This window comes from Pinus tabuliformis, chromosome Q, assembly GCF_031772625.1.
Source record: "Pinus tabuliformis cultivar Carrire ecotype Pingquan chromosome Q, CPIR1, whole genome shotgun sequence".
In the NCBI taxonomy this organism is placed as follows: Eukaryota; Viridiplantae; Streptophyta; class Pinopsida; order Pinales; family Pinaceae; genus Pinus; species Pinus tabuliformis.
Genome location: NC_142296.1, coordinates 190,601,120 through 190,673,208, shown reverse-complemented (window position 1 = coordinate 190,673,208; position 72,089 = coordinate 190,601,120).

Sequence of the window (72,089 nt, the reverse complement as noted above, 5' to 3'; positions counted from 1 at the left end):
TTGTAAAGGCACCGAGGATTCATCCGTTCATTCTCCATGAGAAATAGATCAAGCATTTTTGTTGTTGCATAATCATACCGTTGTAAGGGTGCATGGGATTCATGAATTCATTGTCTATGAGAAACCAATTGAGCATGTTCGCATGGATGCAAAATCATACTCTTGTAAGTGCACAAGCGATTCATCCATTCACGTTTTCTAGGAAATCAATCAAACATTTATATAGCTATAGAAACAATAATGGTGATATCATATTCATGACCTACAAGGATTTCCCGATTCATAATGGAAATTGCAAAGGGATTTTCATGTTCAGAGGAGAAAGGGAGAGATATATGGGTTCTAGGTAGGGGTCCTTGCATGAAGACTAGGGAGCTCTAGATTGGTGGGAGTTGGAGGATTTAGATGAGATCCACATTATTGCAACTAGGAGGATTTAGAAGAAAAATATAGAGGATTTAAATTACAACACAAAGATATATATGGTTTGATCCTCCAAGGCTTCCTAGAATGAGTGTGATATCCACTCTGAAACATCCATATGACCGACTATAGTAGCTTATTCTTCCATCGATATTTAAGACATTTTGACAAAATGCATAAAATAGGTTGATCCATTCCTCCAACAAGCTATTCATAATCCATGGTAGTGGTTGTCTAGTGAGTGTTCGAATCAACATATCTAGGTTTTGGTATTTATTTTGTTGTTTGGCATTGGCGTATTCTCGCTTGGCTTACCTCTAATTTTCCTTGTCTTTTTTTTCTCTATTTAATGTTTTGAAATGTTTATGAGTTTCCCATAAGATGTGGGTTTTTCTGAATTATTGATTTCCATGGATACATAGTGTAGAGTCTTCTTCTTCTATGCGTGAGAGAAACTAATGCACTTTGGGTAATTCATGATGAGCATATGTAGGTCTCACCTAGTGTTTTGCAAACATACTTCCTATTGACTTTTTATAGAGAGTCTACAACAAGTGGTTTTTTTCTATGATTAGAATTGGTATTATTAATTAGAGTATGAGTTCTAGGTTTTTCTTACATAAATGGTCCATCCATGAATTTTCCTTGTTAGGTGGAAATTTCCAACCAAATATGTTGATAGTTCAATTCTGATGAAAGATTGAGTACAAATATGGTATGAATGGATGATAAATACAAAATTAAGAATACAGAATGAGGGGAAATGGTTTTCCGTAGTTACTAGTAGCTTTTCGTCTCACCTGCCATGATTGAACTCTTTTATCTCCTTTGTTTGAAGACTGACCTATGCTTAGATTCTGAATAATATGACTTTTAAAATTCAAGTGGCCCGTATACAGTGATGTGTGATGAGATGACTGGGTTCGTTGGGTGAAACCCACGAGGTCAGGGTTCAAATCACATTGAATACATTGTCTTGCTATGGTGTGCGGCTCAAGGAGTAGACTCCCCCTAAGAATGAGTCTTGGCTCTTGCCAAAATCATGAGAAATTAGTACATCTGGCTTGCAAGTTGTTGGATGTACTCTTTGTGTTATAGTGGCAGCTACGAGAATTGGTCCTGGGTCTTGCTTAGATTAGGTCTGGCAGTTACCAATTCACCATGTTGTTAAAAAGATAAAAAATTCAAGTGGCCAGTGCAGACCTCGTAAACTTGGTTCCCCATTCTTTTTTAAGATTGATTGTTTCTTAGATGTTGAAATATGAGCTATTGAAAATTCGAGATGCTATAAAGTTCTTAAGTTGTCAGTGTAGAGCTCTTGTGGCCATAGATTTTACAGTGTTATTTTGTTTCTTTCTTTTAGTTGACAAAGAGTTAGCCATATCCTATATATGATATATCACGATTTTTTGTTGTTCATGTGCTTTTCTAGATTTTATAGAAGTGCTAGACATATTATGCGCAATTTTGTCTACTATTCAATTTTTTGTGGAAGGGAAACCTACATTAGTAGTTTGTGCTATGTAGTTTCTAACATTTTCACTAGGGGATTATATAGGGTTGGTCCTCAAACACGTGGATTCATGTATTACTATTAATCACCTAGATTTATGCCTCTAATCATTAGTATGAGGAGAATTTATTGTTCCCAACATTTTGCTCTTATTAACATTTTCCGCAAGTGTCAAATTGACATTTATGCATTATGACTTTATATATTATTCCTCCAATACCACTGGATATTGTAGATTATCGAAGCTACCATGAATATTGGTACATAAGGTACTATATCAGTTTTGACACTTCAAGCAAGGCTTCTTAGCCTTGATTAAAATGATTTTATGGATTAGACTGAGTTTGATGAGCCACTGAAGGCAATAAAAAGGCTTTATCGAGGTAGGTTATAATGAAGGTTTATAGAGGTGAGAAGTGAAAATGAGGTCGTGTTTTGAAGAATATATTATTTTCTTTGGAAATTAAAAATAATTTCAGCTAAATGAGAAAATATGCTTGACAATTTTTTCAAAATATAAATGTCACTTTCTATTTGTATTACTTTTGACATAATTTCTTAAAGGTATGTAATTCTAAGAGTTTTATTCTTATTTCAAACATGCTTTTATCTCTCTCCAAAATACGTGAATGGAAGGAATAAATGTGGTCATGGCAAGTAAACGTTGTCTCATTTATGGGTATGATCCCTGAAAAATACTTGATCATTCATTTAGTTTGAAGAGAAAATTACAATTTAATTTCTTAAAACTATTATGGTTGTGAAGTAGTGGCATGTGAGATATGCTTTTAGCCATATGTAAGAAGTCAATGGAGGAAAAAATGGCATGTAAAATGTTTGAGGGTACATTTGTAGATTTCTATTAAGATGTCATTTGTCCCCATCACATGAGAATTTTTACCTAGACACATTAAACCCTATCATTTGATGTCTTTGTTGTTTAAGACATGTATTTTTAAATTTCATGCTATCCAAAAGATGATACTATATGATCTATTAAACATCAAATACATGTGGATGTTAGGTATTTCTACACTCATTTTCATTGTGATGTCAATATGTGAAAATATGTAGTTCATCTAAAAGGGGCCCTTGATTAATTGTGTGAATCATGAATGCTTCATACCATGTTAGCAAGTTGTTGGGTCCCATATTTTGAGTATGAATGTTGGAATTGTTGTAACGGTATAAAATATAAGAATAAACATTGGGAACACCCACTGAATATTACAGTGTTTGGTTCTTATAAAAACCCAAATTAGGCATTTGTTGTTAAGCTTCTAGAATTTAGAAAGGTTATTGAGAAAGCTATGAATGAGACAACTTTGTGTTTAGCACTACATTAAGATTATCTATTGTGTTGTGATATTTGTACTATGTAGCTGACCTCTATCTTCCAAGATATGTTTTCAATATATTATTTTGTGTGGCCCATGTTTGTAGGTTTCAACCCTCTACAAAAACTGCTTGCAAATGAATTATTCAAATAGAAAAATAAATAACGACGAGAACAAAAAATATATATACATAGAGATTTTCCCCTCGATCCAAAAACCGGGACTACCAGATTGAATTTCATCATGTTCATTTAAATTTTACAATACATATATATACATGTTTAAGCATTCATAAACCCCAATCAATTAAACATGGATTATAACATAGTTGTAGTTTGCTTCACCGAATCTACAAAATACCATGGGAAGAAAACCATCATGCCCAAATGCAAAACCCACGTACAAAACCATGGGTATGTCATGTCATCATCTTTTGGTTCGGTCCCCATCCTTTCATCCCCCCAACTATTATTGGGTTGACATAAGAAAGAAATCTTGGGCCATTGCACCCGTCGCAACGTAAAACACATGAGTCTAGTCATGGAAAGAAGATAACACACACCTAAAATTCTTCTATTTGTTCTTTTCTTTCCACAAAAGGGCCCACAAGAGAGCTTAGTCATTGGTCCAACCCTACAATGCCCACTATTTCTTTACACAAAGAAAACTTCTCAGTGCACACAGACTTCGTCAATGCATCCGCAACATTCTCTAAAGTGTCCACCTTTACCAACAATAAATTTTGTCCTCAACCACATCCCTCACAAATTGATACTCAATATCAATATGTTTTTTCTTTGAATGATAAGTAGGGTTCTTTGCCAAGAAAATTGCACTTTGTCTATCACATATATCCTTATAGTTCGATGTGCTAACCCCATATTTCAACACAATCTCTACAACCAAACTGCTTCCTTGCATGCATGAGTGGATGTTATGTATTCTACCTTTGTAGTTGAAAGTGCCACTACATACTTTCTCTTGATCATCTACCTGACTGCTCCTCCAAATAGGTTAAACACATACCCACTTCTAGATCTTCTCTGCTCCAGATCTCCAGCCCAATCTACATAAAAAAAGACATGAATGTGTAAAAAAATATCGAATCTTGGTCTTCCTTGGAAACACAATCCATAATCATTAGTGCCATGCAAATACCTGAAAACTCACTTCACTATTTTCCAATGCTCCTTCCCTGGTTTTGACATAAACCTGATCAATACTCCACTACTTGTGCAATTTTTTCTCTAATACAGACTAATGCATACACCAGGCACCCAACTACACTCACATATGGAAGACGATACATGTCCTCTTCCTCTTCCTGTGTCTTGGGACATTGTTCAAATGATAACTTTAGACCTACAGTATTAGTAACATTCACTGGTTTTCTATCTTGCATATTAAACCTCTATAATATTGTCTCAACATACTTCCTTTGGTTTAACCAGAGCTTCCTCTTTGCCAAATCTCATTTAATTTCCAGGCCCAAAATATAGTTCGCAGCACCAATATCCTTCATATAGAATTTCGAGGACAATTGGGTCTTCAAGTCCTGGATAATTTCTTTGTCATTTCCAATCAACAAAATATCATCCACATACATGACCAAAGAAATAACATACTCATCACTTAATTTAAAATACACACTGTGATCTTCTTTGCTCCTTGTGAAGCCAAGTCCCTATATATATGTATCAAATTTTTGATACAACATCCTTGGTGATCATTTTAACCCATATAAAGACTTTTTTAATGTTCATATAAGTTCTTTCTTACCCTTCACCACAAATCCTTATGGTTGTTTCATATAGATCTCTTCTTCTATATCCATGTGAATAATTTTTTTCTTCACATGCATCTATTCTACCTCAAAATCAAATGAAACAATAATAAATAAAAGTAATCTAATAAAAGCTAACTCAAAAACACGAGAAAATATATCACCAAAATCAATTCCTGGCACCTGGGAATAACCTTTTTGTACCAACCAAGATTTGTATTTCTCCACCTTGCCTTCTGGATTCATCTTCTTCTTAAACACCCATTTTCTTCCAATGGGTTTCCTTTCAGCTGATAACTCCATTAGATCCCAAGCCTCATTTTGGTCCAAAGATTCCATTTCATCAACCATGACCTCTTTCCATAGTTTTCCATCCTCTAAATCTACTTCCTCCTTAGCAGTTCAAGGATCATGATCAGTAATATATAAATGAAAAATTGAACATAAATCACATGTACTATACCTTTCTAGATACCTTCTCTCTCGAACAGATCTTCTAAAAAATGGAGTTTGTGGCTCTTCCTCTTCTGATTCTTGTTCTGTTGTAGAGTTTGATTCTTCCTCCTTTATTTGAAACACTATCTTCTCGATTTCCTTTGGTATGAATTCATGTTTAATAACATATTTATCCTCTCTAAACACCATATCTCTGTTGTACACAACCTTCCTTATTTCCGGGTTCCAAAGCATATATCCTTTTAAAGTGTCTTTATAGCCAATAAAGATGCACATTTCAGATTTATTATCCAACTTGTCTCTTTTCTCTATTGGAAGATGTACATATGTGACATAGCCAAATACCCTCAGATGTGAATTAGAGAATTTCTTACGAGTCCATACCTCATGTGGAGTCTTATCCACCAAAAGTGATGAAGGTTGTCTATTAACCAAGTAACATGCAATCCCCACTACCTCTACCCGGAATTCCTATCCTAACCTGACACCACTAAGCATGCTTCTTATCTTTTCCGTCAATGTCCTGCTTATTATTTCTGTAACTCCATTTTTCTGAAGTGTGTATGGAGTATCCTTTTTTCATTCTATACTACACTTCTTATAGAACTCTTCAGCTTTATTCTTACAAAACTCTCCACCATTATCTTTCCTCAACACCTTGATCTTCTTCTTGTTGAGCATTGGGAAAGGTATGTATTTACCATTTATTTCTTTATTTTTTCCTTTGAATCATAACTTCTTTACATTCTGAGATGGTAATATGTTAAAGAATTTTGATAGAATTAAGAAGATTTGTGATTGATACAAAATAACTAATTATTGTCTTTTTCTATACAGAAAGTGAAGGAAATAGAAAATCACTATTCAGGAGGAAAAGACAAAGCAGAAGCAACTGTTGTCCCTTTGACAGGAAGTCATATCTAGACGAGGAGATCAATATCGGAGTGCCTGGTCCAGGAAAAGGAAGGGAAAATGTAGCATCAGTGCAAGAAGACCAAACTATAATAGAAGATCAAAGGTATAGTGAATCCCTCACGATCTTTTGATCCTGAGGGATCGCTACTTCAAGACTTATCGATACTCTTGAAACTTCTGCCTGGCCATTATAAAAAGGGATAGTGCTGGTAGCCTAGGGAGATTACTGTAAATTTGTAGAACTTACTGTTGTAATCTTAGCTTTGATCATCGACTCTCTTTGAAGAGTGATAGCTATAACTCTGCCATTTATGATTAATATATAACGAATTTACTGTTCCATTATCTGATTCTAGAGTAAACGCAATAGTACTTCCCTGGTGGCTAAGGGCCCGACACTAGTGGATTCGCTTGCCTCTTGTATCATTATTTTAAAATTACAGTCATGTGTTGTTTTATTTCCTTTGCATTTCGTTAATTCACTTTATTCAGTAATCTTCTGTTTCTGAACATTCCACTGAATTGATCTGTTATATCGAAATCGTAATTGGATAGAAAGATTATTATTCACAACTTAAAATGTCATGTTGTTCATTCTAAAACAATATTGCACTGTCTAATTCAGATTATGCTATTCATTTACAGTTGTGATTACTGTTCATTTACAGTTGCGATTGTTGTTCATTTACAATTGCAATTGCTGTTCATTTAACTACGGTTCACTTACAATTGTGATTGATGTTCATTTAACTGCCGTTCAATTACAATTGCAATTTCCATTCCTTTATACCTGTAGGTTAATGTCCATTATGCTAGAATAAGATTACTGACTCAATTACTCTATATTTGTTGTGTGGTTACACTTAATTCGGTTTGTTGTTCCTTTCTTAGATTGTTGTTCAATTCCTTTATTAGTTAATATTGTTGTTCAATTCATTTCGATTAGGATTGCTGCTCAATTCAGTTCTGTAGATTAAGCTTTGTTGTTTAACTTTTTCAATAGATTTAGTTGTTGTTCCTTTTATGGTAATCGAATTGATATTTCCAGTATTTGTTTTGGTGTGGATAGAAAGATCTACAACTGTAATGAACATTGACCACTGTTGTCTAAGTTCTCAGATTGGAGATCCTGTCTGTGATTGATTGTCATTTACAATAGTTTATAGAGGAAAGAGTTATCATTACTTCATCCTTGACTGATAATTGTTGTAGTTTCTTGAGTGAATGATTTAGTTACTGAGCATTTAAGTTTCTTGCCATTACAATTAGATTTTGTTTCTAGTATTCATTTACTTTTGTAAGCACTGTACTACAAACATTACTCTTGAACGAGTGACCACCTCAGACTGAGTTCACTCTTGAGATAAAAAAACATGCCTGGATTGATAATTAATGTAGGGTAAATAGGGGTTGAAAGACACCTTTTTATCACTCAACACTTCTCTTTCTGATTTTCCACCAGAACGTTAAATTCTTTAAACATGTCAAATAATTCAGATTTCTCCCTTCAAAAATATATCCATGTATTCCTTGAGAAATCATCTATAAATGAGACATAGTACACAAACTTTGCTAGTGATGGAACCCACATAGGTACAAAAACATCATTGTGCACAAGCTCTAATATCCCTTTCTCCCTCTTAGCACCACATGAACTCACCCAATTCTGCTACCCATATACACAATGTTATCATAAATTGAAATCTAAAGAGAAATTAGGCATACCTTCTTCTATACCATTACCAATGCAGTACTCGAAGGCACTTCTCTCCAATATGTCCAAGCCTTTGATGGCATAGCATGGTCTTTTCTCTAGAGACCACAAGTTTTTCTGCTCCATTTTCATGAACCATAGAACCATTCCACTCATCAATAATAGTGTTGCCCATAAGCTTATATATAGTTCCAATATGAACCCCCCACATTAATACCAGTTCTCCCCAAACTAAATTGTAGGTATCTTCCTTGAACACTATTTTTATAGCTTCATCAAGCATATTGCTTAAAAAACTTAGATTTCTGGCCAATGTAGGAATATGTATAACTCTAAGAAGTTTTGTAATCCTTCGACCTTGCAACTTCGTCTTAATTTTTCCACGTTCGATGATTTTGGCCTTCTTATCATCCCCTAAGAGGACATCACCACCATCATATTTATCATACCCATAAAACCACTCCATATGGGGAGTGAAGTGAAAGGATGCACTTTAGTTAATTAAGCATGTCTCATGATATACATGTGTAATTGAAGAAGAAGCCAAGTACACATCCCCAACTTCATTTGAGGCGGTTTTCTCCTTTGCAGAAGGAGCATCATCAAATCATTTTCCTTTCTTAGCAACTTTAGATCTACAACCATTTTTTTAATGCCCTTCCTTTCCACATTTCTAGTACACCTTTATAGGTTTTCTTGGAGATTTATATCTCCCTCCAAATTTCATCCCCCACTGAAGGAATTATTTTTGTTTCTTTTTTTGTAGCGTTCTCATACGGACAAGGTATATCCATTCTGTCTCTCCATATCTTTCGATCTCATCTCCTTCAATAACAGGGATGAGAATATTTTATCAAACTTCAATGTAGCTGTATTGCTATTATAGAAACAACTGGACTATCTCACGAATCCGGTAGGGAACACAACAAACTGATGCATGTATCTTCATCTAGAATTTTTAAATCAACGTATAACAACTGACTTACCACATTATTAAAGTAATTTAGATGATCTACTACCGAGTCTCCATCCTTCATCCTTAGGTTATATAGGTTTTTCTGCGGAACATTTTCTTCACCAAAGACTTAGATTGGTACAAACTACCTAACTTGTCCCACAAAGCCTTTGTCATAGCTTCCTTTGATACATTCAACAATACTAAACTTGGAATACATAATCATATTATTCTCTTTTCCTTCCGATCAAACTTTGCCTAGCCTTCAGCTGAAATTGTCGTTGGTTTAGTACCTGGATGAAACGTGATCCATTGATCTTTATCCACCAATATATCCTCCATGTTGAGCTTCCATAACTCAAAAATTTGACAATTAAATTTCTTGATATCTAAATTTCCACTGTTTTCTATCTTCTTTCACCGTAAGAATCGATCCCGCAAATCTCCCACTGAACACAAGCTAGAGCAAACCCACTCAGTAGCAAAGGCGTCCCCTTGAACTTGAAGAAACATTGATAACAAATGTAGGTTTTAACCTTGTACATAAATTACGTGAAAATGAATTCTTCAAATGGAAAAATAAACAATGGAGAGAACTAAAAGAAAATATACATAGATATTTTCCCTTGGATTCCAAAACTGAGAGTACTACATTGAATTTTATTATTTTCATTTCAGCTTTAAATAAATATATATACATTTTTCAGCATTCATAATCACCAATCCATTAACCATGGATTATAACATAATTGTAGTTCCCTTGACTAGATCTACGAAATACAATGGGCAAAAAACTGTCATGCCCAAAACCATGTGCAAAACCCATGCACAAAAACCATGGGTAGGTTCGCCCTCCATCTTTAGCTCTTCCCCCCATCATTGGGTCGACTTAGCGATTATTGGGCCGACATAAAAAAAATAATCCCGAGGCCTATGCAGGTAGTCGTGGAAAGAATATAACACACAGCCAATATTGTTGTATGCAACAATGAGTATGAGCTCATGTTTTGCAATTTTTTTCGGCAAGGAAGAGTTTGGTGCAACAAAATTACTTTTGTTACATTTGCTTTCATGAGAAAATTTATGAGGCATATTCATCTTCAATTTTCACTTCCTTATATATCTTTGAAGTTTCAATCCCTGGCATGTTGGATATTTTTTCTTCTTGGAATTATGTGTCCTTGAATGTAGCTACCTAACATGTTAAAGATTTAATACACTACTACACACATCATTACCTTTTAACAATCTTCCTAAAGGCAAGACGGAATGTTTTGTTATGTGTTTCGTAAGTTTCCTTTTGGCCCCTTTGGGTACAAGGGTGCATTTAAGAGACTAATAGTTTAGTGGTGCATATATTCACTAGTAACATATGATGGATCTTATCTTGGGACCTACAAATTGAATCATTTAGTGTGGATCGATAGATTAAAAGAAAGAAAGTGACAGTTTAGTAATGCAAAAATTCACTAGTAATAGATGATGGATCTTATGTTGTGAACTCCATATTGAACAATTTAATGTAGAGATTGCATTACTATTTTTAGTAAAATAGGAACATAGGTGTGCATATCTACATTTCAGATTTAATAATTGAGTAAAAAACTTTTTTATATTTTATTGCAAGTAATAATTACATATCCAACTAATGTAACAACCTTTGAATGAGATATCATACAATTCAACATATGTATTAACACATGGATTAAAATTAAAAATAGTTATTACTATAATCTATGGGATATCCTCATCTAGTTACCCAACATAATTCTTCTTTGGTTCCATTTACAAGAACCAATACAAGATTCAATTGCTTGTATAGCTAGTACACTTTTTCTAGTTTAGTTTTCAATAGAACCTATCTCCTTCTCATTTGTAGTTTTTGTTGTAGCACATTAACCCTACTTCCTAGTTTTATTATCGGTGCATGCCTATATGTAATCCTTATTGTTAACTTCTTTGAAATGTGACATTATTTCTACGAGCTTGTACAATTTTATCTATTGATTCTCTACGACACATGATGAGGATTTTTTCACTTGAGAAGAAAAATCCTTCGTCGTGGGATTCAACATACCATGTTGGGGAGTTTCTAGATCTAGTTTATGTAGTATAATCCAAGGAAAATTTTGATAAAAGAAGCAAAGAAGATTGCAAGAATGTTTATAAATGGGTAGTTTGTGGCCCAAGGGTCTAGTTTATTGTCCAACAAAGATGAACTACATATGAACGATTTAACATTGAGTAAAAAGCATATGCTTTCATTTAGTGTATGCATTAATGATTATGATCATGTTTGTGTGTATTGATCATGAGTTTGCTTATATGTGATGATGGTGCTTTCATGCTTACATATATGCTTGGTTATAGTCCTTATTTTGTTCTTATGCATGACACATATTTCCTTGGGGTGTTTTAAATGCATATAGGTTGCAATTATTGGGTAGAATGCTGATTGTTTTAATTGATTATACATTTAGGCATTCTTGCCTAGCCTCTAGATTCCCTTTTCGCTATTCATTGATCTTGTATTTTAGTTCTTGTAACCCCTATCCATATCTATCCAACCGAATAGTGGAATTAGGGACACTAGAAGCATCGTTCTTTTGGAATTTAACTCACAAATTCTAGATCCATCTTATCTTTGGATCTACTAAGTGTCGAGAGAGATCAAATCTATTTTCACTATAAAATAGATTTTCACCTCGAGAGAAATATTTGATCCCTCTAGATGCTTTGTAAATCCTGAGTGAAGATAAATCTAGGAAATCTCTATCAGTGTTTTTACGACCTATATTATTATTAATAATAATCTCACAAGATTTTTATGATACTGAGATATAAGTTCAACATATTTTTTGCAATCATTTCCATGATTTCTCGCAACATCAAAGGTCAAGTGAGAATTATATCCATGTATGTAATTGGTATATTATGAATTTCATAACAAGTATCTTGTATTTGATTTCTCAATATGGGGTGGATGATGATTTTGAGATTATAATGGTTGCAATTGAGTAATTTATATAACTTCCCTATATGATTGAATAAAAGGATGATCATGAAAAATATTGCATGATTACAAAAATTTAATGAAGACATTGAAATTTTTTTATCACTGTATGGATAAGATAGAAGCCAACTCTACTAAACGACACTATACTATGATTAAGTTATTCCAATATATGAATGAATAAAACTACATTTTCAGGTGAACTTGGGCTTTATAATAGTTAAAAAATGATAAATCCTCACATTAACGTCGAAAGAATTGTTGTCTAAAAACACTATAAAATGTATGAATGAGAAAATTCTATAGGGAAACTCACTATAATTGAGGCAATGTTGAATTGTGTGCACAAACACAATCATGGAGGGTAATAGAATCCCCAGAATTCTTGTACCTCATTTACAGACATACCATAATTTCGAATATAGAATCAACTTACAAGATATCAATCTGTCGTAGTATTATTGGTTAAATTTTCATGGAGAAGTTACGTGATTTGAAATCATGTGAAACATAATATAGATCTGCTTTAGAACCCCTCCTCCAAACCTTTCGAAGTTTAACGATTGTACATATAAAACTTCTCTAAAACCTCTCCAAATCTTTTCAAGTTTAGTGTTTTCATTTTTAGTCTGACATATATTTTTAGGTTTAGCTAGTTTAATCCTAGTGAAGTAGTCCGTCAAACATTTTAATGTTTGTATTTTTGACACCACATATTTTCAAGTTTAATATTTGTATTGTTGGCCCCATTTTTAAGAAATGGGAGGCCTCAATGTTTTATGCTACTATGAGTAGCCAACATGGTCTTTTTTAGTAAAAGGTGAGAGAATAGTTTGCTTTGTGTTGAACACATAACTCTGTAACCCTTGTACTTTCCTTCTTGTTTACTAATACTTATTTTCTTTTTCTACTTCAAATGCTCCACCAATGTGGGACAATACAATATCCAAGTATCAGATGATCTATGTGAATATATTAAAAGAAGTGACCATTATTGTTGCCCCTCAAATATGCCCATTTTTTCATCATTCAATACCACCATCCATAACCTATATTCATGTATTATTACACTCATTCCACACCATAATTCCATGACTTGTCGTCAATTCACATCTTACACCTCATAGTTAATTATCATTAGTTTTCTTATATTTTCTATGATTAAATATTATTTTTACATAATTTACTAATGACGGTTTTTCTAAGTTCATTTGTCACATGGTTCCATCACCAAAATTCTTCACAAGTCAATTGAACTAGTTGGTACAAGTAGAGTACGGAAATATCCAATTTGGGGTTTCAACATTTCGGCATGCTTTTGGGGAAAACCAAGGGAGGTTATTGTAAAAAGTAATTTTTTAATACCTTTCATGTGTTGGATTTCAACTAGGTCACACATGTGGGTCCCTAGGAGTGAATTAACAAATATGCTCAAAATGGGCACAGATTCCAAACTGCTAAGTTTGACCTTGATTTCCATGCAGCTGGAGGTGAATTTGGAAAATATGAGAAAATGGGTTTTTTAACCATATAACAAATTATCTATATCCAAAAAAAAAATTTCCATATTCAAAATTTTCTAAAATTTATAAGCGGGTCTTTGAGGAAGCTTTATAAAAAATGACTTTTTCCAGAGTTCTAGAATCTTGCAAAAAGAGCCAAACATCCAAATTTGGGCACAATTTCCTAGGCAATGGAGTTGAATGACAAAAATCCAAGATATTTTTTAATTGAAAATATAACAAGTTAGGTTACCTCCAAAAAGTGTTCCAAAATTCCCCATGGTTAGGAAGATATGCCAATATCTTTGGGGTGAGTTTGTTAAATTTGTTTAATTTTCCGTAATTGAGCAAAATCACTAATATGCATTTTAAATCTTATAAATGGCTTAGACATGGCTTGTATTTTAAGTTTTGTGAGTTTGTAAAAGGAAGATAAGAAGGGGAGGAATAAAGGATGGATTGAAGCTCTTTTGTAATAATAATTGAATCTTAATTGAATTTGCTTCATCTCTAAATTCTTTCCAAGTATTATGATTGTGTTTTGAATTTCACTTTTATTGAGTTAGTTTAGGCTTGCTCCAGGAGTTCCATTGGCCCACCAGAACTGGAAAAAATTTCTTTAGCTTATCTAGATCATAGGATTTACATTAAAAGTTTGAATTTCATCGAGAAAATTGTTGTGTGAAATCTAGCATCATTATGTACTTAAAACATTGTCTTGTAGATTTGAAATTAAAAATTCTATAATTCATTAAATTAGAAGATTTCTTGTTTATCATAGCATAATCATTTATTTGTAAGAGAAAGTTCGAGTTTGAATTCTATTGTGAAAGTAGAGATATCAGTTTAATGTAGATTTATTTGGCTTTCAATTACTTCTGAATTTCGATTACGAGTTTCTTGATTAGGAAGAGTGAGCTTTCTTTCGAATGATTTATTTCATTTACATTAGGATTATTGAATTGGAGGGTTTTCATAAATTAAGTTGCAATGAGTTTCTTTCAAAACGATCTTTCAAGTTAGAATTTATATTATAGGTGTTCTTCTCGACCAAGTGTATGGTGTGTTATTTTAAGAATTTCTTTTATAGCAGTAATTGGTGTTATTTTATAGCAGCAAAATAATAAATTGATTTCATACTTTAATTTAGGTTAGATGCTCTAATCCTATGTTACCTATGCTTATGCCTCGAAGCTTACGAGCCCTGGATTTATAATTTAATGTTGGAATTATAACACATATAATTTCCCAAACATTTTTGGCACCCTTGCTGGGGAGGTGCTAAAGGGATTAGAGCTTATTTTCTTTCACGAGTTTTTTTTGTGTGATCTTAGTTGTACGGTTAGACATGAGTGAAGAGCCATGCATCCACTATTCATCCATTTCTCCAAAGTTTGGTTGTCCAAATAAGTGAGTTTGGTGAGTTTTATTGCAAGTAGCAGTTTTTAACTCATTCAAGTTAACATTTCAAAGATCTTTAAAGATAAAACATTTTTGTGGTGTTGTAGGAACCCCTTTATACTAATCCATATTGCAAGAGAGGGGATCATCAACCAAAAAGCATAATTATAAAGAAATCAAGAATTTGAAAGATGTCCCTTGAAGAACTTTCTCAAATCCTATAAATAGCTAGGATTTATGCCTCTCAGGGAGAGTTTATCCTTACCACATTCAAGAAATTTTGTTCCTCTCCACAATAACAAGAAGATTTGGAAGTCTCCTCTAATGTCCCTTGCCAATCATCTAAGGAAACCGAGCAATTATGCACCACATATGATGGGGAGTATCTGATGGAACCTGAAATCACGGAGTTCTTAACATGCCTATTAGAAGATCCTATATGTACTCCCGAGACCAATCATCTGACCAAAGACAATATTCAAGGCATGACAGAAGAGGACCTATGAGGTGGTCTAAATAAAGAAACAGACCAGGAATACTATTGCTACATTGAAAATTGGTTCGAACAAATTATCAAGCCTCACCACTCCTTTATCCTTCATTATTTCTTGATACCATATCAGTTACAGTTGTTGGTTTTTCATGCTCATATACACTTTCAAGTTTCTATGTTAAATTTGAGCATGAATGTATCTTTGTGCCTAATTCACACATGGCTTCACTGGAAGATCTCTTTCGCTTGAAGCGGGATATTTTCTTCAGTATAGTAAGAAAGTTAGTATTGTAGTAAATAAATGAAAAACTAAAGAGAAAAATAAGTCCTTTTGTGAAAACCAACTTGTCTGGCACAACTAGACAGGGACTTTGCTTGAAAACCTAGTAACTAGCGGGAAAAGTTCTTAATAAAATTTGTAAATTTGTATGAGTTCTTCAGATCATGTATCTTCCAAATTATTAGGTTTGTACTCGAGTTGGTTGATATAGGATTCCTTATGGCCCACCTGTTGACAAGCCCTATCCCATCGACATCAACACATTATCTGGGATTAGGATTAGGGTTAGATAAGGTACCTGGGAGCCTGCATGACTTAATGGTAGGTATCCTTCTCATCTAATAATGAAATGCATCAATGTTTCCTAGTGGATGAATTTTGCAATCCATTCGACTTCAACAAATCTATTGATGTCTAGTTGAATGTAGCTAGTGCCTTAATTCCCATTGACATCAAATGTGGGATATCTAACATTGGTTAACAACTTCATAAATGGTCGGTAATCCAATGATTCTAGCTTATATTCGACATCGAAACTATTTATTCACATATGTAATATTGCACACGAGTGTGTAGTGGTTGAAGACTATATGGATTTGTAATCTCAACACAGATTTGCAATAGTTTGGTTCTTTTTATCAACATTTCTATTGTCATTTGCAGTAGCAGTTACCTTTCCTAAGTGGTTGAGGATATACAACTCCTCAAGCATGGGGTAGAAGGGGAACTTTAGTTCATCTTTCCACTCTTTAGTTCAGCCTTCTACCTTCTTTAGTAGCCTAGGTCAACAATCACAACAGCTCCAGCCATTCCATCCTCTACTTTAGCTTGCAACTATCATCACGGTAAAGGTAAAACTTGAGGTAAAGTTGGCTTAAGATTATTTAATTCATTAGAGATTTAAGAAATTTTTTATGATTGACCACCACATATTCCACATATTTTGTTTTCCATATATCCTCCATTTGCAAACTACTTATTCAAAATAGAATGCATGCTACTCTAATAAGATCATAATCATGAAAAGAAAAGTATATTGGTTTATGTTAACAAAGAAGTAACTATAGTACCTTCCCCTCCTACATTCACATCTATTGTCAGTTGGATGTATCCAGTAGAGGAAGAAGTCATTTCTACCTTTCATAAAGGAACCATCCATAAGCATTGGCCTCACAAAAACCGAGTATGCAAGCACCTATTTTAGCATCTCCGTCACCACCTCATCTCATCCACCATTTGCATTTCCACCTATCATTTCGTTTATCATTTCATCCTACCACAACTATTTTTTATCCTCAATTTGTAATCCTCTCAAAATAAAATATATGGTAGTCAAATAAGAATTGCGTTGCTCCACAAGAACCAACACCCTCAAATCTTCATGCAATGTTGCTCCACAAAAACCAACCCTGCCCAAAGCCACGATGGCATAAAATCTATATATGAGAACAATACTTGTTTGCATGAGGAAATGAAAATCCTAAGGAATGGGGGGATGTTGGGCCTTAACTATTCACATGTTTTTATCATTCAATACCACCATTCATAACCTATATTCATGTACTATTACCTCATTTCACACTATAATTCCATCACCTGTCGCCAATTCACATCTTATGCCTCATGGTTGATTATCATTAGTTTTATTATATTTTGTATGATTAAAGATGATTTTTCCATGATTTACTAATTACAGTTTTTCTAAGTTCATTTTTCACAAGGTTCTATCGCTAAAATTCTTCACAAGTCAGTTGAACTAGTTGGTACAAGTAGAATACAGAAATATCCAATTTGGTGTTTCGACATTTTGGCACACTTATGGGGAAACCTGAGGGAGGTTATTGTCCAAAATAATTTTTTAATAGCTTTCCATGTGTTGGATTGCAACCAGGTCGCATATGTGGGCCCTTAGGAGCTAATTAACAAATCTGCTCAAAATGTGCACAATTTCCAAACTGCCAAGTTTGACCTAGATTTCCGTTCAGATGGAGGTGAATCTGGAACATCTTAGAAAATGGGTTTCTTAACCATATAAACAGTTGTCTATATCCAAAATATTGTTTCTAGATTTGAATTTTTATAAAAGTTATAAGTTGGTCATTGAGGTAGTTTTATAAACAATGACTATTTTTCCAGAGTTCTAGAATCTTGCAAAAAGAGTGAGACATCCAACTTTGGGGATGATTTCCGAGGTGATAGATTTGAATGTGAAAAATAAAAGATAGGTTTTGGTTGAAAATATAACAAGTTAGGTTCTGTCCGAACAGTTTTCCAAACTTCGCCATGGTTAGGAAGATATGCCAATATCTTTGGGGTCATTTTGTTAAAATCGTTCAATTTTCCATAATTGAGGAAAATGATTAATTCACCTTGTAAATATTATAAATGTCTTAGCCATGGTTTGTATTGTAAGCCTTGTAATTTTTTAAAAGGAAGAGAAGAAGGGAAGGAATAATGGATGGATTGAAGCTCTTTTCTAATAATAATTGGATCTTAATTGAATTTTGCTTCATCTCTAAATTCTTTCTAAGTATTATGACTGGGTTTTGAACTTCACTTTTATTCATTTAGTTTAGGGTTTCTTCAGAAGTGGCAAGGGCCAACCATAATTGGAAACAAGTTCGTTAGCTTATCTAGATCATAGGATTTACATTCAAAGTGTGAATTTCATCATGAAAATTGGTGTGTGAAATATAGCATCATTCTGTACTTAAAACTCTGTCTTATAGATTTGAAATAAAAAATTCTATAATTCATTCAATTTGAAGCTTCATTGTTTTTCATAGCATAATCATTTCTTTGTAAGAGAAAGTCTGAGTGTGAATTCGATTGCGCAAGTAGAGATATCAGTTTAATGCAAATTGGTTTGGATTTCATTTACTTTTGAATTTTGGTTATGAGTTTCTTGATTATGGAGAGTGGGATTTATTTCGAATGATTTGTTTCATTTAGATTAGGAGTCTTGAGCTGAATTTTTTGCATATATTAAGTTGCAATGAGTTTCTTTCAATACGATCTTTCAAGTTAGAATTGCTATCATAGGAGTTATTTTCGAGCAAGTGTATGGTGTGTTCTTTTAAGGATTTATTTTATAGTAGTACTTGGTGTTCTTTTATAGAAGTAAAATAATAAATTGATTTCATACTTTAACTTAGGTTACATGCTTTCATCCTGTGTTACCTGGGCTTGTGCCTCAAAGCTTACGAGCCCCAGATTGATAATCTAATGTTGGAATTATAACACATATAATTTCCCTAACAATTATTGAAAGTAATCTTAACTTAGAATCCATATAAACCTTGGATTTATTAAGCACTGAGAGGGATAAAATATCTCGAGGTGCAAACTTATTTATTGAGTGCAAAACTTTGGGAAAGGTTTGCACCTAAAGAGATTTGATCCCTCTCAGAACTTAATAGATCTTAAGTTAAGATAAATCTAGATTGTTTTTTGAATATATGATGATTTAGTAAAATAGACATTTTCAACTCTCATGGTTGTCATAAACCAACATCTTACCCTAATATTAATTAATTAAGCCTAAGATTCATCAAGATGTCACATAAAAGAGAAATGCATTTCACATATGCTCTTAACTCTAGACCTCCATGTCTTACACAAAGAATCAAATGACTATTGTTTTTCTTTTTTTCTTCACTACCAATGGTTTATGTAAGGTAAATCTAAGTTATTCCCCTTATCTAGTGGTTTTTCTTTGAAGCTTGGTTCCTGTTTGTGATGAAATTATGCTTCATTGGGCTAGTTTTCATCCTATTGGTGGTTTAGAGTAATGGTGTTGAACTTATGCTTCATTGGGATGATTTATTTATACAAATCTAACTCGGGAATCATTATTCCTCTTAGTGTACCAAATACTAAAGCAAAAGTAACTCTCATTGACCTTATTATCCACCAAAATCATTATTATACCTACTAATCTTTATGCATGTAACTGACATGTTGAGGGCATTGAAGCTAAGTTCACATATGGCACTGCTACTCTTAATTCTCCAAATACTCGAGAAAAATTTGAAGTAGAATCACACAGCCATATAACCATATGCACAGTAAATTAACTCACAAACAATAAACTGGCAGAAAAGGAAGAAAGCCATCATGTGGTCTATCATGCTCATGTAATTGTCTCTCTTATTCAAATAATTTAACAATACATTTAAATACATGAGCAAGTGGTCTTAAGATAGTGTGTCTATCTTAGACTCACTTGGTTGAGACATTTTCTCAACTTACACACTAATTTAGGGGAACTAGTTGGAGAGAATCTCTCCTCCTAACTACACTCCTTAGTTTGAGAAACTAACCCTCATGATTTAATTTAATTAATAATTTAATTTGGATTTATAATTTTTTTTACAAGAGTAAGGCTAGCATTACCCCGCTTAATGATAAATCCAAAAATAACAAGGAACGATCTTCCATGTTCTCAAGTTTCTCATTAGAAATCATTGCCAGAAAAGAAACCACTAAATCTAGATGTTGAAAAAAACCTCAAATCTGAAGAGAACATGAATTAGTTGCATGTCTAGTTCATCTCTAAATGTTTCTTGACAACTCCATCACGTGTCAAGCTACAAAAGGATCCAGCTGTCCTTTTCTTGAAAACAACATCCGGTGTCCAGTAACACAATTTGATGAACACCCACTGGCGTATTTGTTGATGATGATCGCCCAATGGCTGAAGATGTTGAAAAACAACTCAATGTTGCTTTTTCTATGATGAAAGCTCCTAACTACTGCTTTGACGTTGGTCATCCACTGGCCAATTTGTTGATGTTCACTGCTAATGAAGAATGTCCATTGGCTGATGAAGATACCCACTGGCTAATGAAGATGCCCACTGGCTACTTCACTGAAGTTTTCGAGACTTTCAGTCTGACAACCACTTGTCAATTTCATTGACATTTTCCCCCCTTTGTCAGCTGAAAGGAGAGAAAATCATCTGCATTTGATATCTAAACTCCCCCCCTTCAGGTGTAGGAAAGTTTCACTGTTGTACTCCCCTGTTCAACTGCACGCGAGTACCATCGTCATTTGATTGTTGGTTGCAATATGTGTGACTGAATCTGATTGTAAAACCTGTACAATCTTCTTTCTATGGATTACCATTCCCAGGGATCAATCCATGAATAATTTATCTTCAATCTCGCTGACTGCCATTGGTTGTAGCATTTCTCTGATCTATGATTGGACTTCCCACAATGGCTACAAGGATGGAGATCAAAACACTGGTCTTCTCTATGACCAGTTATTTGACAATGAGAACATATCGGTTTGTCTGCAAGTTGAGTTTTTGTGCATTTTTTATTATTTGCAACTTTAGTTTATGTGCATTGACGTTGATCTGAAAGTTGCAGAGAACTTGCTAAGGTGATATGTTCAAGTAATCTGACACTCACAAACTGAATGGGTTTTGAATAACCAGGGATATGTCAGTTGTCGTCATCTTCGACATATCCTAAGTCGTGTCGATTTCGATTACTTTGAATTTCTTCCCATGGCTTTATGATTGGTTTGAAAGAAAGTTGAACTGGAACAACTTCAACACTTGAAGCTGGTTGGATGAATGAAGTCGAATGATCTGCTGTCTCCGGATTTGTCAAAGATTTGGAAGCAACATGCTTCTCTTGCAACTCAATTCTATGCAGTTGCAATTCTAGTGGAAGGAACTCAATCATTTCATGTGCATGTTGAAGATGCACTTCAATATCAGCAAGAGTGGTTTTGCTGATCTGCACCATGTTACTGGCTGATGATCCATTAAATTGTTAATAATTTGGGACAACTGAATGTGTGTTACCGTGTTGTCTTGCTACTTGGAAGTCAGCCTTTCTTGGTGGAGAGTTCGTGCTTGAAAATTGTGCAATTGAGTTGATCATTGAAATGATAGGCTCACATGTACTATTGTTGATTTTTGATGCTTTAAACACTTCCTAGAGTTTTATGACTTGGTTGTTTGAACTCTTGATGTCATGCTCGCTTGATGACGATCGGTTTGCTTGAATGCTTCACAAACACTTTTGAATGTTGTAATAAACTTTGCACTTGATTTGGAAACTCTCGCTTCGTTGGTTGTTTGAATGACACAATCACTTGATGTGTTTGTTTTACTAGAAATACTTGTTTGCTTGATTGTTTTTAATGACACGCTCGCTTGTTGATGATTGTTGTACTTTCTCTAATTGCTTGTTGTCTTGAACTCTTGTTTAATTACTACGCTTAGTGATGCACAAAATGTGCTAAAAAATGATGGGTGTCAAACACTGTCTAAAATGCACCCATGTGACAAATGATAAGTTTAATGTTTAAGTGACAACTTAATGTATGCACTTTAACAAATCAAATGAGGTTGTCGATTACAACCGAAAATGCACCCGGATAATTCAGTTAAAACATGTTTATTTGCCAAGTGAAACAAAAAGTGTTGAAATGATTGATTTGTAGCATCCTTAACTTGATGGCGTGAATTAGCTGTTTGTGAAATGTTGTTATAGTAGCTTTTATCAAGTCGATGATGTGATGCTTTGTGCTTATGAACTTAATTGATTATGGGAGCTTTGATTTCAGGAGCTTGATCGAGCATTCTTATACTTAATTGTTTCTTATGCCCATTTAGTTTGTGTAAACATATGACAAAGAAAGCATTTAATGAACGCGACACAAACCATGCAAATACATTCACGACACAGTGTGTACCTATGATCCCCTTATTCAATTTCAGGTAAATCTAGGACACAATCACCACAAAAAATATTTATTAAATATTTGAGGTACATCATCTTTCACCTTCACAACATGGTCATTAAATATTCTCAAAGTTCGAGGACTTCTTGAAAGAAAAAAAATTTCAAAACTGACTCAACCTCTTAGAAGCAAAAATATTACTTCAAAATACAATAATTAACTCCTCTTCCTTTTTCTTAAATTCACATATCACTCCAAATTTACAAAAAAAAAATTCACCTTATTATTCCACAAAATCACACCTTATCTCTCCAAAATAAATATTTTAATGCACTTCTCTTAAAAATTACATTATTCTCCAGTCAAAAATCACAATTGATAACCTTATTACTCCATTATATAAAGAATGCTCAAAATTTCAAAATAACTTCTTCAATAACTTTTCAAACAAAAGAAACTCTTTATGAAATCACGTGAAAAGTAATATAAAGTTACTTTTCTAAAAGAGGTAAAGAAATTTTGGATTCTATTTTAAAACACATGCACCATTCCCTTTATAAAAAATATACGTACCATAACCATACGTATTTTTTCAAAAGCTTGCTCATCGTAAACTTCCATTTGCGCCTTCTGAGTTCCATATTCTGCATATTATATTCATATTCATCCTATCGTAGAACAGATGCTTCCCCTTGTTCAAATCACATGCAATGTGAAGAGCCACACAGGATGCTCCAACTCCTTGCGATTTATTATTCACGCTTCATTGGCCATTAAATTGTGACAAAATGGTGGACTTTGTCCAAGAAAAAGGTCTTCGCTCTTCTTGGGATATCCGAACAAGGTTTGGCGACATCCTTTGGCAGGGGGGCTATACCATGGATAAGGAACAATCTGTGAGATTATGTTTGCCACGCGCCTCATGGCATTGCCAATGTATTAGTTGAGATAATCAATAACTATTGTTCTGCACAATTACTAATCCATCGTGTTGCCAATGATCAATGGCCTTACAAGGAACCGTTTTAGTCATAAGCACTCCGCCTCTCGGATCTTACAGAGCTTCCATTACGAGTAATAAAGGCAATTGTCTACTGACCGAGTTGCAATCTGGCCAGCGATTAAGATTACCTGCAGACAGATATGCCCTTAAGTCTACATTTTCCAATGGTGGTGCGTCTATGTGGCAACAGGTCTTCCCAGAATTACCATGTGAATCACTTTGAAGCAAGCCTACATTTGCAGATATTGCGGGTATATTTACAAAGATCGGACACCATTTGAGAAGCTGCCTCATAATTTTTTTTCTCCATTTTGTGGCGCTCCTAAGAGGAGATTCAAAGCTTATGAACATCATGTTGTTGTTGTGATAAGAGTTGTAGGGCTTGCTACCACATACTACTACTTGAATAGACAATTTTGATTATACATTCCTTCTCAGAGGTTACAACAATTTTTCAGATGTATACAAAAACACGGCGTGGATTAAAATCCTCCTCTTCTGCAATAGTCCGGTCACTTGAGATTACACCTCTCCATAGATTACAATGAAAAAATGAATCATTCTTTACTCACTTACTCTGTCACTTCCAAAGAGAAAACCATAGGCTCTGATATCACATGAAGAAGAATCACACAGTCATATAACCATATGCACAGTAAATTAACTCACAAACAATAGAGTGGCGGAAAAGGTAGAGAACCATATGCTCATGTAATTCTCTCTCTTATTCAAATAATTTAATAATACATTTAAGTACATGAGCAAGTGGTCATAAGATAGTGCATCTATCGTAGACTCACTTGGTTGAAACATTTTCTCAACTTACACACTAATTTAGGAGAACTAGTTGGAGAGAATCTCTCCTCCTAACTAAACTCCTTAGTTTGAGAAACTAACTCTCATTATTTAATTTAATTAATAATTTAATTTGGATTTATAATTGTTTTTAAGAGATTAAGGCTCACAAAAGTAACTATCATTAAACTTATTAAGCACCAAAATCTTTATTGTACCTACTGATCTTTATGCATGTAGATGAGATGTTGAGGGCATTGAAACTTAGTTCATATACGACATGCTAGGGGTTTTTATTTATCCATTATTTCAATGTAGGACATGCTAAAATTGGGTTTTAGGGAGTGCAATTTCTATGGACTCTTATTAACGTAAAGAAGACGCTTAACTGAGTTAATAAATCTCTGCAGTTATCCACATACAAAAATTAGAATCTTGTTCATTTGAATTTTCTTCCATAGACACTTGCAATCGGCAAAAAAATCACTTAGATTTCACATGTAATAGCTTGTGATCAACTGCATTAAATATTTTCATAATGGAACTAATCAAGACAAGATCTTGTTTTGTTAGATGTTTAATAATACATTATTAGGATTGTTGAGATTCTCTATAAAATCCTAGTTATGATTCAATTACATGTAAGGAGAATAGGGAACAAAGTTGCAGACCTTCTAGCTAATCTAGATTGCTCAAATTCCATCCTAGACCTCAAAGAAACCTATAACTCAATGAGTAGCTCAACTCTCCTATCTAATTGTCATACAAATGCAAAGACCATGATCATATCACATTGGATCCAACTTGTGATAGGGCTTCCTCCACCCATCAAGGTGTGGCCACTATAAAATGTTAGCAAAAGAATGAGTCTATGGCCCTTGGACAACCTTGATCACATGAGGTAGAGTAGGAGTCCAAGCCATGCCATATTGATCGCCATTATGACATTTATTTCTACCCTAAATATGGCACTTTCCCATTCTAGGGTGAGGAGGATGGTCATTTGTCCAAATACATTTCCAAACCATTTTGCTTTCCTATTTTCACCTTGGTTTTTTTGCATGTCGAATCGAACCATTAGATGGCCCATTACCTATCCAATATTGAGAATCTCCTAAGAAAAGATCAAGGTCAACTCACTCTAGGACATGTCGTACCTTTGGTTGATGTCTCAACTTCTGGTTAAACAAATATAGTCACATCTCTTTTTTGAGGCACATACTAACTTCTTTATTTAGTTATAGATGTCTATAATTCAACCACATTTTTCTCTTGGATGTGCTTTCCAAGGTATCTTATCTAGACATAATTCTACAGTGTGTGTTTTATGTTATGTGGTCTATTTTCACTCGATTTTTTTTCTTATGTCGCTAGTTTGGTTTCCCCAGTAGAAAACAATAGTAGTTTGATGATATAATTTGACCTACAATTTATCAATAGAATGTTTATCTAAAAAAGGAAAAGAAAAGAAATATTACCATTGGAAAAATCATGGGTTGTCAAAAGTTGAAGCCCAAAACCATCCAATGCTAATTTGACTCTTTTAGCTCAATTTTATTTTTATTTTCAAATTTGATTTTATTTTTATATTTAAGTAAGTTAACTAAGTGAAAGTGTTTATTTAATATAACATAAAATAACCTTACAACATCTCTTCCATATTGGGTTGGAGAGCCCCTTTGAAATAATCAAAATGTTTATAACATGATCAAATTATAATAGCCATTTTTTGAAATGGTAAATTCATGTTTTTTTTTTAATTAATAATCAAAATATTTACTCATATAGATCCATATTAACTCTAAATATACCCATGGTTGAGGGGAGCAAATCTCCAAATATGAAAAGTTTTTATTGAGTGAAAAATTTGAGAAAAGGTTTGGACCTTTAGAGATTTGATTCCAAAGAGAGTGAAGATGGATCCATATTGGTTTTGAGTAAAACACTAAAGAAGTGTTTAAAGTATAAGATTTTTTAGTTTTCATACCTTTTATATTATATAAAGTTGACATCTAAAATTTTTATTTATAATTCACAATTTTAATATTTAGTTTATGACCAACATTTAACTTTTATACCAGCTCCATATTAAGAATGTAAAACATTATACATCTCCCTCATAATTTAAAGTAAAAACATAGCAACATTTTTAATTTAAATTAGTTTAATTTTCCTTACATAAAATTATGCTATTTAATATGGAACATTGAAATATTTTATTTATAGATGATACTAATTTCTGTTTCTAATATATTTTTTATTTTAAATATTAAATGTCAAGTAAACATAAGATGAATCACACATCATATAATAGTAATAATATTATTAAAGGTTAAATTAATTTTTTACTTTTTAATATGGAACATTGAACTATTTTATTTATAGATGACAGTAATTTTCGTTTTTAATATTTTTTTGTTTTAAATATTAAAGGTCATATAAATATAAAATGAATCACAAGTCATATAATAGTAATATTAATAAATTGTTTTCTTTATTTCTTTTTAGAATGTTGATGTGAAATTAAAGTGAAAATTGAAATATTTTATTTGTGACACTCATTGATTTTTTTTGTTATTACTATTTATTTAATTTATGAATATAAATATTGTTTAATTATCTTCAAAGTAATTTCCGCTGACAAATAATTTCTCATACTTAATTATAAAGTTCATCTCAACCTAAATAAACTTGTAGTGATAATAATAATAATAATAATAATAGAATTTTTAATATATGAAACAAATTTATAAATTATAAATTCATTTATTACATTTATTTTAAATAATAAAATTGTAATTTTATCAAAAAATTACGTTCTCACTCAAAATAAAAAAATATATTAAATTTCAAAACATTTTATTATTTGCAATGAAAAATTCTATTCCCATTGGGTATCAAAATTATATAACTGAATCCCTCAAATTATATCCCTAGGTTCATGCAATCTCAATCCATGGACCGTAATTGTGATCAACATCTACCTGATATATAAGTGCCCATAAGAATACCTTTCCAAATTTTTCTACTAGCTCGTTGTCATCTCAGGTGATTTTTCTGCATGCCAAATTCAACTTGGTTATGTTAGACTTTACTCTGTTGTGAAGGTAGCATCCTTTGCAGAAAATTTCTACATATCTAGCTCTAATGCCATATAAAGATTCCTACAAATATACATTTTATACCATGTAGAAATTCCTTGTAGATTCAAACTGTAGATTGTAATATGCTAAAACAATTGACTTGAATCTACTCTACTCATCAACATAAACAATAATGATTGATGAAATGAGGAAGCATAAAAGAGAAAGAATTCAATCACATATAACACAATAATTTTCTCGGGAAAGCCATAGCTAAAAGCCCATGTTATATGTATATTGCATTCATCATAAAATATGAGAAGATTACGATGATTTGCTCAAGCCCGAGAAACCTATGCACTATCTCTATTGATATCACTACCAACTTGTGCACAAACTTCTCTTCAAACACCTTTCTATCACAAGACCCACACACAAAGTTGTGCTTTGTATTTCTTGGTCTCACCAACTTGTGCTCACCAAAACAAATGATTAAACTTGTATCTTCATTCATCCTTTAAAGGAAATTCGAATCACTAAAATTAGTGAGTTTGCTAATTAAGGGATGAATCATTTTATTCCTTCTTATGATTGCATGCATGATATATTTAACTTATATTATTTTATAATTGATAGTACACTGTCCCTGAACTCCAATCTCCACTAGGCCTTTTTCTAATCTGACATGCATGAGTTAATTGTGAGTAAATCTTCAGTTTACTGGTTGTGCACTACTTGTTACACCACACTACTATATGTTACACCCCACTACAGTAAGCCACACCCCACTACACTAAGGTACACCCCACTATAGTAAGTCACACCCTACTACAGGACCTCCCACTAATTTCTCCATCGGTTAGAACTAGTTTAACTTACCTTAACTCAGTTAGACTAAATTAAATAGTTATAACTCAAATAAACTCAAACATGGCTCCTATAAACTAGGAGCCACTCTACATGACTCTAGTTAGAATACCCAGTCGAACTAACTGAGCAAACTATGTCAAATTATGTTATGCAACCAACTCACAAAATAGAAGAAAAGATAAATCAACGCCTTCAAAGTCAGCTTCTTTGAGGGGGAAACCTCCTTTATGTTACACAAATGAACAATTCTTGGATGATACAAATAAAAAAAACCTCCTTTCTATATATAGGATTCTAATGGGTTAAAATATAATTGAAGCCAACATAACAATAATAATATAAGGGCACAACAATAACAATAGTGGGCTTCTTTGGGGGACAATAATAACAATATGGGGACAATAGGGGCACAACAATAACACTAAGGGCTACAATGACAATAGTAATGGAGGAATCACTAGTATGATAGGGGCCTAACATTCCCCTCTCTTTCACAAAAGTGTTGTTGTCAACGCTTGAGTAGTTCTGGATGCTTCTGTATAAAATTATCCCCCTCCCATGAGGAATATTCAGTGGGTAAGTTCTTCCACTTGACGAGATACTTCGAAATTGATTGATTCCATAGCTATCGAGTTCTTGTTTTCGTCACTGCTTCAGGTTCCCATATGATTTTTAATTCCTCATCAAGCTCTAGCAGTATTGTTTGGACTTGTAGTTTGTCACCTATAACCTTCTTCAAGCATGAAACATGGAAAACTAGGTGCACTCGGGAAGCTGCAGGAAGTTCCAATTTGTATGCCTTAGTACCAATCTTTTGAAACACCTCATACGAACCATAATAATTGGTGATACTTTAGTATCCTTCTTAGCTTGCATGAGGGACATTCGTTTATATGGTTGTAGCCGTAGGAATACCAAGTCACCTACATCAAAGCTTATTTCGTTGCAATGTTGATTTTCCTGTTGTTTCATTCTATTTTGTGCCAAAGTGAGGTTATCATTTAAGAGTTGGAGAAGTTGTTGTTGATGCTCAATGTGGTCCTCGACTGCTTGAACCTTAGAATTATATCTTAAATATGATGTCATGGATGGTGGATGATATCCATAAAGTGCCATAAATTGGGTCATTTTTGTTGCAGTATGGAAGGAAGTGTTATACCACCATTCAGCAAAAGGAAACCATTTGACCCATTGTGTTTGTTTATCAGATCCAGAGCAGCAAAGATTTCATTCCAAACATTTGTTTACTATCTCATTTTGCCCAGCAGATTGAGGATGATAAGATGAGCTATAAGCTAATTGAGTACCAAGAAAAGAAAATAACTCCATCCAAAAATTTCCCATAAAAATGGGATCTCTGTCACTTACAATAATCTTTTCCATGTAGATCTTTAGTTGTTTCCATAAATGCAGTAGAAACTATACTAGCTTAAAATGGATGCGATAGTGCACAAAAGTGTTCATACTTGGTAATTTTGTGCACTACCACGATGGTGACACTCTTTCCTTCAGGCTTGGGTAAGCCTATCATAAAATCCATTGAAACCTCCTAATGTTGGCTTGGAATGGATAAAGGTTGTAATAGACATGGGGTCTTAATTGTTTCAACTTTATTTTGTTGGAAAACCAAACATTTTGCCACAAACTTTTGAATAACCGATTTAAGGCCATCCCAAAAATATTGCTTCCTAACCATGTAGTAAGTTTTTAAAAATCCTAAGTGCCCAACTAAGGGAGATGTGTGCAATTCCATAAGAATCTTTTATTTGAGTTGGGAATTCTTACATAGGTATAAGCGATCTTTACACCATAATGAATCATTTTTCCAGTTAAATGTATCAGATGTACTAGGATATTGTTGTAACTCTTGAATGAGTGCTCACACTTCTTCTTAATTCTTTCATTCATCCCTTGCTTCATTTATCCAATCTAGTTGGATAATAGAAATGGCACAAAGGAATGCTTCCACATCCTCAACTTTTCTTGAGAGTGCATCTACCGCAAAATTTTGCTTCCCATTTTTGTAGATGATTTCAAAGTCATAACTCAACATCTTTCTGACCCACTTTTGCTCATCTTCTAAATATAATCTTTGTTATAAAAGATATTTAAGACTATCATGATCCATTTTTACCTCAAAGTGTCTTCCCATTAGGTAGGGTCAGCATTTCTTAAGTGAATGTAGTATTGCCAACATTTCCTTATGATGAATAGCTTTATGTAAATACATTCCTTTGATTGAACAAATTTTGAAAGAAATGGGTATTTCCTCTTGCATTAAAACAACACCAATAACATTTCTCGAGGCATCAAATTCCACAGTAAATGTTTTAGTTAAGTTTGGCGTAGCTAAGACTGGTGCTTGGCGCATTGCCTCTTTAAGATGTTCAAAGGACTTTGATGTTTTTGGAGTCCATGAAAATGCATCTTTCCTCAAATAATGTTAGTAGAGGTGTAGCTATTTGCCCATAATTCTTAACAAACTTGCAATAATACCCTGTCAACCCAAGAAATCCTCGTAGTTTATGGATGTGAGTATTTTCCATTCCTTAATGGCTTTAATTTTGCTAGAGTCTACCTTCACACCTTCATGAGATACAATATGACTGAGATATTCCACCTCTTGTACTCCAAATAAACATTTGGAGATTTTTGCATATAATTGTTTCTCCTCCAATAGTTTGAGAAACCTGTCAACATGTTGAACATGATCCTTCCAAGACTTGCCATAGATTAGTATACCATAAAAAAATACTAACAGAAATTTTCTAACGAATAGTTTGAAAATGGAATTCATAAAATCTTCAAATGTAGAAGGTGCATTAGTAAGGCCAAAAGGCATGACCAAAAACTCATAATGACCCTCATGAGTTGTAAATGTTGTTTCTGGAATGTCATCCGTCTTCATTCTGATTTGATCATATCCTGAAAGAAGATGCAACTTGGTGAAGTAAATTGATCGATGCAATTCATCCAATAATTCATCAATGACAGGAATGGGAAATTTATCTTTAATAGTGATTGTTGTGGGGAAAAGTATCCAATGCGGATGACCCTATCCCTACTCTAAAGGTGACAGTCTTTAGCAACAACTGAAAGTAAAGCTTTGATGATTTCCTTTATGAAAGTACAGAGAGAATGAAAAGAAGGCCAACCAACCTGGTGTCTTTCGCTTAGTCGATCCTTGTCCTCTCTCCTTGTCTCTTGTTCCCAGCTCCTTGCTCTCTTTGCCGGTCCAGCTACACACAGATCCTGCACAAAACAAGAGAGGAAACTACAAGATACATGTACTCATAACTGAAGCATGGATTAGGGTGAATCAAATATACATGTAAATACAATACATCAATGCAATACAAGTGTATAGGAGAACATGCAAAACTTTATTGATAGAAGTAACAGGGTTCTGAGAAGGTTACAACCAATGATGGCTCCAATCCAGCAGCACCTCCCCAGCAGCAAGAACTCTCCTCTTCACCTCTAGTAAAACAATCACCCAATAGCTCTAACTGTAAACCAACAGCACCTCCTTGCTTTACACCAAATTCCAGCCCCCTTAGACCTCATAGAAGAGCTCTATATATAGGAGAGAAGAAGAGAGGATGAGTCAGCTTGAGACTGACATGAAGCTGCCTTGTGTCCTCTCCCTCTTCAGTTAATCTTCAGTTCTTGAGTCCACTTGGAGATCCTTGCTTACACATGGTGATCAAGTACCTCTTACTCATCACAGGGCGAATCTCATGAACCAAGTGTCAGTTTGGAAGCTTCCTGGGCAGTTGACACCTTGCAGAATGACTGTGCCACTTGGCCAATCTCGCCCAGCGCAGGTAGCCTTCATTAGATTTGACTTCCAACGCAGGTACAAGGAGGAGCAGTTGCATTCCAGCGCAGATGCTCAGTGGAGCAGTTGACATGATCCAAAATTAGCCTGTTTTGAAGTGTTTTCAGGTGGAGAACTGATTGGAAGTGCTGTTGTTTGATGACCTTGTTCTTTTAGGGGTAAGAACAACATGTTTAGGGACTGAGGATCCCTGTAATTATTGACATTTCATGCTCCATGTCGCGAGGCACAAAAATGTCTATAACAGTTGCCCCCTAAAGTATGAGGCCGTTTATCGGGTGAAATGCTTTATCTAGAGGGTCCGAAGTTCATTCCAGTGCTGAGGAGGCGCCCTGTAATACAATACAATACAATACATTATTTTTCATTCTGTTTTCATGATGTAGCTGAGGCGGGCATTCCCATGCTCAGCTTTATAAATACATTTTGGTACATAGAACAGACGATCGTCTGATGGTAGACTGATAATTTTCTGCTGAAATTATCATCCTTTGAATAGGATGATCATCTGCTGCAATGATGTACATGACAAATGCTTTTATATTTCCTGAATATATATCGCAGCCCGGATGGATGAAACTAGATCCGGGGTCTTCAAACTCGTTCGATCTTCACTCTAAGTACAAGTCGATCCATGTGAGAATTTCGCTGAAGTCGAACATGGAAATACATCGCTTGATTACCGGTCAATAATGAAAACCGTTAACAAGCGCGAGAGGAATCACCAATAATGACGATGACCCTCAAGGTACTGCAGTACAATTCACGTGGCGTGAATAAAGGACTTGGCGTCGAACGCCACGCAAAATCTTCTGGTCGAAGGTCATTGATGTATACCTGTCGCCGGAAGTGAGAAACTTGCCATTGAGGCATGCAAGCTTCAAAGTACTGATGGGGGTTGTCCCTAGATCAACTTCTTGGATAATGAGCTGAAGTCGACAAGAAGCGATCCGTCAAAGGAGGGCCTTAATGAATCCCACATCAATGACACGGAACGGAGCTAATGATTTTAGTGGAGGTGAAAACAAACTGTGATATATGACTCAGGGTGGCGATCATGAATGGATGAAGGATAATGTATGGCAGTGGATGGGACACGGTTGACATTTTCAGAATGACCCCTCTTGAACATATAACGACACTGATGCGATGGATCGGTAGCATTACCCCAAATGTGGATGGTTTGGCGAGGACCATGGTGATGAGACCGGTGAATGAAACAACCCAACCCGATGTGGTACGGAGGAAAAGTGTCATGTTCAAGAGTGACTTGCTACCATCAAACTTTGATGTTCTCCCAATTTTTCCCCAGTCATTTCTGACCAGTACCTCTTTATTTTTGTCAAGCTTGAGGAGGATAACATATGCTTGTTCTATAACCTGCCCTTCGGGCAAGCCCATCGCTATGATTTAACGAGCTTAGCGATAGGGAAACTCGTTCTCGTCTAAAGACAAGTTTGTCGCTATTTAATCATTTTAACGAGTCTAACGACAAAGAAAACTCGGTCCTTTTCATCTTTAGAGAGTCTGAAAAGGTACATAAAGTTAACTCCATAATTCCTTTTTCGTCAGCTAATCCCTTAAGTCCGAAAAAGTATAAAACAATACAGAAGGGATGGCTGTTCGGTACTTTTAACGAGCCGAACAAGACAAGCGCTCGATCCTTTTGTGCAATAATCCCTCAGGTCCAAAAAGATTAAAATTTAGAGGAGGGATAGCGTTCCGGTCATTTAACGAGCTGGAAGGCCAAAACTCGGCAAACTTTTCATATTTTACGAGTCAGTGAAAAGAGCTCAAAGAAGACTCGTCTTTTGAGAAACGAGTGATAAACAGGGATAGCAGCAGATTCCAGGTACAGGTTGGAATAATCACGACAGTGTCACGAGGATGGCTAGGTGAAATCACTCTTCGCAGCTGTTTCTCAAAAGAGGTAAACACACAAATGGAAGTGAATGATCGGCCAAATGAACAGTGGAGGTGATGGATGAAAACACGATCAAGGTTCTTATGGCTGATGAATTTACAATCTCAAAAGGTTATTTACCAGGATAGGTTCATTTTTTCCATGATCTTGAACTCTGGGGGAAACTTTTGCTCACACTTTTCTATTTTTTAACGAGCATAAATTCAGTCATAAAACTGCTCGAATTTTGCGTTTATTTTTTAACGAGCATGAACTATATGCTAAAACTGCTCGATATACCAGTCATAAAAAGAACGCCTCCCGTAAGGACCAATTTTTATAGAGCTTATGCCTTACCACAGCTATGCTCACTTTTGGCAAATTTTACTTTTGCCCCACAGGCTTCTTTCATGCAAGTTTGGAAATGGCTAATCTTACGAGTTTAAAGGGTTAGACCTACAGGTTTAAAGGGAGGACCTAAAAATTTAAAAAATAAATAGTCGTCCCTTGCTTTCATTCCAAAAGTTTGCATGCCCCCAGGTATAGGGTAGAATTTCGAGACTGCCCCTTTATCAACGAGGTTTGCCTCTTTCTTATTATCCGAAGAGGGTTCTATTTGCTGCCGCAAATCAATCCCTTTCTTCGGCGGTGTCTATCATTGGATTGTCCAAAGATGGTTACCCTCTGTCACAACAATATAGTCCCCTACTTTGTAGGCTGCCCCTGCTTATCCTTCAAAACATATGTTTTAATGGGCGAGGCTTGAATTCAAAGATGGTTACTATTCGTCGCGATAAGGGAATTCCTACTTGGGCATTGCCCACTTTTTTAGACAAAGGTGAATGACTCTTTTGCCAAACACATAACTTTAACAAAAGAACACTATTCCAGAACAACCCCACTTCCTTCCACGGACGGGGTACGGACTAGTCATATTCTTCTGCGGAAATTCTTCCTTATACCCGCGGTTTCTTCTGTCCGAAGCAGACCAGGGTGCATGCCCCCTGGGTCCTAGTCTTTCTTTCCGAATCACTCGCACTCATCGGGAAGGAGGACTGGGGGTGGAGGCGAATCTTGAGTGAACAGACCATTTAGGAATGGTATTTGACTATTTGCGATGCGAGATCCCGGAAACGAAAGTTGGTCTACGAGCTTGACCACCCTTCCTTCGTGTGGAAAACACATTACTCTAAAGAGTGAGGAGACTATCGCTCCCATGCAATAAATATAGTCACGTCCAAGGAGTAGGTTATAATCCAAAGGTCCTTGGACGACCATCACGTTCATCTCGACGGTCTTCCCTTTCAATGTAACAGGTACATTGGGGAGGATCCCTAATGGTCGACTGGTTCCTTTATCAAAACCTGAGAGATTTCTCAACTCAGGTAAAAGCGCTGGGGAACCCAGTGCTTTCCAAGCAACAGAGGAAAGGATACTCACAGACGCCCCTTCATCAATGATAGTACCAGCCATGATCATTCTATAGATCTGGACAATGATTCTGAATGGTGTACTGGCTGGTAACCGGGGTCTGCCTAGTTGATTCCAATCAAAGGATACAACCAGGTTGCTTGGTGGTGGGACCGAATATACGGCCGGATATGACCCTGATGATGTTCCTTCCTGCGATAAAGGAATGGGCGCATTGCCCTGACGCTCATCAGAGTCGGTGCTGATGAAAAGAACCTAGATGGTGTCATCCTTATTCTCTTCAGTGAGGGTGTCGCATGAAGACGACTCTTCGGCGACGGTGTCATTTGAAGACGGGTCTTCAATGACGGAGTCATTGGACGATAGAACCTCTGAAGGAAGAACCGGGTCAACTGCCGTTTCGACCTTTAGACTTTCGTCTGGTCTGGATTCAGTAGGTTCATTCTCAATGACTGACACTTCAGCTGACCACTTGAGCGGGCCAGCTGTATTTTCAACTATCGAGGGATTAGGCACGAGTTTTTGGTATCCAGGAGGAAGTCGCAACGGTGAAACCGGGCGATCTTCCAAAACTCTCTTTGCCTCATCTAAGAATGGACATTTGTGGATGGCATGATTGCCTTCACACAATAGACAGGGTGATCTTGGTCCCCTTCTTCGTCCTTCACTCTCATTAGTCGACGGATTGCAATCAACATGACAACCAGAGGTTGATGCTACCGGATTGTGCAACCTTGGGGACCAGTCCCTTAGTATCCAGGGAATACAAGGACAATCGCGATGGAAGTGGATCCCTTTGCAAATGACACATGGCGATTTAGGCCCGGTCGGTGCAGTGTGTGGGTTTTTGTCAGCTTTCTTCTGCTTGCCCCCAGTCGCCTTCGCCATAGGCTCCTTCTGCTTCTTTTCTCTCTTCTTCTTTTCCTTCTTCTCCTTGGGAGGCTGGCTTTTGCCAGCTCTACCTTGCGAAGATGAAGGATCAGAGGAAGTATCATAAGAAGTGGAAGGCTAGTGGGTAGTTCTAGATTGTTCTGACTGTTGATTCGACTGCTCAGGATTAGTGGCGATCTGGACTACATTAGTTGAAAAGAGCCATACAGGTAGGCCAATTGTCAATCCTGGAAGTGACAATGTTGCCATATGAGGCGCACCAACATCTCCCCAAGAGGAGAAGGGATTTGGACTTCCGCCAAGGTTACCTCCTTGGTTGGCGGGCTCCATACTTTTCAACTGAAAGATCAACGTGGGAATAACAGGTGATTATGTTCCGCTTAAAATAAATTTTATTAACGACGCTTTTAGACACAAACTTGCTTTTTCATGTTTTAAGAGTCGAGAAAAAGCTAAAGATGACTCTAGTCGCCTTCGATGTTTTAACGAGCCCGAAGTGACAAATGCTCGGTTGGACTTTTTCAGTTATAGAGTTTGAAAAAGGCCAAAAGAAACTGCTCTGGAGATCTAGGCAGAGGATGTGCCAAACCTTTCACGAAACCACAGAATACATTTTACGGTACGGGTGGTCGATCTTTGTGAATGCTGTGTTCACTGCATCGCGATCAGTAGGGCGGCCGACACGGTTTCCTAAGGATAAAGGATAAAAGCCTATAGGGGTCTCCCAATATACGCGATGGTACGCGGGAGCACAAGTCCGTGTTAGTGCCACCGACTCTCAGGAGGAATCACCCACCTTCGTAGAGATCGACAGTCACTATGTTTAACGACGCCGGAACACGTCTCTACCTAGACCTCTAGATGTTTGCGTTATGTTACAAAGCGTTGTTATGTAAATTGGGTTTATTTTAATGTTGATCTTGCTTAACAGTTTGCCTTTCAGGGTCGCCACGAGATGTATATATACAACTTCCTATATGCAATCTAAGATGAGAAGCAAATCTTTTCAATCTTTCAACTTTGAAAACCTTAATCTACTGAGGGAAAAGAAAGACACAACTTTTTCCACAGATCATAGAACACACACTAAAATGCACATTTTCCTAAATCGTCAAGCACACAGTCAAATGCAAAATGCACAATGCATGTATTTCTTTTCGTTATCCTTAATGTTGATGTAAGACAGAAAGGAAACTGTTTTATAATTTTGAATCTAATTTCAAGTAGAAATAAACAAGCTTGTCCAATAATCAAAAAGACACCTTATGATCGTCTTGTTTAAACACAGGAAATGTATAGATCCAAACCATAAAATGAAAAACAAACAAACTCAAACAGCCATGAACAGTAATAAAACTAGCTCTTAAGATCACAAAGACACTTTTACAGTTCAGGATCTAAGAGGCCACAGCTATACTGGTTCGCTTTTCACAATGGGAAACTGTAACTGAAACAAGAAATACTGAAAGAACATTCACAGCTTCATCACACAACTGAGGCGGAATAATATCAAGGAGAAAAGTGGTTTACAGCAAGTACAATGACCAGCAAGCAATCAGCAAAAAATCAGTGAAAACAGGGCTCAGACACAATGGGAAAACTGAGCAAGACAATGGCTAACTGGACCAGCGCAGGCTCTGGTCTGTCAGTTTGACTCTCAGCGCAGTTCCCGAAGGGAGCACCTGCGCTGTAATGCAGACTGCCTGTGGACAGCCTGCTCTGGGACACGAGAGTTACGTCTACAAAGTTTTCCGGGTCATAAAAAGCTCAAAAATGCACTGTTTTTGCTGAAATAAAAAGCTATAGGTCAAGTACAGGCTAAGGGATGATCAAGAGGATGAAGATCTATCACAAAGAGTAAAGAGTCTTTTGTAGATAAGCTCTTTAAATCTTGAATTTGCTCAGCAAATGAGCAAGAGTAGCAGCCCCTCTACTTCGCTTTTGATATAGTCAAAAGCTTTTCGATTTGGTACTCTTTTCTTCAAGAAATGAATAGCAAAATACTACAAACACCAACAAGATACTAGGCTCCCCAGCAGAGTCGCCAGTTTGTTGTGGGGAAAAGTATCCGATGCGGATGACCCTATCCCTACTCTAAAGGTGACAGTCTTTAGCAACAACTGAAAGTAAAGCTTTGATGATTTCCTTTATGAAAGTACAGAGAGAATGAAAAGAAGGCCAACCAACCTGGTGTCTTTCGCTTAGTCGATCCTTGTCCTCTCTCCTTGTCTCTTGTTCCCAGCTCCTTGCTCTCTTTGCCGGTCCAGCTACACACAGATCCTGCACAAAACAAGAGAGGAAACTACAAGATACATGTACTCATAACTGAAGCATGGATTAGGGTGAATCAAATATACATGTAAATACAATACATCAATGCAATACAAGTGTATAGGAGAACATGCAAAACTTTATTGATAGAAGTAACAGGGTTCTGAGAAGGTTACAACCAATGATGGCTCCAATCCAGCAGCACCTCCCCAGCAGCAAGAACTCTCCTCTTCACCTCTAGTAAAACAATCACCCAATAGCTCTAACTGTAAACCAACAGCACCTCCTTGCTTTACACCAAATTCCAGCCCCCTTAGACCTCATAGAAGAGCTCTATATATAGGAGAGAAGAAGAGAGGATGAGTCAGCTTGAGACTGACATGAAGCTGCCTTGTGTCCTCTCCCTCTTCAGTTAATCTTCAGTTCTTGAGTCCACTTGGAGATCCTTGCTTACACATGGTGATCAAGTACCTCTTACTCATCATAGGGCGAATCTCATGAACCAAGTGTCAGTTTGGAAGCTTCCTGGGCAGTTGACACCTTGCAGAATGACTGTGCCACTTGGCCAATCTCGCCCAGCGCAGGTAGCCTTCATTAGATTTGACTTCCAGCGCAGGTACAAGGAGGAGCAGTTGCATTCCAGCGCAGATGCTCAGTGGAGCAGCTGACATGATCCAAAATTAGCCTGTTTTGAAGTGCTTTCAGGTGGAGAACTGATTGGAAGTGCTGTTGTTTGATGACCTTGTTCTTTTAGGGGTAAGAACAACATGTTTAGGGACTGAGGATCCCTGTAATTATTGACATTTCATGCTCCATGTCGTGAGGCACAAAAATGTCTATAACAGTGATCTTGTTGAGCTCCCTATAATTCAGACACATGTGCCACGACCCATCCTTCTTGTGCAACAATACTACTAGAGTAGAGAAAGAACTTTGACTAGGTTGAATTATACCAACCTCTAACATACATTCAATTTCACTCTTTTGGGCATAGGGATATTTGTAAGGCCTGATGTTTGGAGGAACTCATCTTGGAATCAAATGAATCGCATGATCATGATCAAGAATAGGTGGGAGGCCTTTGGGAGTCTCAAATACATTGGAATGATTGTCCAAGACATTTTGGAGATCTGGCGAAATAGATGATTTCTATGTGGGAACCTCTAGTGAACATAATTGTGCAATTATGCCTTGTTGTACCTTCTTTAGAGGCTTTTCCATTCTATTAGAGTTGATTATCTTTACTAGTTTCCCTGTGATACCCCTTATTTCAGCTTCCTTTCCTTCTGAACAAAATTTCATGAAAAGTTATTGAAAAGTAAAATCTATTATACCCAATGATTGTATCCATTGGAATCCTAGTACAAGATCAGCACCACCCATTGGAATGGAAAGCATTGGGATATTCAATACATATTCTCCCATGGATAGCTTGATCTTACGACACTTTCCAGAGCAATTTATGGTTCCTGCACTTGAAACCATCACTTGACACTCTAGTGCTAGATATAGAAAGCAATTCAATTACTTGGCTATCTTAAAATGAATAAAATTATGGGTAATTCCCAAATCTATCAACACTATTAACTTTTTCCTCTTGATATGTCCTTCTATCTTGATAGTTTGAGGAGTGGTAATTCTGGCCAATGCATTACAAGATATGGTTGGATTCATTTCTTCTTTCTCTAGCGTTTGTTCTTAGTGTATATCCTCTTCTTTTGATGTATCTTGTTCCTTTTCTTCCTCCTCTTCACAATCTATGTAAAATAATTTCTTCTCAGCACACTTATGACCTTTATTATATTTTCTATCACAATTGTAACAAAGCCCTTTTTCTCTTTTTTCTTCCAATTGTTGTGGTGTCAACCTTGTAGGTTTTGGAAGGCTAGGGGTAACAATACTTCCCTCATTATAGTTGTGAGTGGTATGCTTCCTCGTGGAGATAATTTTCCTTTCCATTTTTCTTTCCAACATGACTTCCTTCTCTGATGAATTAGGTTGCCAAAGGCAAATCTCATGCTGGACGTTATCCTTTAAAGTCCTTATGAACACATCAATCCTATGCTCCTCTAGGATACCTTTTACCCTTATATTCAAATTTTGGATGTCCTCAATGCGCTCCATCATTGAACCCTTTTGTTTGAGATTTATCAATTGGCTAAAAAAATTTTTGTTTTTTGTATCGTCATAATGTGCTATCATTTCTTCTGTAAAAATTTCCCAAGTGACAATTTGTTTACGAGAGAAAAAATATTGATACAATACAAACTAATTTGATTCCAAATATAAAGATGAAATTCATTCCTTTTGTGTGTTTTTCATATCATGGAGATCGAAATATTGCTCCATATGTAGTATCCATGTTACGGGATCCTTGCCATCAAACTTCCTCATATTGATCTTTGAAAGATGGTTGGTATTCAATCCACCGTTAGAGTCTATGAAATCATGATTAAAATTTCCTTTTTTCTCCTCATGAGTTTCATTTACTACCCTTTCACCATTAGTAAGAATTTCTTGTAGAAAATTTTTCAAATTTGTCTTCTAATCTTCCATGTTGCCTTTAAGTTTTGCTTCTGTACCATCCACCTTAGCTTCCATGCCTTTCTTTAAACTATCCATCTTAGCTTCCACACCATCCATCTTAGCTTCCATGTTTTTCTTTAACCTATCCATCTTAGCTTCTATTACTTTTTGTGAGAGTGAATTTTGTTGCACTTAGTCTCATAATTTTTATATATCAAGATGCATTTCTCCTCTTCTTCATGACTTATGCTAGAGATTTTAGGTTTCTTACTAGGTGTTTCCATTTTCTTTCTTCGGGGCATCAATTAATGATAATAATGATTCACTATTGCCTTTGAATTCCTTCAAACTAATTTTTCAAACCAAACTTATGCAAAATTTAAAAAAAAACTACACACCTTTTTTCACTTTGTAGGAGCTCAATATAGGATCTATTGTATCTCTATAATTTAGGATCTCCAAGTTCTAAAATTACGTCCTATGATATCCCTATGAGTCCTCTTTCCAACCCCACAAGTATGATCAATACTGGATTCTCCAAAGAAGAGTTATGCCAAATCTTGCACGATGACCGTATTATAGACTAGTTTAGTAGAGCAAACTTGTACAAAGTACCATGTGTCACTGTTTCAATCTTAGGACCTGAAATTGATACATATAAAGATACAGGTCATCTTGTTTCTTTAACGTCTTACGAAATTTCAATCTGATGCTGAGAACAAAAGTTATGACTATTTTTCCCAGGTCACCTATTTGAGATATAATTTGGGATCCTGTAAAAAAACTAACATCTTTAGATCATATCTTTGAAAGTATAGTGAGGGAAGATCTGAAATTCGGACCCAAGGTTCAAAGAGATTTCGAATCAAATGGGTATTTCTTTTGATTCTAAAATGTTGCAAACAAAAAGTTATAGCTAAAAATCCACGATGACCTGTTTGGAGCAATGGAACGCTAGAATCCAAAGCTCTGATACCAAATGTTATGCAACCAGCTCCCAAAATAGAAGAAAAGATAGATAAACACCTTCAAAATTAGCCTCTTTGAGGGGGAAACCTACTTTACATTACACAAATAAAAAATTCTTGGATGATACAAATGACAAAACCTTCTTTCTATATATATGAGTCTAAGGGGTCACAACATAATCAAAGTCGACATAACAATAATAATATAAGGGCACAAAAATAACAACAGTGGGTTGCTATGGGGCACAATAATAACAATATGGGGACAATAGGGACACAACAATAATAATAAGGGCTATAATGAAAATAGTATTCGATGAATCACTAGTATTATAGGGACCTAAAAAATTAACTTAGTTAACTATTGCAAGTTTCCATGAGACTTATAAGTATAATTTAATTCCTAATTTAGCTAAAGAACAAATTAAATTCAAATTTTCTTCTTGGTGTTATTTTTAACATTTCTTATTTCTATTTTCAACACTCCCTCTCAATAAGAAAGGAATTAAAATCTATCCCGATTTGATAACTTTGGAATGTTCTACATGAAACTCTTGTAACTATTGTTGTTTCTACTGCAACATCTGCAACCAAAAAGCATCCAAACAAAATAAATTGAATCAACAGTGTGTACTACTATCTATTGGGAAAATTGCGATGTTGTTGATTGTGCTACTGATCATCCTACTCTGATGTCAACTCTGCTCTCCATGCCTCAGTATCTGACTGACATTGATCCTCCTTCTACTAAATACGATGGGCACCTGTAACAAGGTAATGATCCATGAGAAAAAAAATCAATGGATCATGCTTGATTTGTGAAACTCTTGGACTAAGGTTTCATATCGTTGCACCTCTCACTTAGAGGTATAGCTGCATGATCTCCCTCGACTAACTTGGGTCAAAATTCCTCCCCTATTGGAGGTCTCTTCTTGAGAGGATGTCTCCACTAAGTCTCCTCTCTGCTTCTCCAATTGTGGCTGCTCCAAAACATACCGAGGCTACTTCTGAGGTTACATGTTTAGAGGTAATTCATGCTCCCTCTCAACCACAAAATCTCTAGTATTTTCCTTGCTCCTCGAGGCTTTGCATGCATGAGATAAATTTGATCTACTCATACTTTTGTTGCTACTGCTCTATGGTTGCTTCCGCGTGGCTGCTACAACTATTGCAATAATGAGTTTGATCTCACATAATCCTAAAGTAATAGCTTCTCTTAAACTAGACTCCCTCTCAGTCTCGATCTCCCTATTGCAAATTTCTGTGCTCCTCAATATTCCAATATCAATGATAATAACTCCAATTTGTGTCACTAAACATTAGCTCACTAATCTTCCCACTACCAACCTTCTAGTGAATCCATTAAGAATTCTGCACATAGGGTCTTTTGTATCTTCCCTGAAATAGAGTTCCATCAATCTACAAGAACAACTTCAAATTCTTCTCTTCTATTATGATTTCAGCTTCAATACCATGTAGGAAATTTCTACAAATATAGCTCTCATACCATGTAGAAATTCCTTGTAGATTCAAATTGCATATTGTAATATGCTAAAACAATTAGATATAATCTGCTCTACTCATCAACAGAAACAATAATGATTGATGAAATGACGCAGCATAAAAGGAAAAGAATTCAATCAAACATGACACAATAATTTTCTAGGGAAATCCATAGCTGCAAATCGTTGTTATCTGTATATTTCATTCATTATAAAATATGAGAATATTACCATGCTTTGCTCAAGCCTGAGCAACCTCTGCGCTATCTCTATCTAGCTCACCACCAACCTATGCACAAGCTTCTCTTTTCACACCTTTATCTCGTAAGCTCCACGCAAAAACTTGTTCTTCCTATTGCTGGGTCTCACCAACTCGTGCTCACCAAAACAAATGATTAAACCTCTGCCTTCATTCGTCCTTCTGATGAAAATTCGAATGACTAAAATTAGTGAGTTTTCCAATTAAGGAATGATTTATTTTAGGCCTTATTCTGATTGCATGAACCATCTTTTTAATTTCTATGATTTTACAACTGATAGTATATTATCCCAGAAATCCAATCTCAATTGTGTCTTTCTCTGATCTAACATGCATGAGTTAATTATGAGCGAATCTTTAGCTTACTCATTAAGCAGTGCTGGTTACACCCCACTACTATATGTTACATCCCACTACTGCAAGTTACACCCCACTATAGTAAGTCACACCCCACTACAGTAAGTTACACACCACTGCAATAAATCACATCCCACTATAGGACCTCCCACTAATTCCTTCATCAGTTAGAACCAGTTAACTGACTTTAACTCAATTAGACTAAATAAAATAATTACAACTCAAAATAAACTCAACTAGGGCTCCTATAAAGTAGGAGGCACTACACATGACTCTAGTTAGACTCCCAACTCAAACTAACTGAGCCAACTAAGTCAAATTAACTTAGTTAACTATTACAAGTTGTTATGAGAATTAGAAATACAAATAAAATCCTAGTTTAACTCAAGGACAAATTAAATTAGGATTTTATTCTTCATAGTAATTTTAAAATTCACCTCTCACTTGTGGCTTGTATCCTTCCTCTAAAATTCATGCAGCGAACCATGGCCACTTATCCATGATTGAGAATCTCCTTCAGAAAAATCAACGCGAAGACCCTCCACAGGACCCATGATTGAGAATCTCCTTCGGAAAAATGAAGCTGAAGTCTCTCCACAAGACATCTCACCTTTGATAGATGTCTAAGATTCAACTACGTTTTGCTTTTGGATGAGCTTACCAAGCCAGTTTAGTTAGATATAATTCTTTTCTTGTATTTTCTATTACGTGGTTTATTTTGGCGTAAAACAACTTTTCTTTTATTGCTAGTCTAGTTTCCCCATTGACGAACAATAATAAGAGGATAATGTACGTTGACCTTTACTTCATGAATAAAATATATACTTAATAAGGAGAAATCAAAAATCAAAAGAGAATAACATTTGAAAAATCATGGGTTATCAAAACCTCGAGACCAAAATCCTCCAATTATAATTTGACTTTTTTACCTCAATTTTATTTTATTTTAAAAATTATTTTATCTTTCTTTTAATTTTTATATAATTTGATCAAGTCAAAATGTTTAGTTAACATAACATAATATAACCTTTCAACATCTCTTCCATATTGGGCTAGAGAACTCCTATGTGATAATCAAAATATTTATAACATGATAAAATTATTGTAGCTATTTTTTAAAATGGTAAATTCATGTTTCCCTTTCTTAATTGATAATCAAAATATTTATTGATATAACTCCATCTTATCTTTGAATATAACAGGGGTTGAGAGGGATCAAATATCTAATTATGCGAATCGTTAGAATGCAAAATTTGAAATAAGGTTTAGATCTTTAGAGATTTGATTGAAGGGGAGTTCAGATGGATATATATTGGTTGAGTAAAACACTAAATTGTTTTAACTACAAAAAAAATTCATTTCATTCATTTTATATTATATAAAGTTGACATCCAAATATTTTATTTATTATTTATAATGTTAATATTTGATTTATGACCCACATTGATATTTTATACCAACTCCATATTAAGAATGAAAAAGGTTACACCATCCCTCATAATGTAAAGTAAAGATATATAAAAAATAATAATTTAAATTATTTTTCATTTTATAAAATTATATTATTTAATATGGAGCATTGAAATATTTTATTTAGAGATGACACTAAATTTTTGTTTTTAATATAGTTTTTTCTTAATATCAAATGTCAACTAAACATTAAAAGATTACATATCATATAATATTATTAAAATATACCATCGGAGGCAGATGAAAATTATCCTTTTCAGAGAAACTGGGAGCGGATGCGATCTAGGGTTAGGCAAGAAACCCTCAACGGAGCCGTCGGCACTGCGCAGCAGACGCACCAAGCCGGCAAGAATAGCGCTGCAGCGTGACAGAGCTGCAGAATCCTAGCAGAGGCAATGGATCAGCCTCAGGGGGGGGCGTCAGAGCCCTCCCCCACACAATACCCACCTGAAACTACAGTCATTTTTGGTTCAGTAAATCAGGAAATATTGGACAAAGGGAAACAGCAGTACAAGGAGGACAGCGAGAAGAATCACCAGACAAACAAGGACGGTCACGAGCCAGAAGGACATGAAAGCCCAGATCAAAGGCAAAAAGTCTTCTCTTCTACATGCCGACCTGTCGCCAAAGAAAGGCCGAGAATCGAGCTGCCTGGAGACATCATAGACGAAAGAATAGAGTACATGACTGAACACGCCCTCATTGGGAAGTTCATAGGCTTCTGGCCGACTGAACGAGCTTTATACGGTTGGATAGCGGCGAAATGGAGACCCAAAGGAGATGTTACCCTTCAGCTGGGGCCAAAGGGCTTCTTCACCGCAATCTTTGTCTGTCTAGAGGACAAATACAGAGTCCTGGAAGGAGGGCCTTACTTTTTCAATGCAGCAGGACTCTATCTGAGGGAATGGATTCCAAGATTCAACCCAGACAAAGAAGACCTCACTTGGGCCCCGGTCTGGATCAGACTTTACTCCCTTCCAGATGAATATTGGGACGAAAGAATACTTAAGGGTATTGGAAATGGAGTGGGAGAATACATCAGGACAGCCGAAGAAACTAAAACGCGTAAGTATATATCCTACGCACGAATCTGTGTTTTTATCCGCCTGAATGAAGCTCTGCCAGAGTCGATCACTCTTTCCCACAGAGATGAAGAATGGACCCAGCCTCTTGATTATGAGCACGTTCCCTTTAGATGCAGAAGATGCCATGCTCTGGGACATCTCTTCAGGGACTGCCCTCTCAATGTCAAAGATAATACCCCTGCACCCTCTGAGAACCAAACCCAGGATGGTTTCACCAAGGTCACAAATAGAAAACGCTCGCATAAGAAGCCTCAAAATGGACCCAAACCCCAGCCAAACAAACCCTCCAATGTTGCATCCAAGAACAGCTTTGATATACTTGCCCAAACCTCTGAAGACCAACCCCTCACCTCTGATCCCATCCCCTCGCGCCCCTCTTCTCCATCCCACCCGTCCTCCACCGATCCATCCTCCAAATCTTCTGCCCCCACCGCTCCCCCTTCTATCCTCAGCAAAGATCCCGAGCAGTCTAACAAGAACATGGAAGTTGATGGAAAGGAGGATGTTCACCAAGACTCAGAAATCAACAAGGAAGAAAGCGAACAAGTGCAGCAAATGGACGAAGAACCGGAGAGCATAGATCTCAACGGTTTAGACATTCTGGAGCTAGAAGCAGCATGCAAAAAAAGGGCATATGAATCCATCTCAGAGCTTCAACTTGATAAGCTCGAAATGGTTATCTCAAGGGCCTATCATCAACACCAACTTGGGATACAACCAGGCAGTCATTGGGATAGCCACCTGCGCCCAAAAGACTCCAAAAAGAGAGGACGGAAGACAGATCTCCAGCGAACTATCGAGGTAGGAAAAATCCTGGTTGATTCAGGCAGATATGCAAAGTTAACGAAGTACTACAGGCCCTCCAACAGTAGTTGATCCATGAAGCTCGTATCCTGGAATCTAAGAGGGCTTAACAGCCCCGGAAAACTAAGAATGTTAAAGAACATGATAAAAATGGAAAAGCCACAGATGTGCTTTCTCCAGGAAACAAAATGTAACAGTTCTACCCTAGGAGATATACTTTCCAAGGCTTGGCCAGGCTGTCGTTCGGTTGCTGTAGATGCCATGGGAGCCTCAGGAGGGCTAGCTATAGCATGGAACTCCCAAGCGGTCACTCTCACGGATTTTCATGCCTCTCACCACCTCATTCAAGCAGTCTTCCACATCCTGGGAACTAACATTCATGGCAACCTATCTAATGTCTATTTTCCGCAAGACACAGGCAGCAAAATCAGGCTCCTTGACACTATTGAAGTCCTTAGCAATAACAGAAGTCACCCACTATGGATAATGGCAGGGGACTTTAATATGATCACCAATAGCGAGGAAAAGATTGGCGGAAGATACAGATTGGAGCCGGACGCTGCACGCTTCAAAGACTTCATCCAAGCAACTTCCCTCATCGACATGCCATTTTGCAATGGCACCTTCACCTGGAGCAATCGCAGAGCTGGAAACTCCCGAATCGCCTCCAAATTAGATCGATTTCTAATCTCTGACAACTCAGTGCACCTTGGCGGAGACCTCTCAGCTGAAATTCTCGCTCATTCGGGGTCGGATCACTGGCCAATAGCTCTTCAATGGAGGAGACCCGGGGATCAGACAAAAAGACCCTTCCGATTCGAGAGTTTCTGGCTGTCTCACCCTGCATTCAAGGATTTCGTCAAAACGACCTGGGCCTCTTTCCTCCCTCCGGAAGGCGCGCGGATGTATCAATTCCAACAGAAGCTAAGGCACCTAAAAAATCAGCTAAAAAAATGGAACAGGGAGACCTTTGGAAACATATTTAAGGCGCAACAAGATCTGCATCAAGAGTTGGTGAATCTCCAACAAAAAGTAATTACAGAGGGACACACGGAGACCACCCTGAACCAAGAGCGACTTATTAACAGTCAGATTGAAGAAAGAAGGAAGCAGGAGGAAATCTACTGGAGGCAAAAATCAAGGGTCAGGTGGCTGAAGGAGGGGGAGCGCAACACCAAATTTTTCCACAGAACTACGGTGCAGAGAAGGATGCACAACTCCATCCCCTTCATCCAAAAACAGACTGGGGAAAAAGTCGAATCGCATGCAGAAATTGAAGAAGCACTCCTGGACCATTTCCAACTTGTCCATCAGGAACCAGCAAATGATAGGCAACCGGCTATTGAAAAAATAATCAGAAATGTGCCAAAAATCATATCGGAGGATCATAACAAGCTTCTAATGAGTCCCATTCTTCCTCAGGAGGTAGATGACGCAATGGCCCAGCTCAAAGAAGGTAAGGCCCCAGGCCCAGATGGATTCACTACCACATTCTTCCATGCCTTTTGGGACATGATAAAATTGGAGGTGTGGCAGATTGTTGAGGAATCCAGGACCATGCGCTGGCTCCTCCCCTCCCTCAACTCCACTTTTATCACTCTCATCCCCAAAGAGGAGAACTCCATCACGCCTGACAAGTTCAGGCCCATTGCCCTCTGCAATGTCATCTACAAAGTCATAACAAAAGTCATAGCCAACAGATTGAAGCCCCTCTTACCTCTGCTTATATCTCCGGAACAGTCAGGGTATGTGGAAGGACGACAAATAATGGATGGCATCCTCCTCACGCATGAGATAATCCATTCTCTCAAGCACTCTAAGCAGGCAGGTATGATTCTCAAACTGGATCTCTCTAAAGCCTTCGATAAGCTCAGTTGGTCTTACATTCAGCATATGTTAAAAGCTTTTGGATTTGGATCCATGTGGATTCGCTGGATTATGAACCTAATCACCTCCACTCACTTCTCCATCCTGATAAATGGCATCCCCTCCCGCCCTTTCAAGCCCTCTCGTGGTATTAGGCAAGGTGACCCCTTATCCCCCTTCCTCTTTGTTCTGATGGCGGAGGGTCTTGGTAGACACATTAAACATGCCCTCCACTCTCATCAGCTTAAGGGCATCTCGGTTCACCACACCCCTGCCACCTCTCATCAACAATTTGTTGATGATACTATGCTTTATGGTTATCCCTCTGCCCAGGAAGCATCTCAATTCAAATCCCTCCTCAACGACTTCGCTGAGGCTTCTGGAACTCATGTCAACACCTCCAAGTCGCAGATATTTTTCTTTCATACGCCACCTCAGGTCAAATCTGCTGTCACTCGCATTCTGGGCATCCCTGCAGCCACTCTGCCCTCCAAATATCTGGGCGCTCCCCTTACTGCTTCTGCCTTAAAACTACCCGCTTGGAGCACCCTCCTCGAAAAGCTTGAGTCCCGCCTCAACCTCTGGACTTACAGATCTCTTAACCTTGCCAGTCGGGTAGTGCTTATCAAATCAGTCCTTCAGTCCATGCCTCTCTATCTTTTCTCAATTCTTGCAGCACCTAAGTGGGTTATAAAGAGAATCAGAAGCCTACAACGCGATTTTCTCTGGGGCAGCTCAGCTACAAATCGCAAATGGGCTCTGGTTAAGTGGTCTACGGTATGCATGCCAAAAGACAAGGGTGGCATTGGACTTAGGGATCCAGAGCACAGTAACTCCATCATGAATGCCAAGATCTGGTGGCAGTGGATCACCAACCCTGAAAAGCCTTGGGTCAAAATCTGGACAGCCAAGTATGCTAACCACAGACCTCAAGAAGAACTCATTAGGTTCACACCCACTGAGAAAGGGTCTTTAATCTGGAATGCCGCCAAGCAGCACTATCACCTAATCCAACAGCACAGCTTCTGGGAGATCAGGAATGGAAGACTAGCAAGATTTTGGACTGACGCCTGGAATCAACTGCCCAGGCTAACTAGTGCTCTTCCTCCAACTCTAATACCTAACAGGCAGGAGCAGCTACGGGATAAAGTCCATCTTTTCTGGACACAGGAAGGGGAGCAAGGATACAGGAAATGGAGACACAGTAATCAAATTCTCACCAATGCTACCAGCAAGGAGATGGAAGACCTCGAGGAAGAATTAAGAAAACGAAGAATTCGGTATCATGAAGGCCACGACATTCTAAGATGGGGGTATCTACCCAAGGGGACTTACACCTCAGCCGAGGCCTACAAGCTGGTTAGCAATTTTCCTCCTTCAACCGATTCCTTATGGAGCAATCTGTGGGATCTCGGAGCTTGGCCCAAAATTTCCTACTTCCTCTGGCTCGTAGGGCATAAAAAAATCCTCACCTGGGATAGACTCAGGAGAAGAAGCTTTCAAGGCCCTTCTATATGTCATAACTGCTTTCAAAACGAAGAAACCCTCCAGCACCTTCTAGCCACTTGTCCCCTAGCCAACCAGATTTGGGAAAAAGTGAGCTTCAGATGCCAAAAAAGATGTAGAGTAGACGACGACATCATCAGCAACCTTAGGCAATGGCCAAAAAGCCCCTACAACTGTGAGATCCTCAACCACTTATGGAGAATCATCTCGGGTCTAATCTTATGGAACATCTGGAAGGAACGAAATAAGCGCATCTTCAAAAACACAAGCTCCCACATTGAGGAAATTTGGCACAGACTTCAAGGAAATCTTCATGAAACCATGATGCTCAGAACTTGGTCGAAGGAAGATCACCCCTCAACAGACAATGAGAGAAACATCCTCGACAATTGGCAGCTGCAACTGCCACAAGAAGTCTACAAGCAGCAACCTTCCAACAACAACAGCAAAGATGACAGCTGCTGGAAAGCCCCCCCCATCAGTTCTTTCAAACTCAACTTTGATGGGGCTTCCAAGGGCAATCCTGGAGCTGCTGGATTCGGAGGAATTCTGAGGAACCATGATGGCACTCCCCTGCAAATCTACTTTGGAAATATGGGATGGGATACTAACAATTCAGCCGAGCTAGAAGGCCTCTGGCAAGGTCTCCTACAAGCGGAAAAGCTCAATCTCCAACCCCTGATTGTGGAAGGGGATTCCCAGCTGCTCATCAACATAGCCACCCATATACAGAATGGTTCCCAAGCCAGGAAAATCGCCCCAAGCTGGAGACTAGAAGCTAGGCTAAACATTGTGGAGCAGTATCTCAGAAATAACAGAGCCATCTCTTTCAATCACATAAGAAGAGAAGGCAACAAGATTGCGGACCTATTGGCCAATGTAGGGGTTGAAAATGATCAGGTTATCCGCTCAGGATCCACGGATATCATTCAAAACAACCACCAAGCACAGGAATTCAATTGCCTCATCCAAAAAGATGCAAGCCACCCGGATGCGGGTGTTCGCACAGGAGCGAATGCTAGGCCACATGGCCAGCATGTGATGACACGAGCCAGCTCGTGGAGGAATTTCAGGGACGCCGCCGAAGACTTAAATGGGGAGGCTCCCGCTCAGAATCCTTAATGGCATTAATGAAGGTTCGCTGTGAGGGCAGGGCGCATTCATGGCGCTCAAGGTTCAAGGGCCAGTTAATGGACTTAAGTCGGGTGAAAGTATGGAGTCACGCCATTCTCAGCACGATAAGCTCGCTGCGCAGTCGAGCCGGGACATTCTCTGCCTTCTGGCAAACGCTGAGGACTTTAAATTCCCTGCATCTCAAGGGAGGGGCATCAAAGCACAATCTTCAGGTGCTGAGAAGAGGAATCTTGCATTGGAAGCTCTGTCTCAGGCAGCCAGTCCCATTGCCAACATGGCTAGAACAAGAGAACGACAGCCGTGCAGACGCGGAACTGGTCGTGGGGGCTCCTCTCGCCCTCCAGCAGCGGATGCCCACCACCATTGTTGCTGCTGCTACTGCTATAGACGGGCTGGAACTCCCCACCTGCAAGCATCACAGTTCTTGGATGCGGGCAACCCAATTGAAGGACCACCAGCACTTCCAGCGTTCGGCACCGCAGTGTTTAATCTGGGACGCCTCAGTGCCCACATTTCAGTCCTCTTCGTCAGGGAAGCAGAGGAGGACAACGCCGGGTCGAGCAGCAGAGAATTGCCCTCCGAAGACCAAGCGGGAAGGGCTGAGGAACAGGCAAAAGGAGCACCTGAGAAGGCACCCGCCCAAACTCAGACGCAGGAGGCGTCCACGTCCAAAGCGGGAGAAGAACAGGCTGGACTCCAGGAAGAATATGGTTGGGTCCCGATCGTTGAGGAGGAACCAGAGGAGTAGCAGACACCGGCTCCGCCATCCATCTTTTTGCCCAGGTCCTGTTTTGAGGTCTTCTGTCTCGGTCGCTTTCTATGCTTGGGATAAATCAAATGCTTTTGTATGGGTCTTTTAGTTTGTCTGCAGGTCTTTCTTTGATTTTGTTTCAGTTAGTAAGTCTTTTCTGGGCGTTTGCACATGTCCACGGTCGCCCCTGCGAGGGTGTTTTTTTGGGTCATAGCTCCTGCGAGGGCAATGTCAATGTTAAAAGGAGAATTTTGATGAGTTTTGAGGCAGCTGGGTCAAATCTCTATGCTAAAGCCAGCTGCCAACCCACAGTGCCACAGATGGCCATGGGAAACCAGTTTCACTGCCTGTAATGTTCTTCTGTACATAATATAAATACTTAGCATAGTTTTACTGAGAAAAAAAAAATATTAAATTAAAATATAAATTAATTTCTTATATTTTTTAACTTTTAATTACTTTATGTTTTTAGAAAGTTAATGTCAAATTAGATTGAAAATTGAAATATTTTAGTTATGATAATTATTGATTTTTCTTATTATTACTATTTTTTATTTTTTAGTATAAATATTATTTAATTATTTTTAACAATAAATTTATTTGATAACAATTGTTCCATAATATTAATGCATTCATTTCAACAAAATAATATCACCAGCGTTGATCCATCTTAACACCGGATTTATTAAGCGCCGAGAGGGATCAAATCTCTCGAGTTGCAAACCTATTTTATTAGTGCAAAATCTAAGGAAAGGTTTGCACCTCGAGAGATTTGATCCCTCTCGGCACTTAATAGATCCAACATTAAGATGGATCTAGGCTGGTTTCAGTCATGTGCGGTCATATAAAATTTGTTGAACATCTAATTGTTTTGATCATTTCAAATATGCTAAATATGTGTAAGATTAATTTGGTCAATTTAATTTAAATTTTTCTTAGTTACCTCACTTTTTTGAGATGAGAGAAACTATTAGTAACTTGAATGGGGAAAAATTATGAAATACAAATTTTGAGTGAACAATTTCATTGTAACCATTTTGACAGATAGAAAATGTGAATACTAAGAATATAGTCAATTACAAACAACATTGCAATCAATCTGAAATATTCTCTTCTATTGTTGCTATTGCCACACCTATTTGTTTTTCCATTTTCTCATATCGATCATATGAAAAGATTAGTTGGAATCATAAACCATTCAAATATTTAACTCGAGCTACTATAGTAAAAAACATACCTTGTCTCTGTTTCTCTCCAATATTAATAGTAGTTTTCTCCAAAGTCAAATATTGTGACTTATGGAGTGTTAAACCCCAAATAATTTTCAATGGTAGTTATTTTCTATTACTTCATTTGAATGCAAAGTAGTTAACAATGTTGGATGATGGAAAATGGGAATAATAAGAATGTAACCAATTACAAATAGTTTATAGTTTCAAGCAGAAAACATTTGGGATAATCAAACATTTTATTTAGGATGAAAATTCAAGAATTGTATTTATGGTTGCATAATTTTTATGTGCTTACATTGTGAGAAATTGTGTGTGTTTTGGGGTCAGAAGGAGAGTCAAGGGGAGATACAGATATAGATGTGGGGGGGGCGCAGAGGGAAGAAGAGAGAGGCAAATATAGGGAGGAGGGGATATATATATATATGGAGAGAGAAATGTTAGAGAGAGAGAATGGGAAGAGAGAGAGAGGGAGGGGAAAGGGAGGGAGGGAGAGAGAGATAGATAGATATAGAGAGAGAGTCTGTATGTTTACCTGCTGAGATAGAGAGATAGAGAAGGAGAGACAATGGGAGATAGAGATATAGATGGAGGAGGTAGAGATGTGCTTACACTAACATAAATGCACACTATTAATCTAATTGCATTGAAATTAATATAGATCATACATCATGTTGCCTCAAATCAGAAATTAACATCTACATTAAAATCAATGCATCTAGTGCAAATAATCAAATAGGATTAGAAATCAACATCTATATTGAAATCAATGCATCTAGTGCAAGAAATAAAATAGGATTAGAAATCAATATCTACACTAAAACCAATGCATCTAATGCAAGCAATCAAATATGAGTATAAATCAACATCTACGTTGAAATAAATGCATCTAGTGTAAGGTATTAAATACGATTAGAAATCAACATCTACACTGAAATCAATGCATCTAGTGCAAGTGATTAAATAGGATTATAAATCAATATCTACGCTGAATCATGTTCAAGCAATCAAATAAGAGTAGAAATCAATATCTTCATTGAAACCAATGCATCTGATGCAAGAAATCAAATGAGTACAAATCAACATCTACACTAAAATCAATGCATCTAATGTAAGGTATTAGATATGATTAGAAATCAACATCTACACTGAACTCAATGCATCTAGTGCAAGAGATCAAATAGGGTTTGAAGTCAATATCTACACTGAAACCAATGGATCATGTGTAAGCAATCAAATAGGAGTAGAAATCAACATTGACATTGAAATCAATGCATATAGTGCATGTGATCAAATAAGAATAGAAATCAACAACTACATTGAAATAAATAAATATATATTAGTGAAAATCTAAAATATTCATGACTTTCTAGATCTAACTTCTATGTCTATATTAGTCTCTGTGAGACTCTTTCTTTTTCCCTCTCTCTCTACCTTCCATTATGTGTCTGTCTACCTCCTCCTCTCCTTCTCTCTCTGCCCCTCCCTTTATCTTATTTCCTCTATCCCCCTGCCATCTATATTTATACCTCCCTCCATCTCTCCTTATTTTTCTCTCTATATCAACCCCCTAAACATATGTCATGCTCTCTCTCTCCCCATATCTATCTATCTATCCATCTATCTCTCCCTCTTCCTTTCCTTCTTTATCTTTGCTTTCTCTCTCTCTCTCTCTCTCTCTCTCTCTCTCTCTCTACCCACTCCATCTATATATCTATCTCCCATCTATCCCTCTTCCTCCCTCCCTCTCTTTGCATCTCTCTTCTACCCCCTCCCTTGCCACATCTATATCTCTATCCCTATCTCTCTCTCTCTCTATCTCAACCTTTCTTTCTCTATGTCTTTATTCCCCTTCCAACTCCAAATAGGAATAGAAATCAATATCTACATTGAAACCAGTGCATCTAATGCAAGAAATAAAATGAGTAGAAATCGACATCTATGATGAAATCAATGCATCTAGTGTAAGCCATTAAATATGATTAGAAATTGACATCTACACTGAAATTAATGCATCTAGTGCAAGCGATCGAATAGGATTCGAAATCAATATCTACAATGAAACCAATGCATCTTATGTAAGCAATCAAATGGGATTAGAAATCAACATTGAAATTGAAATCATTGCATCCAATGTAAGGTATTAAATAGAATTATAAATTGAAATTTACACAGAAATCAATGCATATAGTGCATGTGAACAAATAGGAATACAAATCAACAACTACATTGAAATAAATGCATATATTTTATTGAAAATTGAAAATATTCATGACTTTCTAGATCTAACTTCTATGTCTGTATTAGTGTCTGTCAGACTCTTTCTTGTTCCCTCTCTCTCTACCTTCCATTCTGTGTCTATCTACCTCCCCCTCTCCTTCTCTCTCTACCCCTCCCTTTCTCTTCTTTCCTCTCTACCCCTACCATCTATATTTATACCTCCCTCCATCTCTCCTTATTTGTCTCTCTATCTCAACCCCCTAAACATATGTCACACTCTCTTCCTCTCCCCATATCTATCTATCTATCCATCCATCCATCTCTCTCTCTCTCTCTCTCTCTCACTCACTCTCTATAACTCTATCTCCCAGCGATCCCTCTTCCTCCGTCCCTCTCTTTGCGTCTCTCTTCCACACCCTCCCCCACCCCATCTATATCTCTATCTCTATCTATTCTCTCTCTCTCCATCTATATCTCTATCTCCCATCTATCCTTCTTCCTCCCTCCCTCTCTCTGTGTCTCTCTTCTACCTGCTCCCCCGCCCCATCTATATCTCTATCTCCCATTGTCTCCCCTTCTCACCCCCAAAACATACTCCCTCTCACACTCACTCTCTATCTCTCCAATGCCACTCTCTCTCCACCTTTCTCTCTCTATGTCTTTATTCCCATTCCAACTCCATATCTTTCTCCCCTATCTCCTCTCTCTCAAGGCCTCTCTCATTTTCCTTCCTCTCTCTCCCCTTATCTCGCACCTCCATCCGTTTCTCCCCCCATCATACATACACTCTCTCTCCACCCTCCAACTCTGTCATAATCTCCCTCCCTCTCTCCTTCTCTCTCTTCCCCTCTCTCCCCCCTCCATATCTATGTCTCCATGTCTCTCCATTCCCCTTCTTTCCCTATCTTTATCCTTCTTTTCTCTCTATATTCCCATGTCTCCTCTCTCCCTCATTCCATCTTCATCTCTCCCTTGTCACTCCCTCTCTTTCACCCTCCAAATCCATCTTTCTCCATCCCTCTCTCACCTCCCCTTAATGTTCTAACACCTCCTCATAATCAGGAAGACCTAAACTTTAACTTGCCTACTAGTCTAAGTTTGAGCTAGGCTTACAACAAAACATTTCATTTTTGGCTTCTTGCTAAAGGTTCCATGCTTCTTCATTCGCTCGCATAGTTTCGTCTTCACCTTGCTCACTTTCCTTATGAGGTCCTTCAATTGCTCTTTCCTTATGTACTTAACATTACCAACCTCTTCTGGATTGGGATGCAAGGCAAGATCTCGAACAAGGTATTCTAATTCATGCTCTCCCCACTTTCCATGAGGAGCCACCAAAATATACTCATCTTCGAACATGAGGGGCCTCCGAATAGCATCCATGGTAGTATCCTCCATTATCGCAGCCATCTTAGAAATGGATCCAATCACATTACTATCAATTGGGTTCAGGGACGGGCAAGTTTTTCTCTCATGTGGAATGGACTCCAGATTTGGATATTTATAGTCATCAATAAAATCATTCTATTGATCTAATAATTCTTGTGACTCAAAAATACTACGTGATTAAAAAATATTACCAAACCTAGAAATACTTCCAAATGGACCCTCTGAAAAGGCATCATCAAAAAGCTTACTATCCAACATTATCCCACTCATTGTCCTTCAATGTCCTTCAATCAGATCAGTGGCCTTCTACATGGCTCTCCATACAGGGTGCTTACTAACAACACTCTCTATTGATTCCTTCTACGTCGCTCTCAACACACGGTGCTCACTAACAACAATCTCTATGGATTGAATAGTGCATTCAATTGGCCTTTAATTGGCCTTTGACACTCAATAACAGTCCACGCTCTTAGAAAAACAGGGTCTTCATAAATAGATATCCAGCTCGATCTCGAGAGTCAGCTCTCTACTTTGCCTTACACACAAATTTTCTCGACAACAATTGGCAACTCTTCAATGGTTGCTTTGACATCAACAGATGTCCGGATCCACACGCTATTGTTTGATTCTCACCTTCCAGCAGCCCCATTCACCATTGTAGTACACAAAAACAACTCCTCTTGTCAATTCCCATCGATCACTCAACGCATCTCCTTAAGCAACTCCTTCACTACATCACATATTCTTTGTCAACAAACTTAGCCTCACCCCTCGGGGGCTGGTTTGATCCATGTTGATGTCGAGACTCGAGACCCTCTCGCCACACTACACAGGACTCCACCATGCTTTTTCTACAATACAACACCTCTTCCACGCTTCTGAACAGCGTTTTGCACATATCCACACTGCTCTAGGCAACTCCACGTTCACCGGTGATGTTTAAATCGATCCACATTGAGATCGTTGAGTCATTGGATTCCACTTGTCTGCCAGTCAACAATGATAGCATGATTGTCAAGATGTTTCTGCAACAAAACCACAACAAAATATATGCTGGGTGATGGCTTTGAGTCAGAAAACATTCCCACGTGGGTTGGGCTCATTCACACTGGCTCCATGGTTTATTGTCGGAAAAACTTTTGTTGCAGGAAGCCTACCATGAATAAGCGTTTCATTTCTGACATCTATTGTTCTTGCGTACTCGATAGAGTGGTTGAAATTAGGCATAATGAAGTGGAGACATCGGGTGTTGTCATCTCAGGTTTTATATAACTTATATTGTATCATTGAAAATCGAGATATATATATTTGGAGTTACTAAAATTGATGGCCAGTAAAGACAATGGGTATATTTTAGTTTAAATATTTTCAGTCAATGATGGCTGCCACACTCTTACCCACCTCAACTAAATTAGGAATTACGATTGGAATTTATTTAAAATTTAAAGAATAATTAGTATTGATTTATCGAAAAGTAAGGTTTAAAAATTATAAATATCAATATTATTTACAGTTTTAATTATTATTATTAATATTGTTGTTGATAATTATTATTTAAAAAAAATATTTCAATTAATTTATATATTTTTAAATTTTTTTAAAATATCAATTTTTATTATTAATATTGTTGTTCATAATTATTATTTAAAAAAAAATATTTTAATAATTTAAATATTTTAATTTTTTTTAAATATCAATAAAAATGTAATATTATTTTGAATATTCATTTTTCATAAAATTTGAAGTTTTTTGTTCAAATTTCTTAAGAGTTATTGTGAGATGCATACTATATCTTAGAATGAGGGAGATTATAATTTCTTGGGTGCTTAACCTCTTTGAGTTGACAAGTCTTTCTTTTAAAATAAAATAAAAAATATTTTCTAAATAAAAACAATGTCAATGATAATTAAAAACAAAAATGAATATACGTATTTGGTTATATTTGGTTGTAATTCCACTCTCACTGTGTTCAATGAATTTGTTGTTTTCAAATTACAATTCAAAACATGTGGTAAAAATAGTATAATCTTTTGATGTTTATGTGAAATAACATAATCTTATATCAAATAAAAAAAAAAAAGTATTTAGAAGTAAAACCATAAATTCTTTTAGAACCCAATATGAGAGAATTTTGTCTCAAGTTGACACATGTTAATTTTAGAATAAAAACAAAATATTTTCTAAATAAAAAAACAATGTTGGTTATAATTAAAAACTAAAGTGAATCCACCTATTTAACTAGTTTTTATTAAAATCATTATAAAATATCAATAATGTTTCTCTTTCAAATTACAATTCAAAACATGTGGTAAAAATATTATAGTCTTTTGATGTTTATGTGAAATAACATAATCTTATATCAAATTAATATATATATATATATATATATATATATATATATATATATATATATATATATATATATTTATTTATTTATTTATTTAGAAGTAAAACTAGAAATTATTTTAGAACCCAATATCAGAGAATCTTGTCTGAAGTTCACACATGTTAATTTTAAAATAAAAATAAAATATTTTTTAAATAAAAGAAACAATGTTGGTTATAATTAAAAACAAAAGTGAACGCACCTATTTAGTTAGTTTTTATTAAAATCATTATAAAATATCAATAATATTTCTCTCATTATACTCACTTGGTTTGTTGTCGACATCACAACCTAGGAAACGTGGTAAAAAAATTCACTCGCACTCTCAACCATAAATGAAATATTTAGATGTTCATTTAGTTAGTTTTTATTAAAATCATTATAAAATATCAATAATGTTTCTCTCATTATACTCACTTGGTTTGTTGTCGACATCACAACCTAGAAAATGTGGTAAAAAAATTCACTCACACTCTCAACCATAAATGAAATATTTAGATGTTCATATTTTTTTCTTTATAAGTTTGGCAGGACTTCATCTTCAAAATGTTCAATATATCACTCCTATCCCGGCAAAGAATTGAAATAGTGACTTCACATCAAAGAGTTCCTTAACAGAGCATGTGATCACCGTTTATCCAAGACCTTTCATATTAAAACATAAAACTAATATCAATTTTAAAAAGATAGAGTAATTAAAAGTGAAAAAAATATTATATTTTCAGTTAGTAAGAAGTATAAGTAATCTATTTAAATACTTATATGTGGATAGTCACAAAACAAAGTTTCAATGCACAAAGAGGAAAAATAATTAAATGTAAAAAAATGAATTATTTCCTAATAACAATATTATAAGGGAGATGTATAATTCAATAAAAATATACAATTGTTCAATTCTTAATATAAAATGAGTATGTGGATTTTAAAATATTATTAATAAAAAATTGGATAAAGGTAAAATATTTCAATAAACATTTTAAGTATTGTCACTATTCTACATTTTCGCCCAATTTAGCTATATCTTTGAGTCATTTGAAATCTAGAAAAGGTTTGTTGGAATTGTAATTTTAAGTTGAGTATTCTAGAAAATGCAACTATTCAACTAGATTATCAAGGTATTGAATCCATTTATATATTCAAAAAGGATATTTAAACAATGAAAAAATTATATTGCACCCTAAAAGAGATTCACACCTCATTCTCTTGATAGCTCACTAAAGGGCTAAAGAGGCTTGTTGGATCATTTGTTTTATGTTTTCCAGAGCACTTTACAAAATCCAATCACAACCCCTCATTTGGCATCAAAGACATAAAATGGTTCTATGATTCCTTAATAATCACTTTTGGTGTTTGACCTTCAACGACTAACTTATGTAGGGGGAATCCACATTTTACAATTAAAAGCTAAAATTCAATCAAGAAGAAAGTAAAATGCTATAGGTTTATTGGATCATAAGGATTAAGTTTACAAAATCGTTTTACAGGCTCTCATCAATGTACTTCCTTAAAAAACACTTTCGTCCTTCAACCTTCAATGCTTCACCTCTCTATGGAATCCATGCTTTTCCAATGAAGGACATATGAAAGTTCAAGAACTAAAAGGAAATGAGTTAAAATTTTGATCTATAGAAAATAAATAGAAATACAAATCTATTTAATTAACTAATCTAACTAAGAAATAAACGATTTTTCAACACAAACCAAGTTGGTGCCCTACCTATTAACTTGCACTAAAATGGAAAACTATAGTAAAAATACTTTTCTATGAAGTAAACCCAAAAATAGCATCATTTATATTAAAATAGGATTAAAAGTTCACATTACAATTTAAAAATAGCCTACATAGACTTAGCATGGATCCACATATGCCCTCAAAAAAGGGTGTCAACAACTACAAGTTTTTGGTGACTCCAAAATTATCATAGACTCATTCAATCCAGCATCTGAATTTCACACAGACACACACAATAAAAAATCTATTGAATGATATTTTAATGATTAAAAATAAATTTTATTATTTTTCGTGTTTATATATATAGTGGGAGAGGAACACAATTTGTGAGCAATTATCCAAAGAGGGCTTGCATCAAGACCTTGGCATATAGTTAATTATTAAACACAATGGAGGAGAAAAACACCAATATTATCATCATCCATTTACATATCATAATGGCATAGATGAAGGCATGATATAACATAGGGATCATGATATTTTTTGTGGATATTTTTGCACTCATATAGCTTTGACATACATATATTATACGTTGTTAGACTTACGTAGATTTTTGACTGGATATATGATGATGCATATATAGCTACGTTGTTTTCGACATATTAGTCTTATTTTGGATGATTATTTATGATCTATTAAGAGATAAACATTGTTTCAAATATGCTTTCACAACATCTACTACATGTTATTTTCAAAAAGAGATTCACTCTAAAAGAGATTCACAACTCATTCTCTTGATAGCTCACTAAAGGGCTAAAGAGGCTTGTTGGATCATTTGTTTTATGTTTTCCAGAGCACTTTTTGGAATCCAATCACAACCCCTCATTTGGCATCAAAGACATAAAATGGTTCTATGATTCCTTAATAATCACTTTTGTTCTTTGACCTTAAATGCCTAACTTATGTAGGGGAAATCCACATTTTACAGTTAAAGCTAAAATTCAATCATGAAGAAAGTAAAATGATATAGGTTTGTTGGATCAAAAGGATTATGCTCACAAAATAACTTTACGAGCTCTCATCAATGTACTTCCTTAAAAAACAGTTTTTTCGTTCAACCTTCAATCCTTAACCTCTATAGGATCACAAGGAAGAGCATCTAATTTTTATTTACCAGCAAACATTTGACAAGGAACAAAACCTCTAACCTTTGCCCCTACTTGTAAGACCAATGTGGGCCAATAAAATCCTTCCCTCAGAATCTTCTATGTTGTTGCTCTCCAAGCATAATGTCCCCCACAAATTCTTGTATGAAACTATTCAATGCTTCCTTCATTCTATGATTCTGTTAAACATAATAACAAAAGATTCACTGGATCTTTCTAGTATAAATTTGCATTTGTAATGCAGTACTAATTAATTTTAACTTAAGGGTTTTACACTGGGTTTTGGAGAATGATGCCAGACACTCAAAATGGATCAAGAAATTTACAATACCTTGATACCAGTTTGACAACAAGAATTTTTCATCACTGTGTATAGGACTGATCTGCTCTGAAGGTAGAGGTTCTTGTGGTTTCTCCCCTTTAGGATGAAGGGAAGGTTCTTGTGGATTCTCCCCTTCTGCAAGGACAGAAGGCTCTTGTGTATTCTTCCCTTGTATTTCTAAAACAGAATTGATTCCAGGTACTTTGCAATTGGATTCAGCTAGAAGCTTGGCTAATCCTTGACCTTTTACTAGCTTGGTAGTCTTGATAGCTAGATCAAACTCCAAAATTTGAGTGATCTATCTACCTCTTTTCCCATTAGTGTCTAGTTGGGTTAGGACAATTTTCACAACACTATTAAGGACATAAGCAGTAATAGGTGAATGTAAGACATACAATCTGAATGATTTCATGGCTTAAATGAGGGCATAGGCTTGCTTCTCAATAATGTCATACTTAAGCTCAACATCTCTCATAACCTTGCTGAAAAGGGTTATGGATTGGTCATGGGAACCTTCATTTTTCTATAATAGAATGGCAACAAGGGTTGTTTCAAAGGAAAAAGAGAAAATGCTAAATGGCTTAGTATAATCAGGGTTGGCTAAGGTGGGAACTTCAGATATAGCCCTTTCTATTTGTTCAAATGCATGTCTAGAAGAGGCAGTCCATTTGACTTCATGGTCCTTTTGGAGCATGTTAGTTATATCTTTTACAATCTCTTCATAATTTGGAATAAACCTCCTTAGAAAATTAATCTTGACTAGAAAATCTTGAATCTCCTTCTTGTTTGTAGGTAAGGTCAATGTTTCAATGGTAGATACTTGAAATGATTTCAAATGTTCATCATCTTCAAATATTTTCCATTGTTTGAGATTATTTGGGATAGATGACCTATATTTGACTCGTATCTGATAGAGTACATCAGTATGATCAAGAATTTTAAAAGAGCTAGCAAAGACAGCTAAGGCATCTGCATGAATATTCTGATCTCTGGGAATGTGAGTCAAATTAAAAGCATTAAAGAAGTTTTCAACTGAATCCCATACTTCATTTCGGTAGAACCTAAGTCTAGGATGCTTGGTATAACAAACATGTCTTACTTGCTTAGCAATAAGTTCTGAATCAGTAAAAACACTTAAGTTTTGAACTTTTAAGCTTTTGGCTAATTGCAATCCTAAAAGGAAAGATTCTTATTCAGCCACATTATTTGTAACTTCGAAGTCTAATTTACATGATTGTGTTATATTTTCTTTTTCAGGTGAGATTAAAACTACGCCAGCTTTTGCCCCATATTTTGTGCAAGAGCCATCGAAGAATAGTTTCCAAATATCAGTTTGGTTTCGTTCAGGACATTCAATTACCTCTTCAATTTTGACTTGAGTTTTATGTTGTTTTGAAGTGAGTTGAAAACAACCAAAGTCTTGATCTATTGCATAAATTAGATGGTTCCTTGGCTAGTCAGTCTTACAAACAATATGTACAAATCTTACCTCTCTATATAATCTTAATTTATCTCCTCCATAAACAAAAATAATAGCATATGACATATCCATCCATAGAGTTCCCCTTAATTTGGCATAGCAAGACCTAGAAAGGAGCATTCTAAACTTGGGAGGGATATATGTGACAATAATATCAAGTACTACACTTTTCACCGGAATTTGGGCAAGGGTAACCACTAAATCCTTGATCAATCCCAAACACAGCATCCTTTTAGAATCAAAGGTTTACAGGTCATGGTAGGATTTAGTTATGTCGAGTTTCAAATGGTCCATGATAGATATTGGCATAAGGTTGTGTGATGCTCCTGAATCAAGCATACAATTATATAACATGGAATCATTTGTCTTAAGAGTTACATAGAAAGTAGGCATTATCTCATCTATCATGTCTGTACTAGGGCCAAAAACTATTGTTGGTTTTTCATCTTGCAGACTTATGACATCACCTTCAACATCAACCAAGGTATTTTGTATCCATTTTGTGACTTGGCTTTTGTAACCAGGGTTTTTATAATGTTTTGATAGTGGAATTTGGATCTTAACCCTCTCTAATCCTTTTTCAACATTAAATGTATTCAAAATGTTTTTACCAGTTTGGGTAGTATCAATTGACTGATTTAAGGGCTGACTAATAGTTGTTTGAGCTTCAACAATTTTGGTACGTGGTTCAATTATTGGATTTTCCTTTGGAGGTCTCCCAGGACTAGGCCTAGGCCTAAGATCATACCTCTTGTTTAACTCTGCAATTAAAAATTCAGAGAAAGCATGATATTTAGAGACGTGTGAAGATTCCCGATCTTCTTGAACCTAATTTTGTTGTGAAAGAGGAATGATGGTTGTTTGATTGGAAGAAGAATCCATACTATTAATATCATTAGTAATTGTCATAGTATTATCATCAGGTTGTTGGTCATCTATCAATAGAGGAGTAGGAACCTGTTGATCATTGCTAGGTCTCTGAAGAATTTGTAGTGGTGGATTTCTTTTATACTCACCTTGATTTTTCTTTTGAGGTCTAGTAACTATTTGTTGTATTATCCTAGGTTGGGTCTCAATATTTGAAATCCTATTTGATAGATTTATAAGAAGAGATGTTATTTCATATATTTTTGAGTCTTCTGATTTAGTCTTAGAGGAACTAGAGGCTTCTTGAACAGATTTGAGTTTTCTTTGGGCCTCTTCTTCCTTAAGTTTTAAAGAAGTTGAGGCTGCCCTATTTGCTTCTACTTCTATAGCATTTGTTTGCATATCTTCAAGAGTTATTGAAGTTATATCTCATAGCATAACAGTAACTTCATCATCAAAGGCTTTGGAAAATCAAGACTTAGCTGTTGCTACAGGGGGCTTTTAATCAGCAGGCATTTTGTGATAGAGTTTATTGAATCTTTTGATAAAATCTGATACTGGTTCATTGAAGTTCCTTTTAAGCTCTTCAAATTTTGTGAGGAAGTAAAGATGATCCTTTTTCACACCCCATTGATTTTTAAATATGGCTGTAAGATCTTCCCAATTTCTAATGGAAGCTACTGGTAACTGCCTAAACCAAATCCTCACATTTCCTTCAAGTGAATATACAAACAATCTCATATAGACATTTTTTTTTCAATATTTATGTTGTCTGCAAAGTCAAGGAAAGCTTGAAGATGGTCCTCAGTTGAGGGACCAGATTATCCATTGTACTTGGGAAGGTATTTTAAGTATCCAGCTGGGAATGCATCAAGATTATTAGGTAAGACTAAGGCAACATATCTAGCCTATACAGTAGGCTGGAAAGCAATGATAGCAGGTGGTGTATGAGATGCTTGAGGTGTATGAGATTGTCCAGGTGGAGTATGAGGTGTTTGTGTGGATGTAGAGGATGAAGAAGAAGTAGAGGAAGAAGATGGTGATTCAAGGGTTGATGAACTAGTTGGAGGTGAAGGAGGAGGAGATATCCTGAAAAATTTCAAAGGAGTCTTAAGAACTAACTTTGGGACCTGTAAAGGAATACCTTCTTTTGTTTCAAAGGAGGATTGGAATATATAGAGAATGTCCCCTCGGGTTGTTCAGAAGAAGAATCTTCAGATCGGTCAAAAATGGAAGGAAAATGATAGGTGGTAGGGGATATAAAATCTCTAGGTTTATATTCTGGCAGATTAACACCCAAATCTGATTTAGTTTTAGGTGATCCTGGTGGTAGTTTGGGTATTGGACGAGATTATAATTAATGAATAAGGTAGGCTGACTTAAAATTAACTCCTCTATTTAAAAGTTCAGCAATCCTAGGTAATAAATGGGAGTAATTAGGATCATATGGGATATTACTATATGGGTCAAATGATTCTAATTCTTCGGACTGTAGGAATGAAGAGGAAGATGAAGATGGTTGGTGTCCCCTTTTAGAATTGGATTTTCTCAGAAGCCTTTCAAGATCTGACAGAGGACTAATTATGTCATCATCTTAACGAGATCTGGTATGTTTAAAAGGTGCCAGCTTGGGAGTGTGGAGTCGCCTAGGTGAATTATTTAACCTTTCTAAACCCTTAATCATGTTTAAAGGAAAAGAATGAATGAATATAGTCATCCCAAGGGAAACTTGAAAGAAATTCGAATCCCTAGAAACATCATTAGTCTGATGTTGTACCTTTGAGATAGTAGTAGGTCAGCTACCAATGCCAGAGCATCTAAAATAATTTTTTTGGGGTTCTTGGTTTTAGTTTTGGAAGACCAATGAATGAAGACAGATGTAGAATAAAAATACTTAATCCTTTGGATAATATTAATATCTCAGAAAAGGGATGCTATAAAGCTTTACATAGTGATATAGATCAAAATAGATGTGAGAAGAAGACAGAAAATAATATGATTATGATAGTTTCCAAACGTAAAATGTAACAATCATAAGTATGAAAACATTCTAAACTGCGTTCCAAAGATTCAAGGAAGTACACTTAAGCTTATAAAAGATGTTGATGATTTATTGACTAGAGGGGATTAGCTAAACAGACAGTTCATTAATCCATTCTCTTAATAGATGATCACTTCAGGATATTATAGGAATAAATTGAGACACATTTATTCCTACCTAGATATCTCTATAAGTCATAAGCATACAAAGAAAAACATAATGATTGATAACTGGAAAAACTTACATGATAACACAAACTATGTAAAACCAAATTTAGAATCCTCTACTTTGTATTAAGGTTCCAGAAATACTAAGTACATCAAGAGTCTACAAAGGCTTCCTTCAAAGGTGCAATTAGGTTCAAAGTAGAATGAACGGTCAAGACATTACAAGAAATGAATAATGAACCTTGAACATTGAACCATTAACAACTTGAGAAGAGAGTTATTTATACAATAATGAAACTAAGAAAATATCCTAAAACTGATTAATATTTATTCTAGGAAAGGAAAGATCTTCATGCAAGAAGATAGAGGTAGCTATTGAATTTCTTCTTGCAGTCCCTTTTATTCAGGTTGTGCTTGCTTTGTTGCTTGATATTTCTCCTTTTAAGTTGCTTGATCGTTTGTATACTTTAAGCTAGTTGATTCCTTCATTTGATCTTTCATCTGATATTCTTTAAACTCTATGAATGTCCTTTGACCCTGCTAAGTAACCTTTACTTTGTTGGTTTTTACCTTTACTATGCATTTAAGGTTTTCACTGTGTTTTTCAACAATAAATTGTCTTAGATTTGTCTTAAAACTATATACAGACTTTTTCTCCGTAAACCTGGAATAGGATTTTTTACTTGCAAAACATAGAAATTGTTAAAAAATCATAGGTGATAGAGAAGGACATCAATGGCTTTATTGAGCTCGAAAGGATATTGGATGGAGTCCAGAGTGTATTGGAAGGTAAAACAATGGCTTTATTGATCGCAGAGGCTTCTGGGGGTTTCATTGTGTAAATAGGTGAAATAAAGCCAAATAGATATCTTTGCATTTAAATGGAAAAGCAACTTTCTTTTTGAAATATGGCACAAAGGGAAGAGTGGTTATTTTGTCATTATGCAAGAGGTGGTTTTGGTTTTCATCGCACCACTTATGAGGTACGGGCAGTTTTGGGAGGGGTCACCAATTGCAATCTGAGCCTGACATGTAGCAAGGGGAGGTCAATGGAATACTAATTTTTGGGTGGGTAATGCTCGGACAGAGAGCCAGCCCGAAATAACTAAGGGTCATTGGATTTCAATGCACATGATCGAACGGTGGTGGAGCGAAAGAGCAGCGCGGAGCGGCCCAACGATTAATTATGGCGATTTGGGCATACTTATGGGTTAAAGACTGATATTAGTGATTAAATGGAGGTTTAGGTTAATTCTTTGTTTAAATCATAAAAAACGTTTTAACAAAGAAATCCTTTGCAAAACACGGTATGGTGGACATGAAAAAGTATGAATTTGGGTGTATAAATGATATCGGGTGCGGGTTCATCACACATTGCAATCGTAGTTTACTTAAGGAAGGCCCATCGCAAAGGAATGCAATAGGGGGTGGACGAGACATGGAAATAAATCATGGATAATACTGTGATTGGGTCAGGGCTCCCATCGCATATTGGAGATCGCAACGGCGGAGGGTTATTGCTTCAGCCAGGACTTGCGATGAGCGGCGGATGTGATATGGCAATGGATTATGATATATAGTGCATCAGGTCCGAGTCCATCGCGCATCACATATCGCAATGCAGAGGAGAGTGAATGCATGTCGAAAAGCTTGCAATCCGCCGATATGAGATGTTTTATTTAATACATAGTTTTATAATAAAACTAACTGTTTCAGGTTATTTAATAAAGGAAGTTAATAATATATGGGAAAGGTAACTTTTAGGGGTTTAATACTATAAGTTAGTGTTAATATGAAATATGAGAGGAAAGGGGAAATACACTAAGTATAATGCTTTTCATGAGTTATTTGCTTTTCATATATATACATCAATACTTAGGCTAAACATCTTTTTGTGGGTTTTTTGGGTAAAAAGTGATTTAGCATGGGGTTTTCACTTTTCCTAGGCAAAAAAGATTTTAACCTTAGGAAAAGGGGTTTTTTATGGAAAATGAATGAATATGAACTCTATGAAGGTAGGAAGGGGAAATTAGTAAATATAGGGATGAATGGGGATGATGGAAGTTAATTAATTGATCTTGCAGAATTTCATTTGCTTTGTGTAATTGCATCATGGACATAGAAACATATGGTAAAACATGATAATGTACATTTTATCCAACGAATTATCATACTTCTGCAACCTATCTTCTACTTTCCATTTGCTTATCCTATCATTTTTTCTTCACTTAATGGGTGTATTTAAGCTAGCAAACCCTTTTCCTTTTTCCTTATTTAAAAAACAAACTATGTAATTCTAACCTTATAACCTCCAAGGGCTCAAATTAATCTGATGAGCACCTTATTATTCTCTACCTAACTACTGATCTGCCAAGATTAAATAGTTTGGCCAGACCTTTATTCTCTAACTATAACATCAAATTTAAAGCATGAAGTAGTCAAGATTAAACTATTTGGCTATCATGGGTTGTGGCATTTATGACAAGTTGCACACAACCATTATTTTACAGAAAAAATAGTAGTGTCATTTAGACTTGCTCACCTTTAGAGTTTATTTGTTTTCTCTTCTTTCTAACCTAACATTTTCTTTTTGTCTTGATTTTTTAGGACATCTAACCTAACATTTCCTTTGATATGGACATCATCATCAATATATTTTCAAAAACATTTTATTCAATATTGTTATGTCCATATCCTAACTTAACATTTTTTCAAAATATTTTTTATTTTTTGACTAGTTTATTCTATCTTAGCAAAACCAAAAAATGCTACAACATTGGCTCCAACTTAGAACTTTGTTAGCTAAGGTAGGCATAAAAGCCTTGAACAACTATTAACATGTACTTTTATAAATACCGTGCAACAAACATGAATAAAAGGTTAATTTTATGTATGTGACAGTAATGTTTTAAGACTTTGTTTTTTTACTCTGTTAATGAAGAAAGTCCTTTGAAGTTTTGATGCGTAGCCGAATGTTCGATTGAAGTTCTATGACCACCTATTTTTGAAGAAACCGTGCAAATAGAGAAGGCTTTTCATTCACGTATGTTTTCTTTATCATTTTTTACAGTTATCCATACGTTTTAGAATTGATTTGCAGTCTTGATTTCAATCAGATATCGATAGTAATACTTCACTAATCATTCCTTTTTCAAGTGAATGTATAATGATTCTAATGGTAGTGTAATCATTTTTCATATATTTCTTTATCATTTTAGAGTGTTTCATTTTAGAGCGTCATAGATTTATTTACAGTTTCATTTTACATTATTTCATTTCCAAGCATGTGTGATTTATTATTGGTTTTCATTTCAAAGCATGAATGATTGATAATGAGTAAATGTGTGGTTTTTATTTTGAATAGAGGTGTATTTCATTTTAGTTTTTATGCAAAGGATTGTTAGAATGTTAGATGAATAATTTTTCTTTTGAACTAAATTTGTGTTGCAATAGATCAGTTAATTTTCCTTAATAAGATAGTGCGTGTTTTCTTTAATATTCATTTTTCAAGTGTGAAGATCATTTTTTATTTCATTAGAAAGGAGTATGAATATTTAATTGGATAAATCTATTTTCCTTGAAGAGTAAGATAGGAATGGAAAACATCCTTAGAAGTAATTTTTCAATGTCTCAATCATGCACATTAATAATTTGATTTAATAAAAATGACACATAAGATATATAGTGCACTTGCACTTCACAAGTTTACCAACTCCAGTCGATAATTCATGTAACAACTTAATACAATTAAATTGACAAACATTTTGGTGTCATTGCCAGGGAAATGTAAATAGCAGTCTTAGTCTTTTCCATTTTGATAAATAAAAATAAAAAAACAAACAAGAAAAGTAAAAAAATGATATGCATAGGCAAAGAAACTCTTGGGGTAGATTTATAGGTAGAGGAAAGAGCTTAATACTAACAACCTCACTCACCCCACCATGACCTTGTAGTGCAACACCACTGACACAAACTCCTTGAGGTATTAAGATCTGAAATTCAACCTAGAGATTCACCAACTTCATCAACAAAAGCCATAATAGAAGAATAAGATCCGATATCTCCAACAAAAAGAGTAATTTTCCTATCTTCAACTGGAGAACAACTTCTAGCTCAAGAGTTGGAAGTTCCTACTAAAGAAGAGGAAGAAGAAACCTATTTTAACAAGCCATTGATAGAAGATCCAGAGGAACTAGTGGAAGCTGAAAACCTAATTTTGGAACCTGAACCCTATATTAGTTCTAAAGAATCTACAATGGCTGGAGAAGGGGAAGGAGAGGTACATAATTTGAATGGTGAACAACCTAGGATTGGAGGAGGAAGAGGTGGAGGAAGAGGAAGAGGAAGAGG